The 51,627-nt window shown below is 48.0% G+C and overlaps 2 protein-coding genes across 3 annotated transcripts; one reads left to right on the top strand and one right to left on the bottom strand.

Annotated features, from left to right (window-relative positions):
* Window positions 1-7,691: 7,691 nt before the first annotated feature.
* CLDN2 (claudin 2) lies at window positions 7,692-10,616 on the bottom strand. 2 transcript variants are annotated; one of them, XM_059158138.1, is made up of 2 exons: window positions 9,988-10,616; window positions 7,692-9,876 (listed from the first exon to the last, which is right to left on the bottom strand). In XM_059158138.1, the coding sequence occupies exons 1-2, from the start codon at window positions 10,438-10,440 to the stop codon at window positions 9,748-9,750; spliced, it is 582 nt and encodes a 193-aa protein (XP_059014121.1). In that variant the 5' UTR covers window positions 10,441-10,616; the 3' UTR covers window positions 7,692-9,747. The 2 variants fall into 2 exon arrangements, with proteins under 2 accessions (XP_059014121.1, XP_059014120.1); XM_059158137.1 differs by having other exon boundaries at window positions 7,692-10,612.
* Window positions 10,617-33,814: 23,198 nt separating this feature from the next.
* Window positions 33,815-37,179, top strand: RIPPLY1 (ripply transcriptional repressor 1). The gene is made up of 4 exons (XM_059158405.1): window positions 33,815-34,154; window positions 35,066-35,141; window positions 35,757-35,821; window positions 36,369-37,179. The coding sequence occupies exons 1-4, from the start codon at window positions 33,949-33,951 to the stop codon at window positions 36,622-36,624; spliced, it is 603 nt and encodes a 200-aa protein (XP_059014388.1). The 5' UTR covers window positions 33,815-33,948; the 3' UTR covers window positions 36,625-37,179.
* Window positions 37,180-51,627: the final 14,448 nt, after the last annotated feature.

Here is a 51,627-nt window from a genome sequence, read left to right as displayed (position 1 = left end):
CACACCCTGGGACTGTTCCTTCCTCCAGTTTTCTCATTTTAGAAAATGGCACCTCCACCCACTCAGTCACATAAGCTAGAAACCTGGAAGTCATCCTTAATCTTCCTCTTTCGTAGTCCCCCACATCCAGTCTGTCAGAAAGTCTGCCAGTTCTATCACCAAAGTATATCTTGTCTTCACTGACTTTTACCACAGCCTCCTTAGTCTAAACAACTAATCAACTCCCATAGACATAGACATTTTTGCAACTCCTAACTGGTGTCCTTGCTTCCACTCTCGTTCCCACAACTGTCTTATCATGTCAGCCAGATTTAAAAAGAAAAAAATACAAGTCCGATTACGTAACTCCCTGCTAAAAGCCCTTGCATGACTTCTCATTGCAATTTTTCATCATATTTTACTTTTCCCCTCGCTCGCTGTGGTCTTCCCACAGAAACATGTCAGGCTCTTCCTTCCCTCCGAGCCTTTACCTACACTGTTCCACTCCTCTAGAATGATCACACCTCCAGTTTGGGCATGGCTGCCTAGTCCTCATCCTTCAGGTGTCTGTGTAAGTCTCAACTTTCTCGGAAAGGCCTTCTGTGCAGCCTTTCTTCTCCCTCTACCTTATTCTGCCGTCATTTCCTGTTTTCAATTCCTGGCACTTCTCACAGTTTGCTGTTATGTATTCGGCTGTTGACTTGCACTCACTCGTTCAGCAAATACTCACCGGCTACCTACTGTGTGCTGTGATAGACAGCAGGGAGCACAGCCTGCTTGATGTCTGTCTGCCTCTGCCTAACAAGCTTCTATGAGGGGAAGGGCCATGCCCGTGATGGCCAATCCCTTTTATCGTAGTACCTGGTATATAGTAGGCAATCAATCAATAATTCTTACTGAATGAGTCAATGATGGGAAGTTGTCCGTATTTCCATCTCCCTCGAGAGCCTATAGTAGTGGCTCATTCGTGGAAGGGGCTGGCTAGATCAGTCTGAGTGAGGGAAACAACAGTGCTGGACATTAAAGTCTAAGAATGCCAAGCAGACCATAAGTCCTTCAGGTTGCGGCGGGGGGGGGGGTCGGGGGCAGGCAGTGGGAGCTGGGGTGACCCAGCATTTCTCTGTATCTGAATTTTCACTTGAATATTTGAAGAGACTACGGGGTGGGGGGGGAGAATATGGGTGTTCTTTCCCACAGACTCCAAATGTTATCAAAAGGAAGTTCCCTAGCATGCAATTTTAAAATACTGAGAATTACAGAATACAATCAGAAGCCTAGAGAACAGATGTTGAGTGTGAAAACTAAAAGGAGGAAAAAAACATTTCTGAAGGGTCTCCTGTTCCTTTTTGCCAAGAGCAGTGATTGAATCTTTCAGAAAAAGAAACAGGGATGCATGTGTGGCCCAGTTGCTTGAGCGTCCGACTCTCCGTTTCTGCTCAGGCCAGGATCTCAGGGTCTCAGCATCAAGCCCCGCATTGGGCTCCATGCTTGGCGTGGAGTGTGCTTGAGATTCTCCCTCTCCCTCTGCCACTCCTGATCATGCTCTCTCTCTCTCTAAAAATAAATAAATCTTTAAATAAATAATTTTTAAAATTTAAAAAAAAAGAGAAGGGAGCTATCCATAAACAGAGTAGACAGAGCAAGCCTCAAGAAAATAAGTTCCTGGCATGTGTGAGGAAGTCAGTACTGTGGGATGAACAAATGGGCTCCTAGCAGAGGACCAAGTTGGAGACTTGGTGGTCCCAGGGGGGAGCAGAAAGATATAGTTGTCCACATCCAGTGATTACAGATGATTTGCTTCAATAATTTAAAAGCAAAGGCTTAATCGGCAGGTTCTCTATTCCCAAAGAGCAATCCTCAGATAGAACATGTTTCAGAGTTGTATACTATGAATTAAAAGTTCTTTCTGTAGTATGGGGTTAGGAGTGAAGCATGAGGGTATGTTCAGGAAATCCAGGGGTGAGCTAAGGCCCAGTCAAGGGTAATTTCCCCCCAAAGAATCCTTGTTCTTGAAGACAAGGACATCCCTAACTTACGACTTCTCTTAGAGAGGAAATTCAGGAACCATACTTGTGAATTCAGTCACGGCACATGGTTGGGTAATAAACCAGACAGTTGGAAAGAACGAACCTAGATCGTCTTGGGTAGATTGAAGCCTTAGTCATGGAGACATATGCAGCATTCATTTTTTGCAGAAGGAATGTGTTTTGTTACTTGCCTCCATCCCCAAGTCCAAAGTCTTGATGTGAGTCATCAGAAAACACAACCCCCTTTTAGAGGAGATTAGTCCACATGTTTTGGGGGCCTTCTACTCACCAAACGCATGTGTCTGACCATTGAGTCCTCAGAGACAGAGGCAAGATGACTTTAGGCAGACGCTCAGGAAGGTGTTCCCCAAAGTCCTGATTTTCCAGAAAGCTTTGGAAACTGGTAATGATCGGAAAGGTGGAGGTTGAGGTAGAGAGGATTTTCCAGGTTATAGGGAAGAGTGTAAGTAAAGTCACAAGACTATGTGGGAGGAGGGGTTGTGAATAAAGAAACACCCAAGTGTGTCTGAGGAATATTGAATTCTTTAACTTGAAGCATAAGGAACAGAAGGGACCAAGGGTTGGGGAATACCAGCAAGACAGGGGCTATGCTAAATCTGCCTACCAGTGGCGCCCTTGTAGGTTACAAACTAGGAAAGTGTTTGTTGTATCTCCCCAGTTGTCCGAGAGTTGGGGGAATTAACCTCAGTTTGCAGTTCCCCTGGACTAAAATTTTCTCTAGAAGTAGGACCTTATTGATGATGGTTCTGTTCCCCCTCAGATTTTCACAGATCTGGATAAAGGGCAAAGAGCCAACACCCCTCCTTTATTCTCCAACTTCTCAAGTCTGCTTTTCCTCTGGCCTCTACTAATGGAATCTGAATGATTCCTGTGAATCCTATGAATCTAGACTTTGGGGAAGAATCTGGAGAAGTTTTGACCTGGGCAAGAATATCCCTTGATGTAGATTCAGATCTGTAGTGGGAAATAGACTTTGTCATCTGCCCCCACTCCCCACAGAAACACATTTTGGTGTGACTTTGACACTACCCTTTGGGTCACCAATATGTTTGGAACATAGTTAACCCCTTGTTGAGGACCTACCATATGCCATGACCACACTACGAGGCAGGCATCATTTCCACCTGACATATGTAGGAACTAAAGCATAGAGAATTGAAGTGCCCCTCCCAGGCCACACAGCTAGAGAGCGTGCAGACGCCAAACCAAACCCAAGTTTGTCTGACTCCAAAGCCCAGGCTCTTTGCCCACAACACAGTATGGCCTGTCTTAAAAACGATTAGTCTTGTCTTCTTCCTTTTGATAAGAAAAAGCTAAAGCCAGCCCACGCTAATAGGAATTTCCAAGGAAGAAAGTTCCACAATCCCACACAATGTTTAACTGCCCTCATGATCAGGAAATCGTTCACTTATGTAACGAATATCCCTCCAAACAATGTGGAAATTCATTTCCTCTTGACTGGGTTTTTCACGCAGGGCTGTCACTTGGCAGCTTTCCTGATATCAAAACAGCCATCAAAATCTTATTCTTACACTCCAGGAGGTCTTGGACTTGTTAGCCTCTGCCTGTGAGGGTTCTCACTGGCTCCTTGCTACCCCACCCCCACCCCAGACAGTGCTGAGGTGGGCAAGTTTCTCCGGGAGTGAGAAAGTGACTCTTGAGAACATGCTGGTTTATTATTACACACAGAAGAGTAAAATTAACCACAGGAGGTGCCTCTGGAATTGCTGAGAAAAAGATGGCACCACCTTTCTCATCCTGTCTGCCTCTTTCTTGATTTCTCCTTCATCTCCATCAAAGCCTATTGAATCATTTAGTTGAAGAGTGCATGCGTTATTTAGAGAAGGCCCCTGCTTCCTGTGATTCCAGCGTCCACTGCCTCTGAGTTGATGTTCTATTTTTTTCTTAAGCCCACTGGGCTTGTCTTCTCATTCTGGCTCTTAAAAAAAAGCACTAAACTGAGAAACTAGTACAAATTCTGACGTCAGTGGCTAATCTATGACTGAAGGGGTTTCTCTTGCTAGAAAAATATACGTGCTTTTTTTTCTCCCATCAAGGCACTTAGTGCCTTTAAACCAAGGGAGCAGAGTCTTGGCAATGTCAGCAGATAGCCTTTGTGGGGGATGCTGATCCACCTTTTTGCCTCCCGTTGTGATTCTACATAAAAGCAAACAAAGAGGCTGCTTGTGATTTTGGTGGGAGTGGCCTTTCTCCTGAGCAACCCACACGAACTTTGCCAAATGTCACAGGCTCACGAAGTGCTGTTGGAGGAAAGGGGCCCCCGCTGAAACTCGGGGTTGCCTGCCACACTATGAGACTCATTGAGCACCTTGTTTCCCATTGCATTGTACGTATCTGTCTGAAAGCATGTGAGCTTTCTCAGTGTTCCCTCCACGAGGCCATGTTTGCAAATAGAAAGTTCTTTGAAGCCTTCCTCAGAGGTGACTTGTGAAACAGCAAGGGTGCCATTCTGGAGGATTGGGACTTCAGGAATAATGGGGAAGTGCAACCTGATGGTCTGCACTTGTGGAGTGACCTCCTGCTTTGTTAAGTCCAACACCACCGTCACCCGTTTTGTGGAGACATGAGGCCCAGAGCAGGGAACTGTTAGGCAAGAGTTAGCTAGGAATTCCTGAGCAGCCGGTCTCGGGAAAGCGGCAGCTTGTAGGAGGCAGAGGGGTGGTCCCATTACAGCTTCCGCAGTGCCAGGCCTGATAACAACCTGTTAATATTTTATCAGCGATCACATCGCAGCGTGGAGGAGCCACCACTTAGGGCAAAAGAGAGAGATAACCTGCTGGACTTCCTGTTTGAGGTTTTCTCTGTCAGGGAGATAACAGGAGTTCTCATCAAAGTCCGCAGCCGCTGGGGCAGGCAGACCAGGCTGGGCAAAGGCCAGGCTTCAGCCAGTGGAGCAGCACATGCGCTTCCCTGCCGAGGGCCTCTGTGTCCCAGAGTGGTTAGCGACAAGCACAGAAGAATCTCCTGTCCGTGGACCCAGGGCTGAGTGGGAGGGAACAGTTGGCTCTGCCCAGGCCCATCTGCCCGCCTTTAGCACCGTGCCCTTCTCTGTCCTCTCTCCCTTCTCCCACAGCTGTTTCTCCTCTGGTCCGGGGCCAAAAGGTTTCAGGTTACTCGGAAGGGCACTGCCTCCACTGCCCCCACCAATTTCCAGAGAAGCTGCCCAAGAGAAGCAGATGAGGGAGAAGGGGCCGGGCCCTAGGGGCACTCTTTCCACTGGAGCCACTCAAGAAGCCTGTGAGGCAAACTCAGAGGGGTTCTGGCTGAGCTGTGCGGTATAACCGTGTTTCCTCCTCAGCGCTGCTCTCCACCTTTTTGCTCTGTTTCCCATGGTCCTTTAGCTACAGGAGGCAGTTTCTTTGGATCATTCTCCCCGCCCGCCCCCTCCCCCCGTACCGAAGCTCAAGGGATGCCAGACCCTCCCTTCATATGGATTGGGATTTGAGGGGACGTACAAGCCTTTCTGAAGTAGCCCCTGAGACCCCACCTTCTGGAACTTCCCTCCTACCTCCTATCTCTCATAGGACACACCGTATCATGCGTTGCACCATGCTTCGGTGTGCATGTCTTATCTGGCCCTGCATCAGCTGTCAACTCCTGCAAGGCACAGACTTTACCTTGCTGTTCACTCTCATTGCACTTGTTGCCCTCGAAGCCTTACGCTTATCGTCCGACATGGAGTGAGGGTGCAGGCCGCGTGGGCTGCCTGGCTGCGGAGCCTACTGAATGGCTGTCGGACGGGCTGCATGAAGGTCTCTCAAGAAGCTGGAGCTCACCTTTCCCCCAAGAAGCCAGTTTCAGCCTCCCCCTCCCCTATTAATGATCACATAGCAGTAGGTCACTAGGGCCCTGAGGGGGAGAAAACATGAGTCACACTATTATCAGAGGAAGGAGGGAGGGCAGAAACATCTCCCCTTGTGCAAGGGTCAGAGCCATCAGTCTGGGGCATAAACACAATGGCCTCCACTATCCCCTTGGTTGTGGCTAATCTAAATTACTTTATGATGGAAGGCAATGGGGTGAGCTGAAAGCCGTTCAGCTTGAACTCAGACACCGGGATATTTCGAGGAAATTATTTAGAGCAAAGCTTTCCTTGCACACCCAGCCAAAGGGAACAGTTGCTCCTTATCGGCTCTGCCCCGGTTTTTCTAGTTAAGGATGAAATTCTAACTTCCTCAGTAGACTCTTCCCAGATTACAGGGAAGGAGGATGTTCCCGGGCAGCCTCATCCTAAGATGAACAGAAGCCCTGGGCCCTATTTCCCTCGAAGGCCCTTCTAGCCCAGGCGCAGACAGGGAGAGGAGGGCTGCGGCCGTCTGAAGAGCAGAAGCCACTCTTACACCTTCCCAGGCAGAATCACAGACCCACATTGCTGGGGGAAGAATTTCTAAGCTTCGAGTCAGACTCTGACACTGTGACTTTAGGGAGGCCTCCATTTTGTCTCTTGTACAAAGACCTGCTTCGTTTGGGGTATTTGGAGAACGCAAGGCAATTGTGGATCTGAAAGTGCTTTTGTGGCCCTGTGGTGGGTCCTCAGAGCCCAGACCAGACGGCTGCCCCCTCAGCACAACACAGTCCGCAAAGCGACCCCTTCTTCCGGCCTCTACTGCCCCCCACCGGAGTCAAGCACTCTGGAGTTCCTGGTGCCAGGCCAGAGACCGGACCCCTTGCACAACTTCTGTTCAGAGAGCCTCTTCTCTCCACACCTACTCCTGCCCACCTCCATTCCCTCTAAATGGGCTCCGGTGGCGGGGTCCTCACCTCTGCACCAGAGAAGGCCTACGTGGGAAGTGCAAGGCAGGGCCTGTTGTAACAGGTTCCTGTGCTCTGCGACCCACTCTCTCCAGGGGCTGTGTAAGTTGAATCTTGCTGGGGCGGGGGTAGGGAAGCAGGGGGGAGCTGTTATCATCAGTGTTGCCACAGCTAACTTCTTTATGAACTAGGCTTTGTTCATTCCCCCAGGAAGTTCAAACAACGGCCCGGCCGAATCATTGGCCTCCCAAACTCTCACACCTCCAGAGTTTGGGAAATTAGTACGGAGGTATTACATCTCTTTCAAATGTGAATTGGTCCTGCTCCCCCAGATCATCTCCAAGGGAGATCTCCAGAACTGTGTGTGTCCCCAATGTGTCTTTGTTGGCCATAAATTGCTCTCCTCCGGCAGCTTGGGGGGACCCCTGGCAGGCTCTCCCAATGAGTGGATCAGCAGAGTTCTATTTGGGGAGTCTAGAGTCTGGGGCACCAACACCAGCAATGTAGCTCTGGGAAAAACAATCTCTTTATTCACATGGGCCTTGGTTTCCCCATCTGCTGAATGGAGATTGTCAGATTGACTTTTCCTTCTTCACAGTGCTGGTTCAGAGAGCGAAAGGAATAAACACATAGCCATTCAGTAAATAACTTCGATGAAAGAATTGTGAAGAGGGAGGAGCCCTGGGCACAATGAAAAAGTGAAGTTTCCCTGGGAATGTGGTAGGGGGGGTGTCTTGTTTTCCTAATGTCTCCCATAAAGTCAAGAATTTTTTTTATCCAGCCGGTGAGAAGAAAAGCCAGTTTCCGTTCTACCCTCCCCCTGGCCCAATTCTCTCTCACACCTGCCATGCCTGCCAAGGCCCCTTTTGAATGAATAAAACAGTAACAAAATTACTCAATCAACAAGTATTTATTGATCACCTACTGTGTGCCCAGCACTCTTACAGATAGTCTGGGGGGATACAGAGAGGTCTCGGGTATGGCCCCTACCCTCCAAGAGTTTATAAGGTATTTGTGAAATCAGATAGGCGCACACGAAAAGATAGCTATCCATCAAAAATTGTGAATTACAAGCATTAAAGAAGCAATAATTATATGCTGAGGGGGTGGAGGAGGGAGGGCAGGAGAGGGACAGAGTGGTCAGAGGAGACTCAGTGTAGGAGTTGGTGCTGAGCAAGTTCTCCAGACAACAGGAGGACTCGGCTAAGGGGACAGGGCCTTCCAGCTTGGGAGAAGAGCTTAATCATAAGCAAGAAGGTGGAGAGGCGAGAGGCGTGTTAGAGACGAGTGAGCCCCTTCTGCTGGTACTGAGGTCTGGGAAGGTGGACTGCAGTTTGTCCGAAGCCGGGTGTACTTGTAGGGTGGTGTGTGAGAGAAAAGGCCTTTGGTCTATCTGTGACTCCTACCCCCACCCCAGGGGAAATGGAGCATTTCCACACCTTGGAGGTGGAAGGGTCTGCCGGGGAGACTGCCGGGGAGACGTTCTCCTCAGTCCCTCCCCAACCGAAATCCCAGGCGGTGGCTCATCTTTCGCTCAGATCGGGGCCCAGATCCTTGGGCATTGTCGTTCCATGCCAAAGCCCTCAGATGCCTTCTGGCAACTCTGAGATGTCTGGCGATGGATGGCGGGTGCTTCTGAAGGGTGACGGAGGTGGGAGAGCTGGGGGGCTGTTGTCTTTCAGAGGCTCTCTGGCGCTCTGTGGAGAGACCCCTGGGAATGGATCGCAGACTTCGGGCTGATTTTCCATTAGGCTTGCAGACTCCCTGGGGAAGCCGCCTCTCTCTGGCTTGATAGAAACTCCCACTGGAGCCACCTCACATGCCCTCCCCCCAGCTTCTTAGAGACCAAAGAAGTTCTTATTCTTTCTGGGGCAGCATCAAGGAGCGGTCTCTTCTTTGGAACCCCAAGCCTCCCACGCTGTCATCCCCCAGCCCAGAGCCATCTCGAGAAAGGACATGTTCCCCCTCCTAAGGAAACCACTGTGCAGGACTCAGGAGACCTGTAGCCTTGTTTCTTAGCAGGAGGCCAGGTCAGAGGGAGGCAGGAGCTTCAGTGAAAGTTGGAGCTGCAGCTTGGAGGCAGTTCCTCAGCGGAATCAGCGTCCACTGCTGCCTTGAGCTTTTCCACCATATCTTCTTTCTTCGTGATTTCCCCTAGTGGGAGGGGGGCTAGATCCCCAGCCCACAGTGGGAGGGAATTCCGGGAAATGCCCTGGGAAGTGAGTCAGGTCTTTTTTGGGTCCTCGACTGCCTTCCCTCCCTCTCATCCTGTACCCAGTTGCTCTCTGCTCCCTCGGTACCACAGGGTGGTTTTATTTCAGTCCACGCACAAACCGGTCTGAACACTGTGGAGTCATAACAACAATGGGATGGAGGCGCTGGGCTCCATTACTGGCCAAACAGTTTCTTCGGAGAGAATTGGGAAGTTGGTGAGAGCCGTGACCATAAAAACCACCAGTCCCCCTCCCCGCCACCCCCCAGCAATGAGCTCAGAGCCAACCTGAGCCAGAGGGAGGGTCTTTGAGCACAGAAACGGTTAGTCAGTGGGATGTCATTAATGAGTGGGTTTGGGGGTGGATTCGCAGGTCACCTGAAAGGCAGAGGGGAGACTCTGTGGTATGGCCTAGACTAGGGGGCGGAGTTTGGAGTTGAGGGTTGGGGACTCGGGCCGGGGTGGGGGTGGGGGGAGGTGGCAGGGCCGTGGGCAAGTTGAAGGGAACAGAAAGGCTGGCTTGGCAAGCATCTTGACAATCCCGCCTGCAAGCTGTCACACCAGTTCCCGTTTCTGCCTTCGCTTGATCCAGCGGCCAAAGTCAGTCTATCCTCAGCACCTTCTGACATGACCCAGTGCCAGTGTCCCTCACCTGTGGCCCTGGGGGGGGGGGGGGCACTGTCCGCTGGTTTTCACAGACCCAGCCACCCGCCCCCAGCTCTGGCCCCTGGTTCTTCACACATACCCTGTCAGGCTGTAGGAGTTAAACTCACTCTTGACTTTGGGCGGTTGGCTGGCCCTTGGGGAGCTCCTAGTTGCGAGGGGCTGGGCCTGGTAGGAATCATAGTAGTTGGAGCGATTTCCCTGGAATGGGCAGGAAAAGCAGAGGATGATTCCAGCTACCAGGGAGAACAGGGAGGAAATAATGCCCAGGTAAAGAGCCTCTCCGATCTCAAATTTCATGCTGTCAGGTACCAGTGGGGAGTAGAAGTCCCGCAGGATCCCATGAAGATTCCAGGCAACAGGAATGAAGCCCAGAAGGCCTCCGAGGATGAAGAAGACTCCGCCCACCACAGCCAACCTGTCCTTGGCTCGGGAGTCCTGGCAGAAGACTGTGCATCTCATGCCCACCACAGAGACTATGCAGGCCAAAGAAGAGAGCGCACTGGATGTCACCATCATGGCCTGGGCAGCCTGGATGTCAGCGGGCAGGCCTAGGAGGGTGCTGTAGATGTCACACTGCGTGATGCCTGTGCTGTGCGTGGCACACTCCATCCAGAGGCCCTTGGAGAAGCCGACGGCTGTGACGATGCTTGTACCGACGTAGGAGCTTGTTCGCCAGCTGGGAAGTAGCATGGCCACCAGGGTGCCCAACAGCCCCAGGAGGCCCAGGACGTAGCCTACAAGTTGGAGGCCGAGGGAGGCCATTGCAGACCTCTCGGCAGTGGGGGCGTCGTCGGGGCCTGCTCCCTTGCCTTCAGGCTGCAGTGCTTGCTCTTTGGATCCTGGCCTCTAATCCCTCATTTCAGAGTGCCTCTCCCAAGCCGATTTCTCTCCTCCTTACAAGTGTCTGTGGGTGGCCACAAGCAGGCTCAAGAAGGCATCTAGAAGACCTAAAAAAAATCCATAAACCAGATTAAATATTGACCAGAAGCTTATGAGAAACCAGAAAATGCTGGATGCCTTTTGACCTTTGTTATCTTTAGAAATAACACATGAGAAAGAAAAAAAGAACTTTGAAAGTGGAGCCAAAATGTCATCGCCTCCTGCGTAGGCACATGCCTTGGGTTGGGTTGGCAGCCAGACAAAGCCAGGGGCCAGACGGGTGGCTCCTTTCCGAGAAGGTAGTGGTGACAGTGGTGGTTATGCTGGCCGCAGTAGCTCCGGGTCAGGCTCTCACCTGGCACGCTTCTGTCTCCGGAGCCTGATGTTGAATGCACTGCCCGGCAACACTGCCACGGGGCCCTCAGCTGCACACTAAGGCCAAACTCCAGGAGCCTGGAACAGGAGGAACAGGTCCTAGGATACAGCTTTGGACTCCGGCTTGCTAGAGGCCTCTTGAATCTCCAGGGGCCTAGAGAGCAGGGGTCTGGCCCTAGGTCATCATCCTCACATGTGGGAATCTACACCAGAGCCGACTGGGGTCGGCGAAGAAGACTTCTGTCCACACGCTGAGAGTTCAGATCCACCCAGCCCTGCCCCAATTCCCTCCACCAGGCACGACTAAGGACACTTCCTGTCTGTTTTCTTAATAGATTCCCTACCAACCCCAGCTTCGGCGATAATGGGGAAGGATTTTTGGAGCGAAAGTTCTGCCAAGGCCTGGGGGCGGGGGGGAGCCCTGAAATTCCCCAGGCTATCTCCTAACAGATGACCTAGGATGGGCAGAGGAAAAGGAAGCTCTTCTACTGTAGAAAGCTTTGTAAGAGGAAGGTATCTGAGCCTATCCTTGAGAAACTCAGAGCTGTCTAGGATGTTGCAGTGCTCAAGCATGGTTGGCTCAGTCGCTTAAGCATCCAACTCATGATCTCAGGGTCATAAGACTGAGCTGGGTGTCGGGCTCTGCACTCAGCAGGGAGTCTGCTTGAGATTCTCTCTCTCCCTCTCCTTTGCCCCTCCCCCCACTCTCTCTCTCTCAAATAAATATATAAATCTATCTTTAAAACTAAATGAATGAGGGGCGCCTGGGTGGCTCAGTGGGTTAAAGCCTCTGCCTTTGGCTCAGGTCATGATCCCAGGGTCCTGGGATCCAGCCCCGCATCGGGCTCTCTGCTTGGCGGGGAGCCTGCTTCCTCCTCTCTCTCTCTCTCTGCCTGCCTCTCTGCCTGCTTGTGATCTCTGTCTGTCAAATAAATAAATAAAATCTTTAAAAAAAAAAAACTAAATGAATGAATGAATGAATGAATAAAATGTCCACCTGGAAATGCCACAGGCACCTCAAATTTGACAGGTTCAAAAGAGAACTCATCATCTCTTTTATCATACCTTTCCCCAAACAGTTCTTCCCTGGGCCCCCTGAGATCGCTGAACGGTCCCTCTATCCATCCCCTTGTGCCAGACCAAAATCCCGAGAGTGATTCTTGGCATTATTTTCATGCTGACTCCTCACTTTCCATGGTCAATGTCTCACCAACTCTCTCTCTTGCATATACCTCAAATTCATGGCACCCTTCTCCCCATCCCTACCGTTACTTGCCAGGGTCAGTCCTCCTTCCCCCAGACTGTAGCAATGACTTGCTCACTGGTCTTATTTCCGGTCTTGTCTCCCACGGTTCATTCTCCATGTTGTTGCCAAGGTGATCTTTCAACACATTAATCTGATCAAGTATCTACATGAAACTTTCCAGTGGCTCCCCATTGGCTAAAGGATAAAGTCCAAACTTGTGTGTGCTCTATGACCTCTCAAGCTTCATCTCTTGCCATTGTCCTCCTCATATTCTTGCTGAGCTAAATTACTCTTGGTTTCTCAATCATGCCATATTGTCTTTTGCTTCCAAACCCAAGGGCAAGCTGTTCCTTCTATGCAAGATGCCTGGCATTCTTTTCTCTCTGTTTAGTGCTTGCTCACCACTTAGTGTTCCGCTCTTATGTCTCTTCCTCGGGCTCGGATCAAGTTCACCTCCTCTGTGTTCTTGTAGCATTTTCTGTGTTTCCTTACCCGCATCATGGTAGTATAGTAATAATAACAACAGTAATAATAATAATAATAATAATAGCAACACTTATCTAGTGTTTCCGACGTGACCTATGTATAAATTATAAGCCTTCTATATGTGTTAATTCACTTAATCATCATAGCAATGTTTTGTGGTAGGTGCTAATCATCCCTATGGTACAGATGAGGAAACTGAGCTATGAAGAGGAGTTACTGCCCTGTACTGCAATTTCCTCTTTAAACCCTTATTCCTCCCCCACTTATCTATGAGCTACATAAGGGCAAGGACTGTATTGTATTCATCTCTGGATCTCAAGTGCCTTGCAGAGTATGACACCCAGAGCAGGTGTTCAAAAATATCTTCTTGGGGCATCTGGGTGGCTCAGTTGGTTGAGCGTCTGCCTTCAGCTCAGGTCGTGATCTCAGGCTCCTGGGATTGAGTCCCGCATCGGGCTCTCTGCTCAGCAGGGACCCGGCTTCTCCCTCTCTCTTTCTGTCTTGCTCTCTTTCCCTCTCTCAAATAAATAAACAAACAAACAAACAAATAAATAAATAAATAAATCTTTAAGAAAATATCTTCTTAATGAGTGAAGTGTTAAAGGGGCTTGAGGGACTGTAAGATGTGGGCTTTCTAAAGGAGCCAATGACTTCAGTGTAAGGGATGAGAGCTGCCTGCTGTTGGGAAAGAAAGTTGGGAGAGGGAATCAGAGGATGGAGGGATATGGAGAGAGACAGACAGAGAGAAGAGAGACAGAAAGGGAGAGAGACACAGAGAGAAAACAGAGAGACAGAGAGACAAACACAGAGAAAGAGAGCCAGAGAGAGAGAGAGAGTGAAAGAAACAGGGTTTCCTATTTTCTGTGTATATGCCTTTGCTGAATAGCTTGTCTCTTCCAATTCTAAACCACTTGAGGGAAGAAACACATTAAGCTTGTTAATTATTCAATATTGTAAACCTCGATTACACGTCCATTGGATCTCGGCAGCATCAGACAGAGTTGCCAGTCAACACTATTCCTCAGTGATGAGGTTGACAAGGCCCATGTGGATGCCAAGCAGCGTGGAACAGGGGCCAATACACACCTGATGGGAGGGGGAGGGAAATCTAGTTTGAATCCTGGTTCTGGCGCTCACCAGGTGTGTCACTGCACCGCTCCTTTCCACGCATTGGTTTTCTTACCATTAAGCTGGCAGGATTCTACCCTATCCTGATCATGACCTTGCATCTCAATGGCACCTTCTGCTTCTCCCTGGCGAGCATCTCCTGGTGACTGCTTCAAACACCACTTTTTTTTTTTTTTTTGAGCCCCTTTCCCGACCTTCTCGCTATGCAACTACTACTCTCTCCTCATCATTTCCTTACAATTAAGATTCCTATACAAACCGTTTCATGTTGATGTCGCTACTTCTTCCCCATCCAACCCACTGCTCAATCCTCTTCAGTCTGGCTCCAGCCATTAGCCTTCCTCTGAAACTAAGGTTGTCCACAGTTTGTTTTGTCCCCAGATCCAATGGTCATATAGCTGTCATTTCACTTTGCCCCTCTCTTTCCTAAAACTGTCTTCTCCCTTGTTTTCTGTGATTCTAAGTCTTTTTTTTTTTTTTTTAAGATTTTATTTACTCGACACATGCAGAGGGAGAGAATGAAAGAGGGCAAGTAGGGGGAGCAGCAGAAGGAGAGGGAGAAGCAGTCTCTCCACAGAGCAGGGAGTCCAGTACAGGAACTTGACCCCAGGACCCTGGGATCCTGACCTGAGCTGCAGGCTGACACTTAACTGAGTCCCCTGGGAGTCCCCTTCTAAGTCGTCTTTTTTTTTTTTTTAAGATTTTATTTATTTATTTGACAGACAGAGATCACAAGCAGGCAGAGAGGCAGGCAGAGAGAGGAGGAAGCAGGTTCCCTGCTGAGCAGAGAGCCCCGACGTGGGGCTCGATCCCAGGACCCTGGGATCATGACCTGAGCCGAAGGCAGAGGCTTTAATCCACTGAGCCACCCAGGCGCCCCCCCTTCTAAGTCTTCTTTATAAGTTTTTCTTCTTGAGCCCTCTGTACAATACTGACTGTTCCCTGTAGGGTTTCATTGGGACTTTCAGACTTCTCATTCTTCACATTCTATGACAATGCCCCCTGAATCCATACTTCCAGCACAGATCTCTCTCATGAACTCAAGATTTGTATAATCAACTACATTTGGAATGACCCCATCTGAATTTTTTCATGGCACCTCAAACTCAACATTTGAAAAGCTGAAATCATCTGCTCTCTTTCTCTACCTTCACGTGATTTCTCACATGGTGTCCCCCATCTCACTAGGACCATCCCTCATCCAGCAACTCAAGCCAGGCATCCTTGATTCCTCCCCTCTTCTTGACATGTGATCAATTATAAAGTCTTATCAAATATACCTCCAAAATATTTTCTGAATGCATCCACTTCTCTCATGGGCATCTCAAATTGGTCTCTTTAGTTCCACATCTGCAATCAATTACCCATGTGCTAGCCAGCGTTCTTTCTAAATAGGAAAGCTAATCTTAAGTACCACCCTACCCCCTTGCCATGCTTTAAAAACTTCAGGGCCTCTTAATTGCTTTCAAGACGAAGTTCAAACTCTCTAGCACAGGAAATCAGGAATGCCCCTCTTTGTCTAGCTTCTGATTTCCTTTTCAGCCTCGTTTCCCACCAATAATCTCCAATCTCAAGCTTTATACTCACACACACACACACACACACACACACACACACACACAATCCGGCCATGGCTGTACAGGTGTATTTCCCTGAATTTGCCTTTCTCTCTGTCTCTAAGGCCTTGAGTATGATATTCTACTACCCAACATTTGCTTGGCTAATTGCTGATCATCCTTCAGGACTCATCCTCCCCTTGAAAACTTCTTTGGACTCCTTCCGTCAGCTCAGGTTGGGTCACATACTTTTCCTTAGTATTTATGATCTATTTATGGGTCCCCCGTGAGTGTTGGTGAGCTACCTTGATGTTTTTAGGGAGCGGACCCGCTGCCTCCAAGAAGAGAAGCTCCCGCTTCAGCCTTGTTGGGAAGCCGGCAGAAGAGCCCAGCGTGAGTTTCCCATGAGAGTCAGCAATGTTCCCAAGATGAGGGCCTCTCCCCAGGGTCAGTCCTGACTCAGTAGGCCTAAGTAGGAAGAGTAGTTTGGGGAAGGCAGAATTTAAAAAAGGCCACCAGTGAGGCTGGGAGTCTCTGGAGTCTGTACTGGAGAGACTGGGCTGTACTGGGGAGACTGGACAAGAGGGAGAACCCATTAATCGAGTTTATTCAGTCGGGAGAGATGGCCTGAAGGAGGTCAGATTTCAGCAGGGTCAGGAAAGCAGGGATGGACAAATTAGTGTGTCAGAGTGTGTCAGGCTGGATTCTGTTTTTGTTTGTGTGATGAGGCAGTAGATGGTTTAGAGAAAGAGTCCTGACCCGAGTGAGAATCAGAAGACTGACTTTGAGTCTCAGACCTCCCTGGAACCTGGTGAGAAGATCCCCTAACTTGTCCAGGTGCTAGTCTGCTCATCTCTAAGGCTTTGGGTCTCAATTAAGGTAATGGGGACAGGAAACCATGTTGACAAATATAGGAGGACTGAACAGCTGTTTCTAGAAGCAGCCAGCTTTAAAGGAAACTCCTCTCTTTCCGGGATCCTCCTAAAAGTCCAGCCTTGGCAGCTTGGGAGGAACAGAAAACTCTAGGCCTTGACAGTTGAATTTGTCTTCTGGGCATGAGGCCAACACACTCCATGGCCCAAGGGCTGGGCAAGAAGGCTTCATTTAGGATCCTTACCTAATCTTCCTTAGCAGAGGGATTGGACTGCCAGAGAGGATTAGAAGGGTCAGGACTGACAGGGCTCCTGAATTAACTCCTTCTTGCCTGGGTACTTGCTCTGCCTTTCCTGAGTTCTTGCCCCAAGGGTATTGTGTCTCGTGCCCCTTCTTTGGGACCTTGTAAGACCAAGCGGGATAAGACAGGTGGGGTTCTCAGGCTCAAGGAAGGAGCTGACATGAGATCCTAGCGGAGGGGAGATGGAGGTCCCCACAGCCCTCTTCTGCCAGTGAACCTCATTTCTCCATCACCTGATCTGACAGCCTCTCCCAGGACTCTAGTAAGTGGCAAAGCCATCCCCCTGAAGCCCTACTTTCTGGAAGGTGTGTCTTCAGAGCAGTTTGCCTTTCCTTCTGCAGCGGTTGACGGATGACAGCTCAGGGAACTACAACAGGATTGAGGGATTTTCTAATTGCTTTAAAAAGAAGTTCATTTTTTTTTTTTTTTTTTGTCCTGACCATCAAAGTAAAGCGCTCCCACTTTACCCTGCTAGAAAACACAGGCCAAATTTCGAAAACATAGCGTCTCCAATCTCTCTAGCTATAAACGGAGTTAATGTTTTGTTTCCAGCTCCATTTTCCAAGAGGATGCTTGAGGAGAATAACGTCTCAGTCTAAAGAAATTTCTTTTTGTATTGAGATGTAATTAGCATATAACCTTATATTAATTTCAGGGCTACCAATAGAATGACTTGTTATAAGTCTGCATGGCAAAGTGATCTCGACAGTAAGTTTAGGTCACATCCCGCACCGCACATAGCCACACATTCTTTTTCTTTTTTGATGAAAACTTTCTACCGCTCTCAGCCGCCTTCAAATACACAATATTCACGCTGTGTTACAGTCCCAGGATTTCTTTATCTTCCAGCTGGAAGTTGGTACTTTTTGGCTCCCTCACCCATTTTACCCACCCACCACCGGCCACCCCCACCTCTGACAACCACCAGTCAATTCTCTGTATCTAAGACACAGATACAGAGTATCTATCGGGGTTTGTTTTGTTTTGTGTTGTTTTTTTCAGATTGCCCCGGAGAGGCAAGAGAGAGCTCATGCAGTATTTGGTTTCCCGGCCAGACTTATCTTGTTTAGCACAGTGCCCTCAGGGCCCATCCATTTTGTCCCAAATGGCAGGATTTCCTTCAAAGAAGGAATTTCTGACAGACTTACAGACCGGTGGGGGAAGGGTTATTTAAGAGGTTAAGGAGGAGACCAGGACTTCACTCAGAAATCCATCTTCCGAGGACCCCCTAAAGCTTCAGGCACTGAAGCTGGCTGGGGGCGGGAGGGAAGCGTTCCCCTTCCAGTCCCCCTCAGCCTCCCTCCAGTTGGGCACAGGGGTAAACTGTAGCTCCTTTCCTTCCATCCTGGTAGCTCAGTCCTTCTGTCCTCAAAAGCTCCATTCAGAATGTATTATCTGATTTGGAGAGTGCTTCCTCTGGCGCCATAGTTTCAAACACTGGAAAGTTTGTGGTAGCCTTGAGGAAACAAATGCTCCCCACCCAGGTGCCACCTGAACTTTCCCTCCCGTGCCCTTCCCTCAGAAACCCAAGATGGCCGAGGCTGGTGACGCCACGGGCCAAACTGATAGCAACTAGGAAACAAGAGCCCACAGGTGAATTTAAGAGGGAGCCAATAAATCAGAATTAAGACACTTACGAGGCAGTTCTTTTGCAGAGTCTTGGAGGAGATGTATGGCCCTGGAGAATGAGGAAAGGATCCCGAGGGAGGGGAGCAAGGTGCAAGGGGCCCCAGGCTGAGGTGATAAAGGATTTCTAATTGTTAGCCACAGCTTTGCAAAATCCATCTGCAAATCTCAGCCTTGGGTCAGAGACTTATTACAGATCAGAATTAAACCCTTGGAGTCTGGAAGATTGAGGTACTTAAAAAAAAAGTTTGGTGAGTTTTGTGTTTTTCCTGTCAAAAACTCCAGCTGGGCTTTTGTGTGGTGACCTCTGTGAGCCCAGGAGAGGCCTTTGGGGGAGAGGGTTTTGGCCGAAGGAAGAATTCGGAACATTCCAGCTTTGGGGGTGGGGAGAGGAGGGGGCTCTGTGAGGCCCATTAGGTGTCCCTGGCTATGGGCCCTGAGGCCCAGCAGGAAGTAAGTCTCATAAACACAGCCCTGGTGAGCCAGTGCCCAAGCAGCCCTGCGCTTCGAACAGCCGCATGGACTCGTCCACCCAGCTCAGTTCTCCAGCAAGCTCCCAGCCCTACCCCACCCCTGCGGTTGAGCCCCAAAGTGCAAAGGCGAACATGTGGACTCTGGGTTCAGACTCTGGTGGGTTCAAAAGAGCAGTTCCCTATAAGTTGGGACTGAAGCAGCCAGGATTACTATGGGCCTCCCTCCCCTTTGTCCCATACACAGCAGTACCATACCCGACGCATGCCGTTTAGGGACCTCGAAATTTCTGTGGAGCTGAGAGCCATGATTGGGTTGCCTCTCTGACTGGAGCAAGAGAAAATTTCTCTGTTTGCTGTCGTTTTCTTATTTAGAAACATACTAGATGTTACTGCAAAGAACTCAGAAAATAAAATATAAAGAGGAAAATAAAGGTTCTCATAATACCACCGGCCAGGGATGTACTGCTAATCATGTTTACATTTTGACGTACTGTAGAAGACACAAGTAGAAGTATTTTTCCACAATTGAATCGCATTATACCCTACAGTTCTGTAACCTTCTATCATTTCTAAGTAATGCAATGATATGACATGTAGGCAATGATATTTCTATGTCCATCAAACAACGGATTGTCTTCATTCATTATGGCTGCATTGTCTTCCGTCATCTGGAAATGTAATTTATTTAACCATTCACTAGTAGGCATTTTTGTTATTTCCATGTTTCCACCATAACCTAACCTCTTTGTACATACAGAATGAGCTTTAAAGGCTAATACAATGTATTGTGCGGTTGAGAAAGTCGAGGCCCGATGAGATGAAATGAATGAATCGCCCAGCATCGCGAGCTGAGCAGTAATGATTAGACCTGGAATCTGCGTCCCTAGGTGTCTGGTTCAGTAAATTTTCCAGTGCGCTACACTGACTGCCTCCCAAGGATTCCTATGGAAAAATGGTAAGACTAGTGGCCGCTCTTCATTGAACACTTGCTTTGTGTCAGGAACTCTGTGAAGGGTTTTCATATACATTGTCTCACTGGGGTATTGCAGAGCTGAGCCAGGCCTGGACACCAAATCCAGCCACCCCTGGCCCTTGACTCTTAATTATTACTCTACTCCATTTTTTAAGTCATTTCAAAGCAAATAGTCAAATGTGTTGCCTACTGTGAATTCAGTGAAGCAAACCAGCAATTATCCTCTTTCCCAAGGAGGCCTAGAACTGTAGTGCAAAGTGTGACTGGGGTCCTGCTCCCTGGCAGTGCTCCCGAGCAGGGGTCTCTTCAAGGGGTACCCCTTGGCAGGCTGCAACAGGCTAAAAGGGCAGCCATGCCTGAGCTCAGGCCCAGAGTAGGGGATGTTTGGGGAACATGAAAGCAAGCAAAACCGAAGGCGGTGGGAGGGGTAGCAGGCTAATCCTCTAACCAGCTGGGAGACCCAGGGCAAGTCTTCACATCTTCTTTCTCCAGACTTCACCCTGCTGACTTCCCAAGGCCAGACTAATGAATATGAAAGCATTCTCGAAGCGAAAAACCTCAGTGGGGTGCGAGAAAGAATTTGGAGGAGAGGGGCACCTTATCAGCTCGAGGTGACTCTATTCAACTGGGAATAGGAAAAGGCAGAATCTCAGGGGCAGGTGCCAGGGCGGATGAGGGCATTGTGTTGGCAGGATGTGGTTAGCAGATTGGCAGTCATTCAAGGACTTGGTTTTAACGCCGTGTTTCCTACAGGTCAGCACTGTCAGATCCTGGTGGAATCCTGCCAGAGCATATGACTCCTCCGTGTCGAGTCTGTGAGGCATCTTGGTCACCAAACTAAGACCCCTGCTGAGAGCTGGTGAACCTAGATGGGTGGGGGGGATGGAGAGGGGCCTGAAAAAAGAGCAGTCCAGGTAAGGCAGCCTCCGCTTAAGGAGAGGAATGAGCCAGAACATCATAAAGGGAGGACAATGAGGGTAGGGATGGGTTAGGAAAGAGAGTGGAAGGACAGGTAGGAGACAGGTCTTGGCGGAACCAAATCTAAGAGAGGTCTGTATAAAGCAAGGTCTTTAGGGAAAGGGAGGAGAAGGTGCTACGAAGAGAAGAAGTCTAGAAGGAGAAATAAGAGATTCTCCAGGCAAGAGGGGCAGGGATGAGAAGACTATGTACGGGAGGAGTTAGGACCTCGGGCAGAGAGAAGATTTGAGACATTATATCCCTGTGCTTGCACCAATCCAAGAAATTTTCATAAAGGTCACAAATGACTCCACCGCCCACCCCATGTCATGTCACCAAATCCCGTGGGCATTTTCCATTTTTTTAATTAAAAGAAATTCTTTTAAAAGACTTTATTTATTTGAGAGAGAGAGAACCCAAAGGGAAGAGGGAGATTCAGACTCCCTGGGGAGCAGAGAGCCCAATGCAGGGCTCCATCCCAGGCCGCTGAGATCAGGGGCCAAGCTAAAGGCAGATGCTTCATGGGCTGAGCCACCCAGGCGCCCCTGATGGGCACTATTCAGTCCCTAACTTCCTTGACCCCTAGGTGGAATTCAGTGTCCAGGATCACTTTGCCCTTGCTTCTCTCGGCCTCTGTGATACAACAAGAGTTCTCCTATCTCTGGCTTACTTCTTCATTGACTCCTCCTCCTTTGCTAGACTCCAAGAAAGCCGTGTTCCTCAGGAGCCGGACCTAGTTCTCCCTCTCTTCTTGCTGTGCATTCCCACTCTTGGAGGTCCCATTTATCTCTCCTGTACTCAGATGACTTCCAAATTGCCATTTCCCTCTGAAATCCAGACCCCTATATACTGACATCTCCAGTTGGATAACTGAAAATCATCTCAACCTCAACATCTCCAAAACTGTATCCTTGATTCCCTTTGAACTAAAACCTCAGTCTTCTCCATCTGCGAAAGGCATTTTAAGTCAGGAACCTCAGAGTTAGACTTAATTTCGTTCTTCTTTCTCTGGCCCTCCATACCCCCATCTCATCTGCAAATCCTTTCCATTCTACATGCAGTATATGGCTCTTTCATCCATCTACTGGTTTCCCATGTAAAAATGATACCTCCAGGGCACCTGGGTGGCTCAGTGGGTTGAAGCCTCTGCCTTCGGCTCGGGTCATGATGCCAGGATCCTGGAATCAAGTCCCACATCAGGCTTTCTGCTTGGTGGGGAGCCTGCTTCCTCCACTCTCTCTCTCTCTCTCTCTCTCTCTGCCTGCCTCTCTGCCTACTTGTGATCTCTATCTGTCAAATAAATAAATAAAATCTTTTAAAAAAAATGATACCTCCATTACCTTTTCTTACGATCATCTCTCAAGATTTGTGGTCTCAAGGGGCACCTGGGTGGCTCAATGGGTTAAAGCCTCTGTCTTTGGCTCAGGTCATGATCCCAGGGTACTGGGATCAAGCCTAGGGTCCTGGGATCGAGCCCCAAGTCAGGCTTTCTGCTCAGTGGAGAGCCTGCTTCCCCCCTCTCTCTGCCTGCTTCTCTGCCTACTTGTGGTCTCTGTCTGTCAAATAAATAAATAAAATCTTAAAAAATTTTTTTTCGTCTCAGGATGATTTTACACCCTGAAAAAACTATTTAGGAAACAACCCAATGTCCTTCAACTGTAAATGGATAAACTGTGGCACATCTGTACCACAGAATACTACTCAGAACTGAAAAAGGAATGTACTATGGATATAGACAGCTACAAGGATGAAGTCCAAATGTATTGTGCTGAGTGAAAAGAGCCAGATTCAGAAGGCTGTTTCTAGCACGATTCCATTTATGTGACATTCTTAAAATGACAAGACTAGATTAGTGCTTGCTGGAGGTTTGTGGTGGAGCAAGGGGTTGACCAAAATGCTGAGGCACAGGGAATTCTTTGGGTGTGGGAAGCATTACAGAATGGTTGTGTAACTTCACGCTTGTGTCAAAATTCATGGAACTTCACACCCAAAAGCATGAATTTTATGCATCCTTCCACATTCTGTCAGAGTATTAAAAGGATATGTGTGCATATTTAAAAGTGAATAAATAAGGTATTAGTTAAAACTCTACTAGGGCTTTCCTTTTTATGGATTATATCTTTGATATTTAACATTCCTATAAATTAAAATTAATAAATTTTAAAGCTATTTATTAATTTACTGTAATATAGTTGACCCACAATGTTACATTAGTTTCAGGTGTACAGCATGGGGGTTCAACATCTTTATATACTACGCTGTGCTCACCACAGTCAGAGCTCCCATCTGTCACAACACAACACTATTTCACTATCCTTGACTATCTTCTCTATGCTATACCTTTTATTCTCGTGACTTATTCATTCCATAACTGGAAGTATGTATCTCCCACTCCCCTTTGCTCATTTTGTCCATTCCCCCCACCCGCTTCCCTCTTGAAACTATCAGTTTGTTCTCTGCATTTATAGATCTGTTTCTGCTTTTTTTGTTTGTTTTGCGTTTTTAAGAAGATTCTATTTTTAAGTAGTTTTCACACCCAATGTGAGGCTTGAACTTACAACCCTGAGATCAAGAGTCGTGTGGTCTACTGACTTGAGCAAGCCGGGCACCCCGAAACCATTTCTTTTTACATTTAAAACAATGAACTCATTGCATGTTATAATAGGTAACATATATTTATGAAAAAATAATTCTTTTCCAAACAAAAAAAAATTAACAAGAAAAGTAGGATCATATTCCATTTCTGCAAAATCTGCTGCATATCTGACTCAACAAAAAGGCAGAGGGATTCTCATATCTGTTCTTGCTTTCAGTCTGTAGCAATATGTTTTTCGGTTAAAATAGATGAAGAAAGGGGCGCCTGGGTGGCTCAGTGGGTTAAGCCGCTGCCTTCGGCTCAGGTCATGATCTCAGGGTCCTGGGATCGAGTCCCGCATCGGGCTCTCTGCTCGGCAGGGAGCCTGCTTCCCCCTCTCTCTCTCTCTGCCTGCCTCGCCATCTACTTGTGATTTCTCTCTGTCAAATAAATAAATAAAATATTTAAAAAAAATAGATGAAGAAAACCCAACTTCATGATGATATGTCATAGAGATGGGTGTTGTTTAAATACCCTTTTAGGCAGAATTCTAAGAATGACTCCCAAATGACACTCAACCTGTGTATAAATTCTGTCTCCTTTGAGAGTAGTTGTTTACAGATATTATTACTTCCATGATCATGTTAGTTAGCTGGCAAACAGAAATTATCCAGGTGGGCCTGGATGTATGTATGTAATGTGTATGTAATGTAATGTGCGCCCTTTCCAAGGAGAGTGCCAGCAAGAAATGGGGACCTCAGACTTAGAACCTGAAGGAACTGGATTTTTCTAACATTCTGTGTGAACCTAGAAGCAGACTTTCCCCCCAGACCCTCCAGATAAGGGCCCAGCTTAGCTGACAAGATAACTTGACCTCAGTCTTGTGAGACCCCAAGCAGAGATGTCAGGTGAACCCACCTGGACTTCAGAGCTACAGAACTGTGAGGTAAGACGTAGGTGCTGTATTAAGTTGTTAAGTTGATGGTAACTTGTTATTGCAGCAGTAGAAAACTAATACCTTGTGGATATTCTTCTTTCATACTACACCTAAACTTCACAAATGGTAGTTTCCTGATGCTTATTTGTGATGTTGACTCTGAAACCATATCAATGAACTTTTTGTACTCTGTTACATTAAAATCCATCGGTCTATCTTGTACTTTGAATGGATCTATTATCTATGGAAGATTTGGTAACATGCATTAGTCATTTGGAAAATACTGGCCTACCCGGTTATACAGATCTTCCAATTGTTGACTCACTGTATGATTATACAATGTGAAAGGCTGCATTCGTGAGTATCTTATCAGAAATGTCTTTAGGGTACTGAGAAACTCTCAAGTTCACAGTGACAGATCAAGTTTTCCAAAAGTCTGGTTTTCACTTGAAAGCTTAAATGTTATCGTGGACAACAAATACAATCAGTTGATTTCCTTGAGATGACAATCACTTCCCTCATTTTCAACAGAACAGTGGCCTGCGTCTGTATGAATAACCATAGTTTGTCTGTTAATCGTTCTTTCAAGTTAAAAAAAAAAAAAAGATGGGGTCACTTGGGGGCTCAGATGGTTAAGCATCTGCCTTTGGCTCAGGTCATGATCTCCAGGTCCTGGATGGAGTCCTACGTGGGGCTCCTGGCTCGGCCAGGAGTCTGTGTCTTTTTACCCCTGTACCTCTCTCCTCGCTTGTGCTCTCTCTGTCTCTCTGTCTCTCTCTCAAATATATATAAACCTTAAAAAAAAAAAAAAAAGCAAGAGGGTTCTATGAAAAACTGGCTACTTTGGCTTGCAATCAATCACATAAGTGCTTTTCCTCATGACACTCGTCGGACTTGAGTACGCAGTCGAAGTGCTTTACACACCCTTCCTATTTTGTCACACAGACTATTTGAAAAGACATGTACTCAAGGGGTTAATTTTAATAAAAAGTAATCTTTACGGTTTCATCAAGACATTTTAAAGTGGAACTGACATTTCTTCTACAGGGAATACATCGATGATGAAGAACAGCATGAATGTTAGTTTGGCGCCACTGCCTCGATCCGAGCTAAGGCGCCAGCATTTATGCCAAAAAATACTGCTTTTGCTCCATCAGGGCAATGTCAACACAGTGAAATGGCAAATAACATCTTCGTGTTATCATGTGAGTAGTTTTGTCTGAGTCTCTTGAATGAATCTTAGTGGCGCCCAGTGGTCTTTGGGTCACACTTTTAGGGCTGGTGATTTAGGCCCAAACTGGAAGGGGACGCAAGAGGGAGGGTGGAGATGAAACATTTTTAAAAGATTTTATTTATTTATTTGAGAGAGAGAGCGAGCATGACGGGACGGGGGTGGGCCAGAGGCAGAGGGAGAAGCAGGCTCCCCACCCAGGCAGGGGGCACTATGCCAGGCTCAATCCCAGGACCCTGGGTTTATGACCTGATCTGAAGACAGACACCCAACAACTGAGCCATCACTTGTCCCTGAAGATGAAACTCCTGTCCTGTCCATAGAGGAGGCAGTTGGGAATAAAAAGGAAGAAAGAATTTCTAGATTTCTTCCCCCAAGGACCTCTGCTGTGCCCCTTTTTCTCTTGACCTGCTTTGCTCCTGAGCTGTCCCAGCCAAGTCAGAAGTTACCCTCTAAAACTCCCCCTTCCTGGGATGTTGGATGTTCTGTCTTGCAAGGCCAAAGTACTAACAGAGAACCTCATCATGGCCCATGTATCTGTCATGACCTTTTGCCACCCAACACTAGAGCCCCAAAGCTCTGCTAGACTGAATCTATTAGCTTCAGACGGTCTTCTCTGCTATTGAATGACAGTCCATTCATATGGAATGAGCTCCTGCTGTGGACCCAGTCCTCTGCCAGGTGCCAACTGGAGTGAGGAGAGATGACAAAGCCCCTTCCCTGATCATCTCAATAGGGAGGCTCCCATCACATCTGAAAAGGGAACTCAGATGAAAAGGTGGTGGATATTGGCATGTTTGGGGGTTCCCTGGAGAGAGTGTCGGTTCAAAGAGGACCTGGAAAGGGAGAGGTAGAATTTTAGTCATGGGGAAGAGGAGAGGCCTTCTAGACCTAGGCATGGAGGTGCAGATGATCACGCGCAGGGCCCGTGTAACAGCAAGGCCTGCGGGAAGTGAGAGGGAATCTGGGTGGAGTTGGAGGTGAGGCTGAAAACACGGGGAAAGCCGTGCCTGCCATTTGCCGCCAGCCATGGGGTTGCTGGTGGGTGCTGGTGCGTGAACGGGGTGGAAACTGAGCTAAGAAGGCAAATCTGGCCACGTGTGCAGAAAACACCTGACAATATGTGGGACAAAAAAAATCAACACCAATTTACCTACAGAATCTCATTTCATCCTCAACGCCAGCCCTGTGATACGGCACGACTCTTTCCACCCCCCCTCCCACCGGAAACTGAGGCTCAGGGAGATTGGTTAATTGACCCAAGGCCACCTGGACGGTGGATTTCGAGGAGGGAATCCAACTCATGCCTGTCTCCCAAGCTCTGGGAACCTAACCACGGTGATGCGGCTGTAATTATTGGAATAATTACAATAATGTCAACAGGCAACAGAGGCTGAGGTCCAAGGATATGTCTGACTGAACAACCTCTACATGGTCTCGTGAAACCTTCACTACAACCCTGCGGGGTAGGGACCCTTATGTTATTTCACCTATGCGGGCACTGGGCAACGGGAGGGTAAGTCATTTGCCACGGGCCATGCAGCATTTGAGTATTTGAGTCTCAAGGCCAAGCTTTTCCCCGTGAAGGTCCAGCGTAGATACACAGACGCTAGATGACGGGGACCTGAGCTAGATTGGCAGCCCGAGCCATCTAGAGCAGTGGCTGGTGAGGGCTCAGTGAAGAGCTGTGCCCCGTATTATAGTTCTGTAGTTGGGAGGTGGAGCCATTGACGGATCCGCCCAGCCCCAGAGCACCGGTGATGGGACAGGAGAGTCTTTCTCAGGTTGTGATGCTGGTCACCGTCTTCCACTGGCCCCTTCTGCCATCTGCCTCCCACCACAGTGGCCCACAGGGGCGACCACCGAAGGGATCACACCCTCCACGCAGCTGTATTCTACAGTCTCCTGGTGGTGGTGGTGGGGGGGGGTGGGGGTTGAAACCAAACCCACCAGCGTTCCCGTCTCAGATATGTCACTCGCTAGCTATTTGGGAAGTCACTTCATCCCTCTGTACCTCAGTTTCCTGCTCCTCTTCAAATGGGCGCAATAACAGTACCTACCTCATAGGACCTCCACAAGGAGTAAACGAAGTAATAAAAAAAGAAAGTGCTTAGCACAGTGCCCAACACATCGTAAGCGCTCAATAAATGCTCCCTTATTTTTGTGGTGCTGGTGGCTATTCTCAGGACCCCATCAGTACCCACCTCCCGGGAAGACACCTGCCACTAGTCAGCAAGATCTGGCCTTACTTAGGCATGATCAGCGGGACTCCAAGACCAAAAGGGAAAGAAGAGAATGCAATCCCGAGTTCCGTGTCTTTCAGAGGCTTCCCAGACCAGGCTGGGAGAGAGGCTGCCTCAGAGAAGAGGGGCTGGCAAGGCTGGCCAGAGGAACCAGGGAGGGGGCAGGATGGACTGAATAGCAGAGGGAAGGAGCCTGGCTGGGAGTTACCGTCCCTGGGCACCCTCCTCCCGCCCCTGCTGCTTCCTCCAAGCTGTTTTTCTAGGCCCCTGGCTTTCAAATGAGGAGCAAATGGGGAGCTGCGAGGGGGGGTCTCCCTGCACCACATGGGCCACAGCCTGGCTCCAGTGGCAGGCCAAGAGGCAGAGGGTGTGGGAGGAGGGCTGACCTGGCAACAAACTGTTCTCCAGAGGGGACCCTCTGTCTCAGGAAACCAAGGGACTGGGTCCAGGACTTGGCACATTTGGGACATTTGGACTTGAGGGCAGAGGTCCCAGGCACCATTTGCTATTTTTGCTTTGGGGTCAGACTGGGTAGGGGAGAAAACCTTCCCCTTTTTTCCTCTCTCAGAGCAGACCCTGCCTTGCTTCGGGCCCCCATACCGGCCTTTTAGGGCTTCCTGCCTCCCAACTCCAGGGGCCCTGGCTCAAAAGGCAAAGGCTGGGGGGAAAGAGTAAGATCTCCATTGCTGAGGTCAGTGCAAAACCAGTTCTGGGCCTTTTTGCCTGCCATTGTCGGTCCTATCTCTGAGGGCTAGGGCTCCCACTATTCCCGGGATGGCCCCCCTCTCCTCACCAGCCCCCAGCGGTGGTGCACTGCAGTGGTTACAAGCACAGAGTCAACCTGAGCTCAAATCCCAGTCTCGTCACGTTTAGCTCTCTGACCTTGGGCAAGTATTTTAATCTCATCTATAAAATGAGGCTTGTATCTTCCTCATAGGGTTGTTTGTGAGACAAATTAATCCATGCAAAATGCTTAGGACAGTGCCTGGTACATAAATGTTTAACAAATGTTCTCTCCTCTCACTCCGTTTCTGTGCCAGCTCTGCTGGCCAGGATGACACGTCCCCTTCTCTCTGCCGACTTAGGCCCAGCCCAGCTCAACCACCCCCTCCTCGAAGAGGTCTCCCAACCGGGATTACCCCTTTTCCTGACCTCTGTTATGCTCCCCAGTGAGACTAGACCCATTTGGAGAGCAAGGGCTGTGACGTGAGCAGCGCTAAGTGAATCACAGAACAACGTGTAGGCCCGAGGGCAAATCTGGTGACAGTGACCGTGACTGTGACCGCCAGCAAGAAATGTATTGTGCGGCATGGTGTACACAGTACATGCGTTTGTGCATGCTTCGATCTCTCTCTCCATCTCCATATGACAAAAGCAAAAGTCACATAGAATGACCTACATCCTCACCATATGTGATCCGTGCTTCTCTTTGCTCATTTGGTTAAATGCTGGCTATGACCCACTCCATTGGTTTGTAAGCCCTACCTTCGGTTGTGACCCACAACATTGTCCATGATAAACCTGACACAGGATGGGATTAAGACCTCCAGAGGCCCCAAACCCTGAAAGGATTAGGGGTGAAAGGCCATGGCCTGTTTACAAAGAGGAGGTCAAGTCAAGGGAAGCTGTCGTGGAGCGTGCGTGGAAGCCACGGGAGGCAGAAGCCAGGAGAAGCAGGTCGGGCTCAGGAAGTGAAGGGCTTCAGCTGTCACTCCCTTAATAGGGGTCTGGATATTTCTTCTGGGCAACTGGGAATCACCAGAAGTTTTCCAGTGCAGGAAGACTGTACTCAGGTGTGTGTTTCAGAAAGATCACTGGGGTGGCTGTGGGGGAGGGGGGCGTGGAAGGGCCAAGTCAAGGCCAAGGGAAAACAGCCTTGGAATCTGTTTCAGGTGGCCGGGTGAGAGAGGATGGATGAGGCCACAGTCAAAGAAACAATGAGTTGAGCAGGGGAGCCCAGAGAAGACAGATGGGAGAAATGGCTGAGGTTTTTGCTTGCGTGACTCGGACCATTTGATGCTGGTTCCTGAGGTGGGTATGGAGGAGGTTTGCCAGGGAGGAAATATCATTCTCGAGTTTTGATTCATTCAACAAACATTAACGGGACTGACATAGAGAAACCAACGTTTTAGTTTGCCAAGTTGGAGCATTAAAGAAAAAAAAATGAATATCCACTGTGATCATTTCACAAAAGAAAGACTATTTTGCTTTCCCCACCCCACAAATAGGAAGGGCATAGTCTCAGAATAAAGGACAGTCCTTTTTATAAGTGACTTAAGTTTGGATTATTGAAAACCTCTCCTTTGCATGCGTTTTCCATTTTGCTGTGACTAACTGAAAACATCACTGTGTGTTAGCCTAATTCGGGGACTGCTACTGAGAACCACAGGTCTGCTCAATGGGCAGAGGAAGAGATGTCAGCCACAGAGACCAAGAGCAACGGTTCCAGAAGGAGGAGAAAACAAGAGAGTAATGGTGGAGACCAAGAGGGCTTGGCCACTAGTGTCTTTTGCCATCCAGGATTCAAAGAGATCACTGAATTTGGCAATTAGAAGGGGAGGTTGGTGACCTTCGGTGGTGCCCATTTGCTAGGAAGATGGGGCAGGGGCCAAACTGTAGTAAGTTGAGGTACATTTGAGGGTGATGGGAAGAAAAGAGAGAGGCAAGTGGAGGGGGAGAGAAAAAGAGACAGAGATAGGGGGAACATGTTAAGCGAACAAGAGAACACATCTGGGGCCAGAGGGGCCTTATTTTCTGGCATAAAAGAGACCACCATTTTATAATCAGAAAGGAAAGAACTAGGGGCGCCTGGGTGGCTCAGTGGTTAAGCCGCTGCCTTCGGCTCAGGTCATGATCTCAGGGTCCTGGATCGAGTCCCGCGTCGGGCTCTCTCTCTCAGCAGGGAGCCTGCTTCCTCCTCTCTCTCTCTGCCTGCCTCTCTGCCTACTTGTGATTTCTCTCTGTCAAATAAATAAATAAAATCTTTAAAAAAAAAAAAAAAAAAAAAAAAAAAAAAAAAAAAAAAAGAAAGGAAAGAACTAGTACCAAGAAACTGGACTTCCCTGAAGAGAAGGGGGAATAATGTCTAGAAGAAGGGCTCAAAGAAGGAGGGTGGATGAGGCCAAGGCCCGGATAAAGGGATTAGCCTTTAACGAGAGGGGCACCTTGTCCCTTGAGAAGGGAGGGCTGGAGGGGGGAAGGAAGTTGGAGAGGCCAGCCAATTTTTGGGGGGTGGGGCAGGGCACTGAGGTAATTCATGCTTGAAGGCCTCTGTTTTCTCAGGGAAGTAGGAGGAGAGGGGTGGAGCAGGAACATGGTCGGGAGCTGAAGGAAGTTTGGAATGGGGCCCAGGGAAATGTGGAGGCTGGAGTTGGGGCTTGACTGGGAACGCACTTGAGGGTGGCTGAGGGGGACAGGGCCCCAGTTGAGGATGTCTAAGTCTGGCTGGCTTTGTGCAGGTTTTGTCTCCCTCCCTAGGCTATAAGCACCTGGAGGCAGTGTCCTCAGCACTTTCCTCTTTCTAGTCCCTTCCTTTTCCAGGCAATGCCCAGTGCCGTGTAGCCCAGAGGAGGCGCCCAGTCCTCTCAGAAGGGCCTGGCAAAGGAATCACTGACAAAGCCCAGAGATACCACAGGGCTGTCAGAGGTAGGCTCATAATCACCCTGCCAAGATGTGACACATTTTGGTTGTTCCACACATTTCCTTACCACCCTGTTGGCCATCCTGCTCCTTCCTGTTCTGTGCTGACTGCAAGGGAGAATAGCCAGGCTCCCACTTTTGTCCAGTGATGCTTGCAGGCCTTACATCCTTCAGGCTGGAGAGAGCCCACCGAGATGGGCCAGGGGCTTCATCTCCCATACACTGAATGAGGTGGACACAATTCTCAGGAGGAGCAGTCGTGTGGGGAGACCAAAGAGCCATTGCAGACAGGCCCAAAGGCCACCTGGGCTCCAGAAGAGCATGCTGGGAGGGGAAACCTGCGGGCTGCTCAGAGGAGTGAGGGGGCTGGACAGCCCCAGCAGTGAAGGACTATGACTGAATGAACACAGGTTCAAGGTTGAAGGTGGTGGGATGGGTGGCATGGCTGAGTTGGCTTGGGCTCAGAAGTTCATGTCTCCCTCTTCTCCCTGGCCTTCTTCTGTCCTGCTTGTTTTCGGAGCCCACGGTCACCTAGAGGTCAAGAAACTCCCAGGGAGTGCCAGTAGGTCTGCTTATTCTTCGTAGGCCCCAGTCCTTCCAGAATTTTCTTCCACCTGGCTCCTCCCCCTCAGCCTCACACCTCATTGGAGCCTGCGAAGCCAAGCCATACAAGCAAATTCTCATCCTCTGGAGGTCAACTGAGCAAGAACCCTCAGAGACTGATAGAAATGCGGACTTGCCCAGCAGCCCTCCTTTTCCCTCTCCCGACACAGGCTCCAGCCTGGGCTTCCACAAAGCAGGGCCAGGGAGCTTACCTCAGTCTGAGGCAGCGCATGCCACTGCCCTCATTTCAACACATATAATAAACCTCTGTTTATCGAGGGCTGGGGCCATGCCAGGCCCTTGGGTTAGGTGGTGGCTGAGCTGTTAGAAATTTTCCTTGGATGGAGCCAAAATGTGTCTCCTTGTAGATTCCGCCCTGGGCCTCGGCCTCGCTCCCACGGAGTGTCATTTCCCCCCGAGAGGGTTCTCTGCTCCCTGATAAGCATTTCCTTCTTTCTTAATTTTCTTGCGTCTTTATTTTCTCTTGCCCCAAAGGACAGCAGGATCCTGTGGAACTTCGGAGGACGAAGCAGGAAGTAAAAATCTCCCACAGTCTTATTCCCAGAACTGATCGCAGTCACCTTCCTCCTTCTTCCAAGCAGTCTCCCCCTCCGCCCCCCAACACGGCATCCTGGATAGACCCTGCTTGTTTTCTTTCCCCAAGCCAATTTGAATGTGAAATTATCTCACTGTTCCAGGAGTTGTTGAGCCAGCTTTCTAAAGTGAGGCATTTGTTGATATTGTTTCCAATTTTCCTTTGCTACAGAGCTCCCGGTGGGGCTGGAATTTCAAGTGGGGTGGGAGGGAGGGGGTGGGTGAAGAGAGAAAAGAGGAGCCCTTGAATCGAATTGCTCAGACGATTTTAGGATCTGATGTTCTTTCCCACTTTCTGTGTTGATGATTATCCTTCTAGAGCCTGATTGTGAGGGCCTGCTTAGTATTCACTGGCAAAGACTTACCCTAATGAATGTAGCTGGTTTCCTATTATTGGACATTGAGGTTGTTTCAGATTTTGGACAATCACAAACCCGACCTGGATGAATACCCAAGAAGCTAAATCCATGCTGGTCCTGGATGCTGAGCTCCGGAGAAATATTCCGGGACTTTAAAGCACAAGGAGGCCACCAGCAGTTGTAACTGGAAGCTTTTTGGCAAAGGCCCAGAAGACTGGCGAAGGCCAAAGACGGTGCTGCAGCCGCTTGGCTTGCTTGCCCTGCCCCCGGGGTCAGTACCCCTTTACCATGCAACCCCGTCACAGAATGTTCAGGCTGGCAGCGCCCCTTGAGACCACTGGACCTGCACCCTGCACCCTCGTCTCACACGTGAGGGGAAAAAAAAGCCCCTGGGCTGGGGATAGTTCTGAGGCAGTTTAGCTGCCAGAAAGAACCCTGCCTCCCGCCATCCCCCCTACAACACTCCCCCCAGCATCCTGGCTTCTGGACTGGGAGTCGAGCTCTGAGACTTGGAATCTGACCTCCAAGCCCTGAAATGCTGCCTGCACTCCTTTACTAGATTACTTACTGCTGAGGCCACGAGAGGAGATTTGGGCACTTTTGCAAAGGAACTGACACAGAAAACAAAGGGCATGGAAGGAAGGCTCCAGGGTGACCCCACGGGCAGCTAGACCTGCTCCACCCACAACCTCCTATTTTCCTGACCCAGGTGGCATGCTTAACGGCAGTCACCCTCTGTCGGGTCTACTGGGCACATCTCTTGTGGGTTTTGAGCCGAAATAACGTGTGAGTCCTTCGCTTGCCTTAGCCGGGTCAGCTGTCCCTTTTTGCTGGGAACTGGCTTTGCCAAAGGCCCGTCTCTCCAGCCCTCTGTGCCTGACAGCTTTCTGTGGTTTGGGGTGCTAATGAGCTTCCCTCCTTTCCCCCCCTCCAGCCTTGTTACTGCCTGGGGAATTTGCACAAATGGTGTGTGATTTGCCCCTTCTGTGTTTTCTTTTCTGACTTGGAGGTAAAGAAAACCCCTCACCTCCCACCAACACTCTGTTTATTCAACTGGGAGGGCTTTCACACCCAGAGACCCAGCCCCCCCCCCCAGCTCCCTGTTCTAAATCTTCATCCCTCCTCCTCCTCCCGGTCCCCCAGCCCTGCTCTGCCCTGAATAATTTATGAGTCCAGACAGGCCTTATAAAAGGGTCTCCCAGGAAAGGCCAAAAGAATGCAGGAGGTTCTGAGAAATGAGAGCCCCTATGGCCTGCCTGGCCTCAACCCCCTAAGGATGGACCCTCCTGTTCCCGCTGCTGCTGCCCCTGTCCCAGCCCCAGTCCTAGCTCTAGACCCTGTGCAGCACCCCCGGGCACTCCCTGACCTATTAAGTCCATCGGTCCTTGTTTCCTCTGGACAGCAAGTAGGTGGCAAAGAAAGGTAAGTGGAACTTGGCCTCTGGCGACCCGAACTCTGGCTTAGTGGGGTCCTGGGATTCCTGGGACAATGAAATGGATGAATGGCCAGGGTGCCCCTGCTCCCTGTGGAGGGGTAGGGTAAGACCTCCCAGCCCCCAGAGACTGCCCCTTGCCCATCTCAAGCTAGAGTGCCTCAACTGGTTTCTCACCTCACTCATCCCTCTGGGTGGCAGGAGGGAATTTGGGGACAGAGGCGTTGCCAAAGCTAAAGGTGAGCAGCCAGGGCCTCATGGGCCAAGGGGCTCAGTCCATTGAGGAGCACAGGGGAGACATCCACACTGCGTGCATGTCTTCCATATGACCTAGGCTGTGGGAAAAAGAGGGCCAAAGTCCCAAGAAGCCTTTACTGGTGATGGGGGTTGGGGGGGGCTGTCTTTTTCCTGACCAGGCCTTAAGATTTCCATTTGCTTCTTTCCCGGACCTCTGGAAGTCTAGTGGTGAAGCAGTGGGCCCAGGAATAGTTCAGGCCACTTTCCCCAGTGCAGGAAGATGGCAGGACTCTCAGTTCTGCTTGTTGGAGTAGGAGATGGGGGGCCAGATATTTTCCATGCAACCCTAATTTATTCCTCCAAACATGCAACAGTCAACAAACACTGAGTGAAATGCCTACTGTGTACCAGGCATTGCTCTGGGCGTTGGGGATTCAGACGCAATCATACCTATGTCTGCCCCCAAGAAGCTCAACGGCGAGTAAACAGATAATTACAAAGCAGCCTGACAAGAGCAATGATCACATTGTTGAAGGAGGTGGAGGAGCCCTGACCTGGGCTCAGGGGCCTCACGGCAGGCTTCCTGGAGCCCCGGCATCAGAGCCAAGTGCTTCGGAGGTTCCCATCTCCTTCCGCCACGACTGATCTTGCCTCTCTGTCCTAGAGGAGCTTGTCTCTGGAGGCCCTGGCTGTCCTCTACAAGTGACCCTTCGAGCCAGGTTTGGAGACTGGTGGATTCGGTGAGTCTGAGCCCCTGTGTCCCACGGTCACATGCACAGACAGCCACGTGCGTTCACAGCGGTCAAGCAGGTCCCTTTCCAGAGCGCCCCTGCCTTTGGGTCCGGGCTGCAGATGTGGGAATGCCTCTCCACAGCCTCCCTCACATTTGATTTCACGATGACTGAGGGAGGAGGGCCTCTCTGGGGTTTCAAAGGGAAGGATGAAGAGATGAGTGCCCAGGAGTGGGGAAGGATTTGGGCAGGCCCCACAGCTAACCTGTGGGAGAGCTGGTGCTAGAATCCTGGTCTCCTGGCATGCAACCTCAGTGCTCTCCCTTCCCCCACACCGCAAGCCCCCTCCCCTGAATCTTTGTGGCTCAGTAGAACTCTGTCTCCCGGCCAATCTCCAAACAGGTGTTAGAATAGGGGCAGGAAAGCAAACAACCCCCAGGACTCTGTGGATTTGTTTTACAACCAGAAGGACAGAGCCCCTTGTGGGGGACGAGGCGCAGGGGCTGCCCCCAGGGATGTCTAAGGTTTCTAGATCATCTTAGGGAGGGTTGGGAGTCCTGGTACAGAGGAGGCAGCTGTGTGGCCATGGGCTTTGAGTCACATGCTAGCTCTTGCTTTGGACAGGCTACTGGTGGTCCAACAGGTGCAGAAGTCACGAAGGCTGACTCCAAGTTCCATCATCCCGTCAGGTAAGCCTATGGTGCTCAGCTTGGAACCTGACGTAGATCTGTCAGCTCTTCTAATCCTCAGAGCAGCCCTGTGGAGCAGGAGGAGGCAGGCAGTGTCCGGATCCCTCTTTCTTAGACCAGGAAACTGAAGCCCAGGGTGGTTCAGAGAGTTGACCAAGGTTGGCTTCCTTGGAGGATCTGTCGGTGACCCCTAAGAATGAGCCCCGATGGGTGGGGTCAGCGAAGGAAGCCTTAGTGAGATGTGGGGGACGCAGGGCTAGAGAATTCTTGGCTAGAAGACTTCTGAAGTCTGGGTGAGGGGAGGTGGGATCAATGTCAGAGTTGACAGATGCTGGGGCAGGGGCTTTCCACAGCTCTAGGCCCACCGACATGACCTTCCTGCCTGGGGCCATTTTGAAAGTTCTGTTAGAATCATTCTTTTCCCTTTCGCCTCACTACTGTGGGCAGGAGAAGGAGTTTAGGGGTGGCCTTCCATCTGGCCTTCCTTGCCTCTCTGCACGTATGAGACCTAACTAAGTTAGGGGCCATATTTCTTCTCTGTCCACAGGCTCTTCTGGCCTAAATCCCGCTCCTTTGACTACCTGTACAGTGATGGGGAGATTTTACTGCAGAACTTCCCTGTCCAGGCAACCATCAACCTATATGAGGATTCAGACAGCGAAGAGGAGGAGGGGGAAGAAGAAAAGGACAAGGAAGAGGAGACAGAGGAAAGGGGGCCAGAAGAGTGTGTGAGGGTACCAAGGTCAGCACCACACACGGCCACAGTTCATCTTCCTTCCCCTCTCCTGACATGCCCAAACTGAACTGGTCAGAGTCTGATTGGGGTTCAGGATGACTGGCAAGGCTCTAGAACATCAGTGAGGCAGGAATCTCCAGATACAGCTTTCTGGATTATAAGTTGGGCCCTGGAGTGCCCAGCTCACAGTGGCTGTGAGCCCAGGCCTCTGGCATCTCATTGTCTGTGTTGCTGTGGTGTTGACAATGAGGGGGTCCAAGGAGCTCTAGGGGAAGACCTGCTTTCTGAAGCACCTCAGAAGCAGTTCAAGACAATACCTGCTTATGCAGAGAGAACCAGTTACTCTTCAGGGGGCCTTTGACTCCCCAGCATTCCAGCTAGCCCCAGAGTCCTGCCTTCCTTCATAAAGCCTGACTTCTGGCTTCCCCTGCAGAGACACCAATATCAGATCCAAGCAAAATGGGGGCACCTCTTTGAGGCGCCTTGCAGGATAGGAAAGGGGCATCTAGGAAATCAGCTTGCTTTGGAGAACCTCCATGTATTTTGCATGCTATCCACTGAGGTCTGTATGTTGGTATGAAATAAATCAGGTGAAAAATAAACTAGATGATGTGTGCCCTTTTCCTGGAACTGTGCTGATTTCTTAACTGAACTCTGCCCATGTTGTGAAGCCACAGGCAGAGGGTCAGAGAACAGCTCAAGGCCGATTCGTTGCCCTACTTGAGGTCAGTTGACAGATTCTACTCCATGGGGATATAGGGCCCGGACTGACCCAGCATGGGGCCAGGCTTTCTCTGTCAACATGTGAAATCAGTCAGGCTCGATTAAACTTCAACAGCAGCTTAGGAAAGGAGCAAATAGGCCTCCAAAACGCCCGGAGTATGGGAGTATGGGGGAGAGTGAGACGTGTAGCCTCTGCTGAGCTTTGGAGATGAGAGTATACATGCAGGGAGGGGGTTCAAGGGGGCTGATTACTAACTCCTGTCAACTTTATCTCCTCGATTCCATTTGTATCTTCTACAGCTCAGGTCCTCATGCCCATCCTGCCCCGATTACCCCAATTCATGTTCTTGCCTTCCTACGCAATGTGCCCTCCCCACTCACTGGTCCCAAGATCAGACCATAGCGTGCTCCGCTGAAAGCCCTACCATGCTCTTCATTGCCTCACCAACAGTTGGAACTTACCGTTTTTTTTTTTCTTTTGATCACAGATCCCCTTGAGAATCTATGGCTTCTCTATTCATATATTCACAAATGAAGCCTTTAATTTGATATTCTAAGCTGTTTGACAGCCTAGTTCTTGCCAGTCTCTTCAGACCCGTCTCTTGACAGTTGAAGCCTGTGGTGCCCATCCTTGAATGTGTCATGCCTTTGAACACCTTGGTGGCTTTAACCCTCTTTCTGGAATGCCTCATCACTTTTGTATGTCTGGTGAGCTCCCCTTCAGCCAATAGGACTAGTTCAGACACCGACACCGTTCCTGTGTGAAGCCTCCCCAGAACTTAAAGTCCCGGTAGGGTCCCCCCATATATTCATGACCTCCTCCACCATAGCATCTGCCTCTGTCCGCCTGTGGCTGTGTCTGATATCCCCATGTGACTTTATCATACAGCACACTGCCTTGTATAAGGGACATGCTCAGGAAATGAAGGAAAAAATTCTCAGGTCTTCTTAAGGAACCTCCTCTGTCCCTCCACTTGCTGGTCTCCCGGATCTTTCCTTAGCTACAAACAGGACCGGGTGACATCATTTGATTCAGGCCCAAAATGCTGGCCATTTCTCTCCTCCTTCAACTTGAGAGTGGACTGCTTCAGTTCTGAGCCCTCCCTGGGAAGTGCCTGAATTTGGATAACCTGAGCAGACCACGGAACTCACACACACACACACACACACACACACGCATACACACACACACACACACACGCATACACACACACACACACACACACACTGGTGCCATCTATTGGTCAAAGTTTAACCTCATTCCTTAATTGAGGCTGCCAGACAGTTGACCTTTGACCACCTGGATTCCTATAGTCCATTCTGTTTTGGCTTGTAAGTAAAGCGGACTCTACCGTCTGCCTGCTGTATGACATTGGGCAAGTAACTTGTCCACTCATCCGCAGTTTCATCATCTGTCATAAGGAGAAACTAATACTTCTTCTCAGGGTTGTTGTGAGGATTCCATGAGATAATATGTGTAAAGTACCTAGTATAGCTCCTGGCACATAGTAAAAGTGTTCAGTAAATGGTAGTAGTCATCGCAATTGTAGTTGCAGTGGCAGTTATTATTAGTTTTATAGGAGACATGGGCTTATCTGTAGAGTCAGCTAATGACTAGTTTACTCAGCTAATGACTGCTTTATCCTGATCCACCTGATTTCTCTGGCACCATTTGGTATAGTAGTCGAAGAATCTTTGCGGTATTTGGTTTAAAAACAAAACAAAACAGAGATCAAATGTGGCTTTCCGGGCCACTCTCCGCAGGTTTCTGGTCCCTTTTTCCTAGGCCAGAGGCTTAAAAACTTCCTTTTTGTGCTTTAGCTGGAACACTCTTCTTCTTCTTCTTCGTCTTCATCTTTGTCTTCTTCTTCTTCTAATTCTTCTTCTTCTTCTTTTAAAGATTTTATTTATTTACTTATTTGAGAGAGAGAGAGCAGGAGTGGGGTGAAGGGCAGAGGGAGAAGCAGACTTTCCACTGAGCAGGGAGCCTGATGCAGGGCTTAATCTAGGGACGCTGGGATCATGACCTGAGCTGAAGGCAGACACTTACTGACTGAGCCAACTAGGTGCCCCAGAAACACCCTTCTTTTGGACCCAGTACAGCAAACCAATATACAAACCAAATGAATATGGAGTTGCCCTGGTCGAAGGCACAAAGGCTGATGCAGAATTCCCATCCTGTTGTCCTTTCTCCTGTAAAAACTAACTCTCCATTCCTCTGTGAGACACGCACGGGGATCCCTAGATTGTTGGAAAGACAGTTTGGAAATCACTGTCGCAAGGGTTAAAACATGACTGATTTGAAGTCGAAGGGGGATTGGTATTTTAACATGTCCAGTGTTCCGTTTAAAATCCTTGTTTTGGGTCCTAAGCTCCCAGCATTTCATAGCTCAAAAACTGCTCGAGTCCTTGTACCATAGGTTGTAGGCATTTAAAATCCTTGGAATCCCAATATCCTTGGTTTTAGAGTATTATATAGCATAGAATTACAAATCCCTAAATCCCCACGGGCTTAAAGACCCTAAAACGCTCGTAGCAGTAATTCTTAACTCAGAATGAGCTCCTCTCACTTTCCCTCTGCTCCTCCTCCTCAGTGCGCATGCCCTGTTGGTCAGTGGCAGACATTTTGTCCCCCTTTCCTCCCAGTCCCCTGCCCTGAAATGGATTCCAATCCTCCTCCCCACACGTAGTTGCTAAGTGATTGGAATTCACTGTTATGAGTAACCAGAACCCCGTGTGAGTTACTTTGTTATCAGTGTATCCAATCCTTGCAGCAACTTCAGATCCAGCGCAAAACTCAAGAGGCTTTCCTCCAGCTCCACGACAGCTGACTCATCCTTGTGCCCCACACTTCCTCACCCCAGCACTAATGCTTCTGGCTTCCCCCCACCCAAGAGCAATGGAGAGAGGGTGGGTACATCAGCTTAGTGGGAGGCTGCATCTGAGCCGGGCTTTGAAGGATGGGCTCAGGGGAAGACAGAGGGAGAACCCTTTTCAGAAAGAGGCAGCACTATAAATTCCTCCAGCCTGGCTTTACCCGTAGGCTGACTCCACTCATGTGTCAACAATCTCTCAGCTCTCTGCTTATTCTCCTCTGTCTCTAGGCAAGGAGAGCCGCCTTCCCTGCCCCAGTGGGTATCACCATCAGTCATCTCTCCCCTCTGCCCCTAACTGAGCCTGTGTGTCCGTCTAGTGCGCATTTTGTCTCCTTTCTGCTTCAGGACCCTGTTGTAAAATGGTTGTCAATCCTACTCCCTAACAAGGCGGTCTGGTGGCCCAAGTTCCCTGTTTGGATCTGTCAGGAGCCTGGTGTCGGGTACTGTGTTTTGGGGTTACTCCCAGGTCGGAAGGCTTTTTGCAACCCCCCAGGCAAAGCACAGAAATCCAGGTATAAAAACCTGACAAAGAGTGAGTGCTCAGGAAGCGGTAGCCACAACACTCTTTGCCTTGTACTTGCTCTTCACATAACACCCATGAGCGCCTAGGAGACAGGCACGATTACTATGCCCATTGATGAGCGAGTAAACTAAGAGTTAGCAAGGTCTTTGTATGTGGGTTTGTGTGCTTACACAGGCGTTGAGCCTTGCCATCTGGGGGTAAACCCGAAATACAGGAGGTGACACGAGGCCCCTGACAGGTCAGAATAGGGAACTCAGGCCACCCTTTGACACCAGGGTGCTAGGAAGGAAAGGAGACATGCTGCTCATTAGATAGCCACGTGTGCGTGGTTGGGGGGTTGGTGGGTTGGAGCTAGTAACACTGAGGTGGAAGAAGGAGCTTTCCCTATCCAGAGGCAACAGGGTGGCTAGGAGGATAACAGTTACAATAGCAGATAATCATTGATTTATTTTTTACAAGATTTTATTTATTTATTAATTTGACAGAGAGTGGGGGGAGAGAGAGAGAGAACACAAGCAGGTGGAATTGCAGGCAGAGGGAGAGGGAGAAGCAGGCTCCCCTCTGAGGAAGGAGCCCCATGAGGGACTTAGTCCCAGAACCCTGGGATCATGACCTGAGCTGAAGGCAGACAATTAACTGAACCACATAGGCACCCTGCAGATAATCATTGAATTCTTCTTATGGACTGGGTGCATGGTTAGGAAAGTGACAGAGATAAACTCTTTTAATATAACAAACCTGAGGGAAAGGTACTGTTAGGAAAACTGAGGCTTAGAGTGATTTTTTTTTAAATTGCTCCAAATCACACAGCTGGTAATCCATGGCACCTTCTAAGTGTCAGGCGCTTTACACGTATTATCTCACTTAATCCTCACAACAATCCTGGATCATAAGCACTAGTACAGATAAGAAAACTGGGGTTCAGAAAGATGAAGGAATCTGCTCAAGGTCACACAGTTAATAAACAGCTGAGCCAGTTTCTGAGCTATTACAGCATGTGCCTCAGTTTCCTCCACAATGATAAGCAGCAGGAGCAAGATTCAGGTCTGTCTCCTTCCAGAAACCCATGCTTTCAAGAAATGAAATTTACAGACTTGGGGAAAGATTCAATCTGTCGAGGGGCGGGGGATAGAAGTGGGGGTTGGTTCCTGGGAGAAACAAAGGTTCACTTCTGGCAGGAGGGAAGTGAGTCGGAAGTTAGGAATAATTCCGGGCCAGGAAAAACTGAAGGGATGCTGAAAGGTGTCACCAAGGTCAGGACGTTTGGAGGACTCCTGCTGGGCAGTCGCAGGTTCTCACAGAACCTGCCTGGGCTTCTTCAGGCACGGGGGCTACCAGGGGCCAGGGGCCAATGAGGGACTTCTCCTGTTCCTGCCCCCCAGCGCTGTATGGCCTCTGAAAGGCTTGGGCCTCAGCTGGGAGTGCTTCCTTCTGGCCGAAGATTCTAGGCTCAGAGGAAGGAGCTACCCATTGTCTAGGTGGTGCTTCAGGCACTGTACCCCTTATGGCACATACTTTATCCCAAGCAAGGCTCACCAAACCCCAGCAGGATGGGTGGCGTCATGCTCATACACACAGATAAGAAAGTGGCTAGGAGGAGCGCCTGGATGGCTCAATCCTCAAGCACTTGCCTTTGGTTCAGGTCATGATCCTGGGGTCCTGGGACTGAGTCCCACCACCCCCTGCCCCCACTTGGTGGGAAGCCTGCTTCTCTCTCTCTCCCACTCCCCTTGCTTGTGTTCCCACTCTTGCTGTGTCTCTGTCAAATAAATAAAATCTTTAAAAAGCAAGCAAGCAAGCAAGCGGCTTGGAGAGGTTAAGTGGCAGCCACGATGTGGGGAAGCTGAGGGGAAGGCTAGGGCGGTGTAGATAGAGAGTCCTGGCTCCTACCTACTAGGCTCCTCCTACCTTCTATGGATTCCCCTAGGGAAGGGCCCTTGAGGGTGTGCAGCTCACCTGCTCTCCTGTGCCTACATGGAGGAGAAGCAGGTAAATCCCCATGCAAAGGCATTTCTATCCCCAACATTGGGGATGCCTGGGGCCTAGAGCCAAGTGCAGATTAAAAGGGGGTTGAGGGAAAGCTCAAGAACAAGCTAGAGTCAGGCTCTGGGTTCTTCCCAAAGCCTTCCACCTCTGGGAGAGAACAGCCAACTCCCACAAGGCCCCAGCAAATTAAGCCGGGTCTAGAAATAGCAGGAGATGCATTGCCCCCTAGTGGCCCAGCTCAAGACGGAGCCTGGACCTTTAGCACTAAGCAAGGGATCCAGAGGCCCATGGCCGCAAAGGGTTCTATGACCAGCCTTTTAGCTAGCACCAGGTGGTCATGGGGACAGACTCTGGAGTCACGCTAGACTAGGGTTCAAAGCTTGGTTCTCCTCCTTGCTGGCTAAGTGACCATGGGCAAAATAGCACATTGATCTTTAAGCCTTGGCTTCTTCATCTGTAAGATAAAAATAATAACTAATTTCACAGGGTTAGTGTAAGAATTAAATGAGAAAATGCATGTAAAGGACTTAGAATACTTGGAGCATTGCTCTTTTTTTTTTTAAGATTTATGTATTGGGGGGAGGTAGAGGGAGAAGAAGGGAACTTCAAGCAGACTCCACGCTGAGTGTGGAGCCTGATGTGGGGCTCAACAGGAGGCTTGACATAGGCCTTGATCTCACAACCCTGAGATCATGACCTGAGCCAAAACCAAGTCAGGCACTTAACCGACTGAGCCACCCAGGTCCCCCAGTACTTTTGTTTTGTTTTGGTTTTGGTTTTTTTTTTTTTTTTTGACACATCTTATCATTTTAGAAGTTTCATTTTTGACCCTTCTTGACTTCCCCAACATGCTCTCTTAGGTCGTGGATGCCCCCATGCCCACTATCTTGCCCCAAGAGAGGCAATGTTGATAAACTCACCTAAGGCTTGCGGCCAAGACTTGGGCTAAGGCAGGTGTTTCCTTCCGTGTATATACTTCCAAGAATCTTGGGCTGCACATCTTTGTACATCCTGTGACTGTTAATAAGCTTGCTTTACACAGCCCCTTTCTGTGGTTCAGAGCAGCTTTACATCCATGATTTCATTAGAATCTTGTAGACCTCCCCATGATATACTCTCATTTTTCTTCTTTTTAATTTAAATTAAATGAATTAACACAGAATGTATCATTAGTTTCTGAGGTAGGGTTTAGTGATTCATCAGTTGCGTATCACACCCAGTGCTCATTCCATCACGTGCCGCCTTCATGCCCATCACCCAGGTACCCCCTCCCCTCCTCTCCTCCCCTCCAGTGTCCCTCAGTTTGTTTCCTAGAATTAAGAGTCTTCCTCTTACCCTGCTGGTGGGAATGCAAGCTGGCACAGCCACTCTGGGGAAGAGTATGGAAGTTCCTCAAAAAGTTAAAAATAGAGTTATCCTATAACCCAGCAATGACACTACTGGGTATTTACCCAAAGAATACAAATGTAGTGATCCAACGGGGCAATTGCCCCCCAATGTTTATAGCAGCAACGTCCACAATAGCCAAGCTATGGAGAGAGCCCAGATGTCCATCAACAGATGAATGGATAAAGAAGACATATATACAATGAATATTACTCAGCCATCAAAAAATTGAAATCTTACCATTTGTGACAACATGAGTGGAACTAGAGGGTATTATGCTAAGCGAAAGAAATCAGTCAGAGAAAGATAATTATCACATGATTTCACTCATATGTGGAATTTAAGATACAAAACAGGATCATAGGGGGAGGAAAAAATAAAATAATATGAAATCAGAAAAGGAGCTCTAGTCCCATTTTTCAATAAGGAGATTGAAGATGATGGGACAAGAAGTGACTTGTTCAGCACAGAAGTTAGGATTGGACCCGCAAATCTTTTCCACCATCTTTTGCAGCCACCCATGTCCCCGAGCTCCAGCTAAACATGGAGCATCAATAGCCCAGGATGTGGCTTATTGTTTGGAGACCACATCGCTGCATTCTGACAACAAATTTCTTGCTTCTCCTGAGGCTAAGTTGTATCCTCAGTAAACTCTCAAATGAGGACTCTTCTCCTAGAAGAAAGGGCAGTAAATTCCCAGGACTGATGGCCCGAGACTGACACACCTCAATCACATGCCAAGAATACCATTAAAGCTTCAATGACAGGTTTGAGGAGAGGTGAACATTCTCTCCCCAGCCAAGCTGCGTGTCCTGCTGAGAAATAACTTCTGCCTTGTCCTTACAGTCAGCTTGCTTCAGCCACTCATCTCCTGTCAGACATAGCCATCAGGGGCTCAAAAGGGCAACTCTGTCCTTAGTCAGTATGGGGACCAGGAAGTGTTGACGTGCGCCGTGAGCATGGGTGCTGAGGGCAATACCTATTTGAAAGCACTGAGGGAAGCAGTATTGTGACGTCATTCTGGGGGTAGAGGATGCAGGCTTGACCGTCAGCACCAGAGGCTGGCCGGCTTTCATTCTGACACATTGGCAACAGCCCAAGCACTGCTGAGATAACAAATCATCGAGCACAAGACCCCCTTCTCATCCTCTGTTTGACCCTGAAGCCTTGGGAAGCTTGGTTCCACTGAGAGGAGACTCTTGTTACTTCCCCCTGAAGCACTGGATCTCTGGATGGCACTGCATTCCTCTGTCCGATGTCACTTGCTCTTCACGCTCTCATCACCATGGCAACCCAAGAGAGGGAGCCAGCATTGAAATCCATTCCCCAATAGACTTACATGGAACAGTAAGTGTACTCTCTCTCTCTCTCTCTCTCTCTCTCTCTCACACACACACACACACACACACACATCATTTTTAACCCTCTCTCCACACTTCAGCCTTGGTCCACCGTGGAGAGCAAATACTCTTACCTACATTTGCGGGTGTGTGATATACCTCTTTCTTAGATCACCCTGCGCCAGAGCTAATCATCTGATTGGTCTGCAATGATTCATTAGGGCCACATCTCACCAGCGAGCAAGGTCATCATGGTGAAAAGTGATATACATCTCTGACTATATAGTCAGTTCCCCCTGCTCTGGATTTTTAGGTCAGGCCAATTTGTTCTGAAGAGAAGAAATTAGTTTCTTGGATTCTGAGAGGAGGGAGTAGCGTAAGCTGCATTTCCCAATCTATTAAAAAGCAAAAACAGAAACAAACCAAACCAACCAAACAAACAAAAAACAGAGAACCCCACAATAGAAACATAGAAAGAGGGGAGGAGGGGTTACCAGGCATATGCTGCATTTTCAAATCAAGCTTTTATTAACAAAGGACATTTTCCTGCTGTTCTGCTAATCGTTCCTTGTGCTATAGTGTTCTGAGAGGAAAGCTTTGTGGAGAACAAGTGATGGGATTCAGGCATGAAAATTCCTCCTTGAACCCGCAACACCTAGGAAGATTAGCTCAGGGTTGGTCTTGTCTCAGCCTATGTCCACACCGTGCAGAGAGGGTGCACTTGTTAAGAGAGGGTGCACTTGTTAAATCTCCTCACTTTCTACTGATGTCTGATTACGTGGCGAGCAAATTCAATATAAATTCAAGTTTCATACTGAGCTTGTAGTTGTGTGTGGCTCTCTCGTGGGGACTCAGAAGTAACCTGACGACGCAGCAAAATTGTTAGGCTGGGAGCAGAGGCTTTGTCTTGGGCTAAGAGTGAAAATATCCCTGTTCAAACAGACCCATGCGAACTTACTGAATTGTCAAAACGCTTCTGGAAAACTGAAGGGCAATTTCCACAAGTAAGAAAAGTTTAAAATAAAAAAACATTCTTTGTAAATTTAGATTTTATTCATGGCTATTTGTATATTCTGAGGTGGGGGCAGTTTTGTGGGAAGGAAAGAGCACCAGAATCAGCCGACTTGACTCAGGTACTTGCTCGGGTCCTGTCATTTACTATCTGTAATATCTTGGACAATTGACTTAGCTTCCTCATCTCTAAAGTGGGGACATCATTGAGCCTATCAACATCACAGCTTTGTTGGAAATAAGGTTTGATTGGATGGTTCTGTGAAGAAGCCACTCTGAAAATTGTAAAATATGATATGCAGTTGTATTTTAATAAGCACTGTGAAAGGGACTTTAATGTAACTGTCTGGCTTTCAAAGCAGAGACACAAGCCCCAAAAATTTCTGGGAGAAAAACCCCTGGAGATCTGGCATAAAAATCATTGAGGAAAATTACTAGGGAGGCCAAAACACATGGCTTCTCTCTTAGAGGTTGCTGAAATAGTTCCATTTTTCTGTCTTCTCAACCTTTCCTGGGTTCTGTCTCTTACTCAACTTGGGTAAGCTGTTGAAGAGGCTCCGTATCCCACAACACTGAATATGGAAGCAGTAGCTTTGCTTGAATTACTGGGAGTGGTGACTTTTGATTGTTATGGTTGGTAATGGCTTACAGAATCTTCAGTTTATACTATTTCTGCCAAGGTAGGCTGCCTGCACACTTGAGTAAAACAAACATACGCCACTCCAAATGTACTCACCATGTTAGGAAAATAGATTTTTTCTTCTAGAAGCCACTTTATGGATTCATACTACTTAAATTTAAAAAAACCCTGCAAATTAAAAAAAAAAAAGTTTCTCTAAAATGGTGAAAGAACCTACAAATAACCCATAAAAGAATTACCATAGGCACAAGAACAATATCAAAAACGGCAGGAGAAATCCCAGCTGACCAAAACATTTACTAAAACAAAACGTAAAATGAAGGCTGAGTCATGGGAATACAAATGAAATTGCTGAAAGTAAGAGTGTTTCTTCTTACATTTTAAAAAAGGGAAGGGTAGGATATTAGTCTTTATGTAATGTATTATATATTTCTGTGTACCTTTCCCCTCTTAGACATATAAAACCATAAACCACTCCATGCAGACTTAGTTGAAAAAAAAAATCTTACTACTAAATAGAAGATAAGAATTATAAATGTAGACATTGGCAAGTCTTCCTTATTATCTATTTTTGCAAATGCAAGAGATGCGGTGGGGATACCGCAACTGAAAACATATAGAAAAGGGTAGGACTTAAAAGAAATAGGCAGAGGATTAAAGAATTAGCCCTATTAAAAATGCTTACGGAAACTAGTATCTAAAAGTGCAAATCTGAGGTTGCGGTAGGCTGGTAACATTAGATGTCATTTTACTTCAGCTTCTCTTTTTTTCCAAATGTTCCTTTAAAAGCTTACACTATTTTGAGAGTGCTAATGGTTGAGGAACTCATTAAAAAGAAAGATTAAATTCAAAAGAGCAACTTAAACTGACAGTCTAGTGGAAACTATGGAAGACACCAGACAATGTGATGACATTGTCAAACAGCTGGAAAGTTTTTAAAAATGAAAAAGCAATATACAATTTGATGTCCAGCAAAAATACCTTTCAAAAGTGAAAGTGAAGACAAAATGTGCACAAATATGTCCAATTGATTCTTTATAAAAGTGCGAAAGCAATTCAATGAAAAAAGAGCCTATTCAAAAAAATTGGTGCTGGAACAATTGCACATACAGAGGCCAAAAATGAACCTCAGCCTAAATCCCCACCTCACACAGGAATTAACTCAAAATGGATTACAGACAAATTTAAAACACAAAATTCTGAAACATCTAGAGAAAACCATAGAAGTAAATTTGGGGGATCAGCAAGTAGTCAAATAATTCTTAAACCTGACAGCAGAATCACCATAGTGTAAAGGAAAAATCGACAAATTGGACCTCATCAAAATCCTATGAATTACATAAAAGACAAGCTGTCTACTGGGAGAAAACATTTCCAGACCACATGGAAAACAAAAACCTCATGTCTAGAACTGAAAAAGAATTCTCAAAACTCAACAGTAAAAAAAAGAATAAATAAGAATAAAAAAAAAATCCAATTAGAAAATGGGCAAAAGACATGAAGAGACATTTTAGTGGAGAGGATAAACACCTGGCAAATAAACACATGAAAAGATGTTCAACATCAGTACCTATATTAGCTGGCTAGAGCTGCCATAACAAAATACTTCAAACTGTTCACTACATCTGTATCTTTGAAGTAAATACCCAGCAGTGAAATTGCTGGGTCATAGGGTAACTATATTTTTAATTTTTTGAGGAACCTCTACTGTACCCCAATGTTCATAGCAACAATGTCCACAGTAGTTAAACTGTGAAAAAGGCAGAAATGCTCTTCAACAGACGAATGTATAAAGAAGATGTGGTCCACATACACAATGGAATATGATGCAGCCATCAAAAAGGATGAATACCCAACTTTTGCACCAACATGGATGGGACTGGAGGAGATTATGCTGAGTGAAATAAGCCAAGCAGAGAGTCAATTATCACATGGTTTTACTTACTTGTGGAACATAAGGAATAGAATGGAGGACATTAGGAGAAAGAAGGGAAAAATGAAGGGGGAGAAATCAGAGGAGGAGATGAATCAAGAGAGACCATGGACTCCCAGGAACAAACGGAGGGTTTTAGAGGGAAGGTGTGTAGGAGGATGGGTTGGACTGGTGATGGGTATTAAGGAGGGCATGGATTGCATGGAGCACTGGTTGTTACATGCAAACAGTGAACTGTGGAGCTCTACATCAAGAACTAATGATGGGGGCGCCTGGGTGGCTCAGTTGGTTGGGCGACTGCCTTCGGCTCAGGTCATGATCCCGGACTTCCAGGATCGAGTCCCACATCGGGCTCCCAGCTCCCTGGGGAGTCTGCTTCTCCCTCTGACCTTCTCCTCTCTCATGCTCTCTCTCATTCATTCTCCCTCAAATAAATAAATAAAATCTTTAAAAAAAAAACTAATGATGTACTGTATGATGACTTATATAACATAATAAAAGAAATTAAAATATATATATGAAAATAAAATAAAATAAAAATCTTTAAAAAATACTACAAATTGACTTTAACAATGGAAGTTTATTATCTTACAGTTCTGAAGGATAGAAGTCCAAGATCAAAAATAATGTTGGCATGGTTGCTTTTTTTTTTTTTTTCCTTTGAGAGCTCTATCTCTGGCTGACTGCTGGACACTTTCTTGCAGCCTCTTTGCATAAATGTCCCTCTAAGCACACATGCCCCTTGTGTTACCTTTTCTTCTTATAAGGACACCAGCCATATTGGATTAGGTTCTCACCCTAGCAGCCTCATTTTAATTGAATCGCCTCATTAAAGGCCTTCTTTCCAAACAGTTACATTGTGAGGTACTGGGAGTTCGGATTTCAACATACAAATCTGGTGGGGTTGGGCGACAATTCAGGCCATAACATTAACCTCATGGAAATGTAAATTAAAACCACAATGAGGATGGGACGCCTGGGTGGCTCAGTTGGTTGAGCAGCTGCCTTCGGCTCAGGTCATGATCCCGGCGTCCTGGGATCGAGTCCCGCATCGGGCTCCTTGCTCCGCGGGGGGCCTGCTTGTCCCTCTGACTCTGCCTTCCACTCTGTCTGCCTGTACTCGCTCTCGCTCACTCTCTCTCTGACAAATAAATAAATAAAATCTTAAAAAAAAAAAAAAAAAAAAAAAAAAAAAAAAAAAAAAACCACAATGAGGGGGACACCTGGGTGGCTCAGTCAGTTAAGCAGTTGCCTTTTCCTTAGGTCATGATCCCAGCATCCTGGGGTGGAGCCCCGCGTGGGGCTCCCTGCTCAGCGGGGAGTCTGCTTCTCCCTCTGCTCCTCCCCCCAGCTTGTGAGCCCACATTCTCTGTCAAGTAAGTAAGTAAGTAAATAAATAATAAAACCACAATGAGATATCGCTGCATGTCTAGCAGACAGGGTAAAATAAAAAAATAGTGACAACACCAAATGCTAGAGAGGATGCCAAGGACATGGATCACTTATACATCGCTGGTGGGAATGTAAAATGCTACAGCCACTCCAAGAAATGACAATGGCAGTTTTTCACAAAACTAAGCATATACATGCCATACAACCTTGCACTCTTGGTAATTTATCCCAGATAAAGGAAAATTTATGCTCACACACAAACTTGTACATGAATGTTCATAGCAGCTTCATTTATAATATCCCCAAACTGGAAACAGCCCACATGTACCCCATGTGCGAATGGTTAAACAAACTGGGGCTTATCCATACCATGGACTTCTATTCTTGAGTAAAGGGGAACTAACTGTTGATATACATAACAATCTGGATGAATCTCCAGGGAATTGTGGTGACTGAAAAAAGCCAATCCCCAGAGTTCACTTACTGATGGTTCCACTTATATAATGTTTGAAAGGATAACATTTTAGAACTCTAGAAGCTGGGGTGGGCATCAGGGAGGTGGATGTGGCTGTAACAGGATAAGACCAGAGTGCCTTGTGATATAGAACTGCTCTGTATTTGGATGTGGTAGTGGTCACAAGAATCTTTACAAGTGATAAAATTGCATAGAATGAAATACACACACACACACGAAAATGATTAACGGAGAAATCTCAATAAGGTCAGTGTATTGAATCTATGTCAATTTCCTGATTGTGATATTGTACCATATCTGTGTAGGGTGTATGGACCCATATACATGCAGGATGCTACTTTTAGGGGAACTGGGTAAAGGTACATGGGATTTTTCTATATTATTTCTTAAAACTGCATGTGAACCCAAATGATCTTACAATAAAAGATTTAGGAAAAGAAGGTGAACTAAAGAAATTTTCAGACAAAAACTGAGAAATTCTGTCACCAGCAGATTCATACTGAAAGAAATATCAAATATAAGTGATCAAGATGGCAGCTTAGAGATTCAAGAAGTGATAATAATAAAAATAGTAAATCTGTTGGTAAGTCTTAAGTAAACATTGTATAAATCAACAATAATAATAATGTCATGTAAGGTCAACAATATATGGAGCACTAAATTATGCAGCAACTATAGCAAATAAGTCACGAAGAGAGTGAAAGAGATTAAGGGGTTCATGCAGGAAGCGTGAATTAGAGAGAACAAGGATTATTTCACAGAGACAATAGACTCAATTCACCAGA

Source organism: Mustela lutreola, chromosome X, assembly GCF_030435805.1.
Source record: "Mustela lutreola isolate mMusLut2 chromosome X, mMusLut2.pri, whole genome shotgun sequence".
In the NCBI taxonomy this organism is placed as follows: Eukaryota; Metazoa; Chordata; class Mammalia; order Carnivora; family Mustelidae; genus Mustela; species Mustela lutreola.
This window is presented reverse-complemented; position numbering and strand designations above follow the sequence as displayed.

What these genes read in the sequence shown, in the direction of transcription:
- CLDN2 (XM_059158137.1), bottom strand. Translation starts at nt 10,440, where the DNA reads ATGGCCTCCCTCGGCCTCCAACTTGTAGGCTACGTCCTGGGCCTCCTG.
- RIPPLY1 (XM_059158405.1), top strand. Translation starts at nt 33,949, where the DNA reads ATGCAGGAGGTTCTGAGAAATGAGAGCCCCTATGGCCTGCCTGGCCTC. An exon ending in CAAGTAGGTGGCAAAGAAAG is followed by an intron (nt 34,155 to 35,065) that starts GTAAGTGGAACT and finishes TCTCTGTCCTAG; the next exon opens with AGGAGCTTGTCTCTGGAGGC. An exon ending in AAGTTCCATCATCCCGTCAG is followed by an intron (nt 35,822 to 36,368) that starts GTAAGCCTATGG and finishes CTCTGTCCACAG; the next exon opens with GCTCTTCTGGCCTAAATCCC.